The sequence below is a fragment of the Zea mays genome, chromosome 1 (genome assembly GCF_902167145.1).
Source record: "Zea mays cultivar B73 chromosome 1, Zm-B73-REFERENCE-NAM-5.0, whole genome shotgun sequence".
NCBI classification, from domain to species: domain Eukaryota; kingdom Viridiplantae; phylum Streptophyta; class Magnoliopsida; order Poales; family Poaceae; genus Zea; species Zea mays.
This window is the reverse complement of record NC_050096.1, coordinates 112,409,683-112,481,771: the sequence shown is the minus strand read 5'-3', so window position 1 is coordinate 112,481,771 and position 72,089 is coordinate 112,409,683. Positions and strand designations below refer to the sequence as shown.

The 72,089-nt window shown below is 43.8% G+C and overlaps 1 protein-coding gene and 1 pseudogene across 1 annotated transcript; both read right to left on the bottom strand.

Moving 5' to 3' along the window:
- Positions 1–40,920: 40,920 nt before the first annotated feature.
- LOC118473065 (uncharacterized) lies at positions 40,921–42,741 on the bottom strand (annotated as a pseudogene).
- Positions 42,742–49,589: 6,848 nt separating this feature from the next.
- LOC118476040 (uncharacterized) lies at positions 49,590–50,688 on the bottom strand. The gene has a single exon (XM_035964074.1). The coding sequence runs from the start codon at positions 50,311–50,313 to the stop codon at positions 49,741–49,743; it is 573 nt and encodes a 190-aa protein (XP_035819967.1). The 5' UTR covers positions 50,314–50,688; the 3' UTR covers positions 49,590–49,740.
- Positions 50,689–72,089: the final 21,401 nt, after the last annotated feature.

The following is a 72,089-nucleotide window of genomic DNA, read 5'->3' as shown; positions in this document are numbered from 1 at the left end:
ACCGACTGCTGCTCAGGGGCTTCTTCTGCGAGTTCCTCGGGCTCTTCGACCGGATCGTTCTCTATGCGATTGCAAGCATACATACATACATCCATTCAAATTGGGAAGCAAACAGTACATCATACAAGGGAACAAATAAAGTGGATATGCATCAAGTATGACATTCGATATCGCATTCATTATGGTTAGAAAGAAACGGGAAAGGTCTCGCGGGGGGGTTAAAGCTTATGCACTAATGATTAGTTACAATTGGTTCTAACAAAAGAATTTAGTTATATGCACTAATGGAAACCTAGTCATTTTTAGTTGATCAACATTGAACTGGATAAACAATTGATTATATGAATTAACTAGCGTAACGGAATTCTAAATTAAGTTTCCTATTTTAATAACATGAACAATGATTATCCTGCCTAAAATAAAATAAGTAACAGTAATAAAAGAAAATAAAATAAAAAAATAAAATAAATAAAAAAAGGGGGCGGTTGAACCGGCCAGGGGGCGGTTGAACCGGCCTGGGCAGGGGCGGGGGCGGCCAAGCCGGCGGCGGGCGGCCGAGCTGGCGGGGGGGGGGGGGGGGGGGGGCAGACGGCCGAACCGGCGGGAGCGCAGGGGCAGAGGGCGGCCGAGCTGGCGCGCAGGGGCGGCCGAGCCGGCCAGGAGCGGGGCAGGGCACACAGGGGCGGCGGCGGCCGAGCCGACCAGGGGCGGCCGAGCTGGGCGGCGGGAGGCCGGACCGGGGCGCAGGGGTAGGGGGCGGCCAAGTCGGGTAGGGGGAAGGGGAGGGGAGATGGGGGAGGGAGGAGAGGGGGAGGGGGACCTCACCGGGGACGGGGACGGGCGGCCGAACCGGCGACGAGCAGTCGCGGGCAGCTAGGGCAGGGGCGGCGGCTGGGGTGGGGAAGAGAGAGAATGAGAGGGAGGGAGAGGGATTGGGGGAATTGGGGGGGAAAGGGAGGCACTACAGGAAACGCCTAAATTTTCGTGGGCCAAAAACCCACGAAAATAAGCCTAAACCGACGAAAATAGAGAATTTTCGTCGGCAGGCCGACGAAAATAGCCGCCGAAAATAAGTTCGACGAAAATAGGCGGCTATTTTCGTCGGCACCGACGAAAACGACTTATTTTCGTCGGCTTTCACAAAGCCGACGAAAATAGTTGGTCGGCTGACTATTTTCGTCGGCCTCCGTGGCCGACGAAAATAAGACCATAATTTTCGTCGGCCCTGGGTGGTGGCCGACGAAAATATCTGGGCACGTATTTTCGTCGGCCACCACCCAGGCCGACGAAAATTCATGATACCCCCCCCCCCAAAAACAGATTTTTCTGCACCTTTTATTAATTCACAGCAAAATAAACATATACACAATCACATATACAGATTTCACAAACAATACAGTTTTTCGCAAACAACATTCACAAGCACTTACATAATTGTTTCAAACATATTCCATACATATAGTCCATATATAGTCCATAAGTTGCTGCTGCCTCTGTCGGCTCTATGAGGTGACCTGAAAAAGCCCACTGCCCGAGCTGTCCTCGCTGGCCGCGCTGCCCCCACTCCTCCTCGATCTCCTATGCTTGAACATGTTCAACTGTAGATAAATTAATGTCAAACCACAGTATATGAAACAAATAATATGAAAATTAATAATGTGAAAATTGAATACATAGCTTCATTGATTAACTAAAAGAAACATACTAATCAAAAGTCATCCGCATCCGATGATGCTTCTTCGGCTCGTTGTTTATTCATACGCTCTTGATTTCGTTGGATCCTTACTGATCTTCTAACGACGACAGGTCGTTTGCGCTTTGACCTAGGTTCTTCAATTAAGTCGCTTGAATTGCAACAGAGATTTTCAAGGCCTTCTCCATTGGTCACATGGAATCGGTGAGCTATGTCTTGATTCGACGCCGCTTCTGGTTGAAAAACAGCATCATCGTTGTCCCTGCTCGTACTCACGTAGTCAGCACTCTCTGGAGCGACGACTTGTGGGTTGACTTTGATTGCAACCCACCAAGCCCTAAGGCTTGGGTGAGGATATGGCAGGTAGTACACCTGTTTTGCCTGATTTGCAAGGACAACATCGCTCATACTGCTCGGAATCCTAGAGCTATGCTTCACCTCGACATTACCATACTTGTCGACACGAGTCCCACTATGAGCATCAAACCAGTCGCACTCGAAAAACACGACTTTAAGTTCTTTGGGGCCATCGAAAATCAACTCTACAATGTTTTGAAGAACACCGTAATAGTCCACTACTTTGTCATCGTCAACATATGAACTTGCCAACACACCACTATTGGTGGTGGCTGCCAATGGTCGACTCTTCTCCAATTTCGCGGTTCGGAAGCGATATCCATTTACATCATAGCGAGTATAGTTCCGGACGGACACAGAGGTATGTGCCATTTGTTGCAAGTCCGGGTGCACAGAGTTTTTGGAAACCTATACAAGGAATTAGTATATGCATTATATCTTCCAAGTCCAAAATTCAAAGATTAAGTATGGACAATGAGAGAATGACAATTACTAACATAATTACGAAACCACTGCACGAAGTTTGGTCCACCTTTCAACCCATCACGTCGAAGATTTTCTAATTGGATGGCCGTAGGTTTACTAGTAGATTTCCAACATTCTTCATCAAACATGCTGGACATATTAGAAACATGGAGATTACACACTATAGAAATTATGAGATGAGAAAATGGACGTTACTATGAGGAAAACTTACTCAAACGCCTCCTGTGTGCTGTCAATATTGCTATACATATATAGCATTAGCGTGTTCAAATCTGATGCTTCAATGTGACGTACACTCCCTTTTCCAACTGCTTTACCCGGATTCGCAAAAATTTGAAGGGTGCTTTGGGGTGATTCATTTTCGACATGAAGTCGCACTGAAGGCGCAAACACATTGTTCGCTCGAGCGAAATACCTGGTTGAGAATTGAGATATCTCCTTAAGGGCAAAAGCCTCCGCAATACACCCTTCGACTCTAGCCTTGTTGCGAACAGACGCCCTAAGCTTTTTCAACGCCCTTTCTATAGGATACATCCACCTGAATTGCACTGGTCCGCCTACCAAAGCTTCCCAAGGCAAATGCACAATTAGATGTTGCATCACATTGAAGAATCCTGGCGGGAAAACCTTTTCAAATTTACAAATAAGAATTGGAATTTCTTTCTCAAATTTCTGCATCAACCTCTTCGATACCGTCTTTGCGCATACTTCCCTATAGAAGTAACTCAACTCTGCAAATATGCTCCAAAGCTCATCCTTAAAATAGCCTCGAAACATCACGGGCATCAGCCTCTCCATAATAATATGGTAGTCATGGCTTTTCAAACCGATCAATTTACCGGTCTTCAGATTGACTGCCCGTTTCAGATTTGCCGCATACCGATCTAGAAATTTCAGATTCTTCAACCACTTAAATATTTCTTTCCTTTCTTCCGGCTTGAGGCAGTAATCAGCTCGCGGCCTACTTTCATGCCCTTTATCGCTTACTTTCAACTCGAGCATCGGTCTCTTACAAATTTCAGCCATGTCTTTTCTTGCCTTCATATTATCTTTCGTTTTATCAGTCACATCGAAACATGTGCTTATGATGCTTTCAGCAACGTTACGCTCTTGGTGCATCAAGTCTATGTTGTGCGGCATGATCAAGGTTTTTGCATACGGAAGCTCCCATATTGATGAAATATGGGTCCAGTTATGGTCCTCCCCGTAGCCTTGGAACCTATCATTTTCTCCTTGCTTCAGACAAGCATGCCATGCCATTATCTGCGGTGCAGTTTGCCTCTTTCGTGGCCCATTTCTGATTTTGGCTCCACTTCTGAATGCAGTAAGCGAATTCCTGAAATCATGCTTGAATGGAGTCCAACGTCGATGAGCATCAAAGAATGACACTTTCCCACCATGCTTCAATCTGAATGCATCCTGTTGGGGACTTGTTCTCAAATGCTTCAAGAACAAGGCAACACAGAAAATGTTAATCGGTTAAGTCCTTCGTCCTATGAAGCATTATCTCCCTTGGGATATAATGATTTTCGGACGAAGGTCACAAAGGGCGAACCTTTATAAATCCATTACATATTGACGAAGAATGAATTACAAGAAACATAAAGAATTACGTAGATCATCATATATCATTATTATATTTAAATAGAAATAACATTGAATTATAGATGTACCTCCAATCTGAAGGAAATGAAAGTACAAGCGTGACGCAAAAGTGAACACCAAATCCGCGTGAACAGTACGGGGGTACTGTTCACCTATTTATAGGCACAGGGTACAACCCATACAAAATTACATACATGCCCTTTACATTTGGTGGTAATTCTATAGCAATCTATCGAGGTCTAAATGGCCTTTTCATCTTCAAGTCGGTTCCCTTTTCTGCGAACATGCCGAAGCTTTCCTGCTTCACAGCTTCGGCGCTGTATAAACCTTCGTATCTTTTGAGCTTCTCCCTCTCTGATACGAGTCCGAAGATACCTGTTCACACATTATACTCTAGAAACACTGTTAAATCATGTTTTTGAGGACCTTCGGAAGCCGAAGGCCCCCAACAGTAGCCCCTCGCAATATTAATTTGTTAAAATAATAAATTTAGATTGCGACATGGACGAAGGCTTTAAGCCGAAGGTCCGAAAAAACACCTTCCCTTTGCTAGAATAGCAACATTCACTGACAGGCGGGGTCTTTCAATTTTTACCGCACCGAGCGTATAAATAAGAGCATACCGCGAGCTCATTTGGTACGCTCTCTTGTCACTTGCTCTCGCTCGCTCGATTTTTAGCTTTTGCGCGCTAAGATTCCCTGAGTCTTTAGTTTTAAAGCTTCGGCTTTGAAAACAGTTTTTTAGTAGTTCTGAAGATGTCTAGAGACAAGGAAGCTGTTGCTGAGACGAAGCTGTCTCTTGATGAAGAGAAAAAGAAAACTGCTGGTGAGACGAAGCTGACTCTTGATGAGGAGAAAAACTTGGGGTTTCTTATAGCGATGTCGAAGACAAACACGGAAAAAATTACCAAGGAAATTCTGGAAGGCTTGTCTGAGGATACTGGTGACAGTGACAGTTATGATGTAGATAGTGGCGGTGAAGACTCCGAAGATCGCCCCTGGCGACCAAGTCATGCGGTTTTCGGCAAATCAGCTATCAAAGAAAACCATCTTGCCAATATGAGGGGAAGGTATTTCCGGGATCTGTCCATTGTGAGAGCGGACGAAGGGGAAAAGACTTGTCCACACCCTGAAGAAAATGAAGTTGTGGTGTATCGAAGCTTTTTGAAAGCTGGATTGCGATTCCCCTTGAGCAGCTTCGTCGTGGAGGTGTTGAAAATCTTCGAAGTCTATCTTCATCAACTTACTCCCGAGGCAATTATAAGGCTAAATATCTTCGTGTGAGCCGCGAGAAGCCAAGGTCTGAAGCCTGATGCAAGAAGCTTCTGTAATATACACGAATTATTATATGAAACAAAGCCTTGGGGCAAAGAACAGTACCATAATAACTTTGGCTGCTACAGTTTCGTCTCTCGGTCCGGGGCAAGCTGTCCCATACCAACCTTTCGGAAGAGATGGCCCGGGGATTGGATGACAGAATGGTTTTATGTGAAGAATGACCTATCAGCACGAGAAGATATCAAAGGTATAATTATGCGTCCTATTTGGCAAAGCTTCGGCCTTCGGAGGCCGAAGGTGGAAATGAATGAAGCTGCCGAAGAATGCCAGAGGGCCTTCGGCGTCATCTGCTCTTTTATTGGAACAAGAGATTTAGTACAAGAGCATATTGCCTTCCGGGTGTGGCCTCTTGCGGAGAAATGGGAAATGCCTCAAGAAACCACGAAAGAGGCCGACGAAGGTGGGCTTGTGAGACTGAAGTACACCTTCAAGTTTGGAGATAAATTTACTGAGCCAGATGATGACTGGCTAAAGAGTGTTGAAAATTTAAGTGACGAATTGCTTGGTGCTTATTCGAAGGCCGAAGATACTGCGATGTCAGCAGCCTTCGGAGGCCGAAAAAAGAAGAGGCTGAATCGGGTATTTGATGCGATTGGGTTTGTTTACCCTGACTATTGCTACCCCGTCCGAAGGCAGAAAAGAAAGAACACAACCTCTGCAAAAGAAGAAGCTGCAGCTGCTCCTAGCGAGCCAGAGCCTGAAAGAAAGAAAATAAAAGTTCTTACTCACCGGCCGCGCTATATCGAACCAGCTTCGGTGCCGGAGTTTACCGAAAAAACTTCTTCGGCTACCGAGGCTAAAAAGCCAACCAGACCAGTCACGCCACCTGCAGCTGCAGGGATGACCGAAATGGCGAAAAAGATAGAACTAGAAGAACCGAAGGTTTCGCTGCCAGAAACCAAAGAAATGGCCGAAGCGCCATCCACAGAAAAAATTGCAGAAGTGAAAAAACCAACTGAAGAAAAAGTACCAGAAACTGTGAGTCCTGCGGCAAATGTTGAGACAATAAAAAATCAAAAGGTGTCAGCAGCGACTCCAAAAAGAAGAAGAATGGCCAATGTGCTAGATGTACTAGAAACAATTAAAACTTCAAGCACACCTCCGAAAAAGGCTGCTGCCATTCCTGAAACGACAATTGAAATCTCTTATAACAAAACTCCAGCGCAAGGGACTGAAGCCGAAGCTGGATCCTCAGAGCCCGCGAAGATAGAATCCTTGGAAACTGAGGAAAAAATAACAAAGCCAACTTTTGCTGAAGAGGTCGGAGTCATTGCCCCTGAAGCATCCATCAGAGTTCGTGATTATATTGTTCGTCATGCTTCGGGGAAGAAACTTTCAGAAAAAGAAGAGCAAGAGGCCCAGCATTACGCCCAAAAGCTGAAGTATCCGAAGGGGGCATTAATATTCAATGGTAGTGGAGAAGAAGACTTTTTGTATTGTCTCCCTGACAACAAGGAAATTTCTGTTTGCCGGGAGATGAGCAAGAGCTTCGGATTCCCAACCTTAGAAGACGGGCTCTCGGTGCTGTCGAAGAACGATTTGGCCGACAGCCTGGCCTACAATAGCTTAAAGGTGCGACAAATGGGATCCCTGTATTCTTTGTTGATACCAAAAAACCTTTTGCTTGTTTTATTGAAACACATATACTTTTCTTTGCAGGGCCTGATACTTAGTAATGCCCTCAGGGCACAAAAAGATGCTGAAGACGAAGGATGTACTATAGCCCTGAGCAACCTTCGTTCCGAAGTAATTGAACTGAGGAACGAAGGCCTTGAAAAAGATAAAATATTACACTCATTGGTAAATAAAATAAAGGAAGACGAAGCTGCGTTCAAGAGTCAGGCTGAAGCTCAGAAACGCGAAATAGAAGACCTTCGGAAACAACTGGCCAGAGCCAGGGAAGAACGTATACTTGAAGAAACAAGGCGAGAACTCAGCGACCAATGGGCGGATCACCTGGAAGCAACTGTTGAAGAGCTTCGTTCATCCAAGAAGAGGTGCTATAACAAATCTATAGAATGTGTTAAGAAGTTGAAGGCTAGCTTCGCCAGGGTCGGCGCCTTCTCTAGTGAAGAAAACTTTATAAGAGGCAATCCCGAAGGTCCTATTGAATGGATCGACCACGAAGCTGAAGCCTTCGAAGAAATTTTAAATAGCCGTGGGGATATATGTGCTTTCTCTGGGGCCAGAGGAATTGCTACCATTCTAGAGAAGAAGGGCTGTGAACACGTAAAAATCTTAGCACAATCCGAAACTGCTTTGTCCTTTGAAGACGCAAAAGACCCTTCGGCCGAAGCAAGCATAATTGGTGGAAAGTTTTTTACTGATATCTGGGATAATGGTGGCCGAGAAATGGCAGGAGAAATTATTCAAAGAAGTGAAAAGGGCATTCATAATGCTAGAGAAGTGGCTAAGGCTGCTGAAAAAAGCACAGAGCCCGAAGGTCAATTAGGTATTAACGAATAGTTTGTATTGTGTTGTAATTTTTGGTTTTAAGCTTCGTTTTCCGTTTGTAATAGCAGCATAGCCGTGTCCTGTTCTTCAGATCCTGCTGAAGCGTCTCCAGGCCCTCAGCCGAAAGGAGACGATGAGATTAAAAAGATGGCCGAAGCAATCATGGACGAAGTCGTCAATCGACTCCTGAATGAGGCTGCAGAAGTTGTTCTAAAAGAAAATTAAACACTATTGTAAACTAAACTTCTGAATTGTAACATTTTGTAATCCTGAATGTAATATACCCTTTTTATTGCTTAATTCTTTACGATGCATGAAACTTTTACACGTACCGCTTTTTGAGTCTTTGACGAAAAAACACCTTCCCTTCTTTTCATGCTTCGTGAAGAAGGATTTTTGTTTGTCACAACAATATCCAGTGTTCTGATGAATAATATCCAGGCTTCTTGACAATGTGAAGCTACTTATCATGGTTTGCCCTTTTCAAAACATTCTTCCGAAGATCGATGTCACGTCCCCTTCTTGTGCTTTATGCAATATGATGTATGATGCTTATGTTATGCAAAATGATGCGATGATGTTATGCTGAGTAAGATGTTGTTTATTCCGAAGATACACGCGTTCCTGTGACAAAACATACAAAACTTTTCATTATAAGCCTCCCTTAGGAGCTTCTTCGCCTTTTACTTCAGCGGAATCAGCGTTGACTTTTCGCTGTAAGCTCTGCATTCCCTTAGGAACGTCTTTGGAGCTTCTTCGCCTTTACTTTTGGCGGAATCAGCGTTGACTTTTCGCTGTAAGCTCTGCATTCCCTTAGGAACGACTTTGGAGCAAAAAACTTACACTGCGTTCCCTTTGGAACGACTTTTTTGTGACTTCGGCAACTTACTCTGCGTTCCTTAGAACGACTTTTTGCTGTTTCGAATAATTTTCGGTAGTCCGAAGGTCCTCTTGATTATCATAAGTCTTTAAACTTTAACAATTTAAGCCTGAGAAAAATATATTTTCCTTGTGGGAATCAACGAAAGTATTTATATGAAACCTAAACAATATCCTTTATTACAGAAAACAAAACTGGATAGAAAAGATTGCTATTAGGGTAGGATATTTGTCAATAGATGTGCTTTGACTCTGGCACGGTGCTGTTGACTGTACGAGCTTCGGACTGTTCTCGGAAGTCCCTTTGGTGTGGAGCATACTGGCTCCCTTCTGGCTGCTGTCCTTGCTGTAACGGAGGTGGAGGCGGAGGTTGTTGCCAAGAAGCTTGAGATTGACTCGCCGAAGCAACAGAAACTGCAGGGTGGTTGCCCACATACTCTGGGATGTAGGGCGAGTGATACGAAGCTGTATGCATGACTTGCTTCGGCTGAGCTTGTTGTGCTGCGGCTTCGGCTATTTCCTTTTGCTTCTGGATAGTAACATGACACATCCTGGTAGTATGGCCCTTGTTCTCACCACAGAATAAGCAAAAGATTCTTCTCTGTTGATCGCCAAATCTTCCTCCGAAGCCCCTGGCACCTCTGCCTCTTGGAGCTGGTGGTCGGAAGGGAGCTTGCTGTTGCCCCGAAGCCTGTGAGGAATATTGTGGCCTTTGCTGTTGGCTCCCCTTATCATCACTTTGTGTAGAGTTATGAATTGATCTTACGTGCCTCGGGTAAAACTTCCCTCCGAAGCCCCTGGTCATTTCAGAAAACCTGAAAGCCTCCTCCCTTCTCTGGCGAAAATCATTATCGGCCCGAATGTACTCGTCCATCTTCTGGAGCAGCTTCTCCAAAGTTTGAGGGGGCTTCCTAGCGAAGTACTGAGCTGATGGACCTGGCCGAAGCCCCTTGATCATGGCCTCAATGACAATTTCATTGGGCACCGTTGGTGCCTGTGCCCTCAAACGCAAGAACCTTCGGACATACGCCTGAAGGTACTCTTCGTGATCCTGGGTGCACTGGAACAGAGCCTGAGCAGTGACTGGCTTCGTCTGAAATCCTTGAAAGCTGGTTAACAACAAGTCCTTCAGCTTCTGCCATGAAGTGATCGTTCCTGGTCGAAGGGAGGAGTACCAGGTTTGAGCAACACTCCTGACAGCCATGACGAAAGATTTGGCCATGACTGAAGCATTGCCACCATATGAAGATACTGTTGCTTCGTAGCTCATCAAAAACTAATTCGGGTCCGAGTGACCATCGAATACGGGAAGCTGAGGCGGCTTGTAAGACGGAGGCCAAGGTGTAGCCTGCAGCTCAGCGGACAGAGGAGAAGCATCATCAAAAACAAAATTTCCATGATGGAAATTGTCATACCAGTCATCTTCGTTGGGAAAACCCTCCTGATGAAGATCTTGGTGCTGAGGCCTTCGGTGCTGCTCATCCTGAGCAAGATGACGAACTTCTTCAGAGGCTTCGTCTATCTGCCTCTGCAGTTCAGCCAGCCTGGCCATCTTTTCCTTCTTCCTCTGTACTTCTTGATGAAGCATCTCCATATTTCTGATTTCTTGATCTATCTCGTCCTCTGGTGGTGTTGGGCTGACAGCCTTCCTTTTCTGGCTTCGGGCCTCCCGCAGGGAGACTGTCTCCTGATTGTGGTCCAGTGGTTGCAGAGCTGCAGCCCCAGTCGCTGAAGCTTTCTTCGGCGCCATAACGAAGGTTTATGATCGCCGAAGGTGTTCAAAAAATTCAGAGTGGAAGTGAGTTCACCGGAGGTGGGCGCCAATGTTGGGGACTTGTTCTCAAATGCTTCAAGAACAAGGCAACACAGAAAATGTTAATCGGTTAAGTCCTTCGTCCTACGAAGCATTATCTCCCTTGGGATATAATGATTTTCGGACGAAGGTCACAAAGGGCGAACCTTTATAAATCCATTACATATTGACGAAGAATGAATTACAAGAAACATAAAGAATTACGTAGATCATCATATATCATTATTATATTTAAATAGAAATAACATTGAATTATAGATGTACCTCCAATCTGAAGGAAATGAAAGTACAAGCGTGACGCAAAAGTGAACACCAAATCCGCGTGAACAGTACGGGGGTACTGTTCACCTATTTATAGGCACAGGGTACAACCCATACAAAATTACATACATGCCCTTTACATTTGGTGGTAATTCTATAGCAATCTATCGAGGTCTAAATGGCCTTTTCATCTTCAAGTCGGTTCCCTTTTCTGCGAACATGCCGAAGCTTTCCTGCTTCACAGCTTCGGCGCTGTATAAACCTTCGTATCTTTTGAGCTTCTCCCTCTCTGATACGAGTCCGAAGATACCTGTTCACACATTATACTCTAGAAACACTGTTAAATCATGTTTTTGAGGACCTTCGGAAGCCGAAGGCCCCCAACACATCCGTATCATTCATACATATGGGACAGCACAACCGACCATGGACACACCATCCAGACCAATCTCCATACGCTAGCAGATCATGCACTGACCACAAATAAGCAGCACGCATGGTAAACTCCTTTTCAGTATGGCTGTCATAAGCCTTCACTCCTAGGGTCGTACACTCCTAGGGTCGTTTGCAAATTCGGGATCAAACTCGTCAAATGCCTTCCACGCATCACCGTCCAACGGATGGACCATTATGTCTGGATCAGTGACGAGACGTACACCATTCTTTGGCCATGTCATATGCAGAGCTATTTCCTTGTTGAGGAACAACCTTGAAAGCCGAGGAATGATGGGCAACCGACGAAGTTGCTTAGCTGCGACCTTCGTAACTACCAATTCACCCTCATCATTTGTCACCTCGACATATCTAGAAGCTTCACAATGCTTACAACGGTCCAGCTTGTCGTCCTCCTCAAAGAATAGCATGCAACTGTTGGGACACACGTCGATCTTCTCATATGTCATCCCAAGACCAGCCAACATCTTCTTTGCGAAGTACATATTCTTTGGCAACTTATGATTCTCCGGGAGAACCTCGCCCATCAGTTGGACGATGTCGTTGTAAGCACTGTTTGAAATGTTGTGCTTCGACTTTATCGCCATTAGTCTTGTGAGAGTCCCAAGAACTGACATCTGAGTGTGCTCATGCAGTCTCTCTTCCCCCGCGGCGAGTAGCCGGAAGAATTCCTGAGCATCGCGTGGAAGCTGCCCCGGCTCCTCAGCGTTCATTTCAACATCCCTACCAAGATCATGCAACATGTCGTCCATCCTATCATGATCGTCATCAAGTTCCACCTCCGCGTCAACGTGTTTAATAGACTCTCCATGCCGGTACCATACAAGGTACTTCGGCATAAACCCACTTTTGCAAAGGTGTTTCTCCATTTCTTCCTTCTTCTGAGGCCACTTGTTCTCGCATCGATTGCAAGGACACTTCACTAGACGACCAGTTGCATCTTTGAAAGCGTGCTCAAGAAAAGCCTTTGTTACACCCATCCATTCATTCGAATGTGCCCCATCCTTTCTCCACCCGTCATACATCACCCTCCGATCACCGTCCATTTCAAAGGCTAAACAAAAGACGAAGAACATCAACGATTGTCCGTGGCTTAGGTGAACTCCCTATTAGGTAAAGGCCCTAAACCCACCCAAGAGTTTAGGCCGATGCTTGTGATTTGTGACGTGTATCCTACGATTGCCGCGAAATTTCGGCAGCATAACCTCGCTGCTCTCCAAGCACACGCCTGAACATGGTGCGTTGGAGAACAACTGGGTTACACAACCGAAATTACGTGTCAATCGTAAGGTACATGTCACAAATCACAAGCATCGGCCTACACTCTCAGGCTGTCCAAAATACGTGGACAATTCCGGAACGGCAAACCTCACAAGCCAATGTGACGTTCGCCGTTCCCGAACGGGTGACGCATACGGTTCGCTATGGTTAACGATTAAAACTAAACTCTAAACATTAAAAAAATCAGAGATTAAACAAAAGACATCACCCTCTGATCACATTGAGGATTAGACAAAGAATGCAACGACACAACCATAAGATAGAAGTGCCCTATACGCCAATGGCACAACTATAAGACAGAGGCTCGTCACGGCCGCCACGGCACGCCACGGCCGCCACGGCACGCCACGGCCGCCACGACCGCCATGAGCATCAAATGTGGTGTGATAACAATCTTACAAACAATTTTACAAACAATATTATATGCGGGGAGGCTCACCGCGGTGAACGAGGGCGGCGTGGACGAACGGCGTGGACGAACGGCGAGCGCGGCGTGGACGAATGGCGGGCTCTCTTCTTCGCGACGGCGGCCACGGGCTCCCTTCGTGGACGAACGGCGAGGGGCGCGGGAGCTCTGCGGGCGGCGTCGTGGGGCCGGGCGCGGGAGCTCTGCGAGGGGCCGGCGGTGCGGCGGCGTCGTGGGGCCGGGCGCGGGAGCTCTTCCAAGGGCCGGTGGTGCGGCGGCGTCGTGGGGCTGGGCGCGGGAGCTCTGCGAGGGGCTGGGCGGCGCGGCGGCGTCGTGGGGGCCGGGCGTCGTGGGAGCTCTGCACGGCGGCGAGGGGCGCGGGAACTCTGCGGCGTTGGCGTGCGGCGGCGCGGCGTGGTGAAAGAACGGTTTGAAACGAGCGAGAGAAGGCTGGCCCCGACGATGTAGGGCTTTATTTTCGTCGGCCTCCGTGAGGCCGACGAAAATACTGGTCGGTCAACGACGTATTTTCGTCGGTTTCGCCTGGGCCCACGAAAATAAAGCTTATTTTCGTCGGCCTAGTAACCGACGAAAATAATAAAACGTATTTTCGTGGGCCTGCCGACGAAAATATTAATGGGCCCACGAAAATACGTTTTATATTCGTCGGCCCCTAGGCCGACGAAAATAACGTCCTTATTTTCGTGGGCCGGCCGACGAAAATATACCGGCCCACGAACTTTTAGGCTTTTCCTGTAGTGAGGGGGCGGCTGGGCCAATGGGCCCAAAGGGGGCGCGCGGGGGGGGGCGGCTGGGCCGGCCAGGGGCGGCCCACGGCGCGGGAGAGAGAAAAAAAGAGAGAGAAAGAAAAAGAAAAAGAAAGAAAAGGTTTTTTTCTCCTTTTCGAAATCCGATCTTTCTAGATGAATGCACTTACATCTCTAAGCAATCAAAAAAATGCATAGTTCGGCATGGTGCATCAAACAACATAAAGTAATTTAGGGTTTTCCTTTACACGGGAATTCCAAGCCAAATCCCGCTAACTTTGGAAAAGATCAAGGTTTAGCGAGGGAACGAGAAAAGAAAAGGGTAACGCCTGAATTTGGTAAGAGAAAAGAAGAAAAAAGAATTCTACCCCCAAATTCAGGGCGTTACACATATTAATATGGCCACCCAGCCTTAGAACTTTGCCACAATTCATCTTTATACTCCTTGACATTTTTGTTACAAAATAATTTGAGAAAAGGTGTGAGTTTTTCAAAAGAAAATGTTTTTCAAAATGTGTATGATGAAGGGTTATCACCCTTATCACCTTTGAGTGGGATGATCTGGGACTCCCCGGTTTGGGGAGGGCCTTAAGGTGATGGCTCAGCCGGGTTAGGTGTGAGCATGAAGGATTGTCCCTCTCTCATAAGGACCAGTTTGTCATCACTCCTTAACTATACTCTTATCAAGTTCAACCACTCGAGATTGTATGGGTAGTCGCTTGATCCAAACTTGCACGGTTTGTACCTTAGTGTTATGGTGGCTAGGGAGCACCGGAAGGACAAGGAGGGGGAATAATTCCATCCTGGTTTGGGCAAGGAGGTGGCCTTGTTCTTTTTGGTATAACCGCCAAGATAAAGTCTTTTAAGGAAGGAGAGAGTTTCAGTTTCGGATCTCATTGGCCATGAGATCGCAGAGCCGGACTAGTGGGTAAAGTGTACACCTCTACGCAGAGTTCAAAACCTATTCAAATAGTCCGTGTTCATGGATATGGATGATTTATGGCATGGATTTGACAATTAGTGTTTTGTTTTCCAAAATATTTTTGAAAAGTAGATTTAAAAGTTCCGGCAGTTGAGCCATGAGCTATGGTGGACGGTAAGTCCAGTAGCTATTTTTGAAAATGAAAATCAGTGGGAAACTACCGAGATTCATGGATGGTTTAGTCCATGGGATTTTGTTCTATACTGAAAACCTTCCTATTCCTCTGGGAGAGGATGTGCTTTGAAAAAATGTTTTACAAAATAGCCCTGCATAAAAAATTGCTTTTCTACAAAAAATATCCTGAGCTCCACATACTCCATGCATTATATCTGATTTCCCCATTCCGTGGGTGAAGGTGGGCTGCAGGGTACGCAAGTACTCACTCTTGCTTATTTGTTGTTTTCAGAGAAGGAGATCACTGATCGGGTAAGAGTTACACCTGCTTCAGCCCCACTCTGATGATATGTCCCGAGTTGTGGACCAACTCTTAAAGTTGATCGCCACCTTTATAGGTTTATCTCGTTTAAGCAGGTCTGAAGCCATCTGATGTATAAATTTGTATACTTGCCTCCTGGGACTAGTATTTGAATCACATATGAGTCCCAGTGGATTGTGACACTTCATTTCCCCATCCCTATTGCCTACCTTGCGCTTCAGGGATGTCAAGCTCCAAGCATGGAAGAAGATGCAGGAGCAGCCACTACCAGACGGTGTGGGCGACGTCGCAGGCGGAGGCATAGGAGGAAACATGGGCAACAACTTCTGCTACTGGTGCGGAGGAGGAGCAGCGAGTGTGGTTCGGCTAGAATGCTTGGATGCGCTCGTGCTTGGGGTGGTTGTACTATTGTCAACACTTTTCTGGCTGCCCGCTCTTCACGGGGCAGGGCGGTAGTGGGGAGGGTCCGGATCCAGGCGACGATTTTGGAGGTGAGAACCCCACGCATTGCGAGATTTCTGATTCGCTTCCCCAACCACATCGATGACCTATATATATGTGCATTCCATCCTAAGTTGTTGAATCATTCCCTATATTGCGAGCTTCGCCTGCACTAGCCATGGCAGTGACGGAGGCAACACTACTACTGTTGTGCGTGTCAACATTCGTGGATTGTAGCACGACGTTGCACCTCTGCATGGACTGCATGTTCAACGACACGTAGGGCCTGTTTGGTTCAACTTATTTCCGAGGAGCTTTTCTGAGAATCTGGATGTGGTTCAGCGACACGTGGAGCGACATGATGATGGCCTGTCGCACCTCACTCCGATGGAGGAGACCATATGGATGTCTCTCCCCTCGCGGAGGCTCCACGGCGGCGGTGCCCGAGCCGAGTTCGACTAGTTGGCGCTCTACCGCATCCTCACACATGGTGATGGGCCAAATGGTAACGACAGCAAGCTGGTCCCGAAGGAGCTGCTGTTGCCGGTGTCCCTACACGAGAAGTTCTCTTCCACGATGACAACCATCTCCCCGTCGGTAAACCAGTGGTGACGCCAGACACCAGATTGGTATGTAACATCCGACCCACTATTCTAAAGTAGCCCAGTCCAAGGCCCAAGTAAAGTTTACAAAAGCAACAACCAAGCAGGAGATGGGGATCGAACAGAAAAATCAGAAAAAAAAAGTCTCATTCTCGTTGTCTTCCTCACGAAGATGCGATCCAATTGAGCTTCTAGATCTCTTCACGTCCCGGTCTTCACCACCGGTGGCCATGGGGCATGACAGATGGTATCAGATACGACGATCTTCAGCACGACGTTGCTCTTCTCTGGGCTTCATTGATTTTCGGCTTCGATCAACGACGGTTCTACCCAAGCGAGTGGTGGATATCTGCATTGTTCATCTCGGTCTGATCTTGGCGGTGGCGGCGGGGTTCCGGTCGGTGGTGCTGGCGGCGGTGATTGGATTTCGGTGGTGTCAGGTGGCGATAGATGGAGCACTGACGACCTGTACGACAAAAGGTCTGAGGGTGTTTCTTTGATGCAGCTATGGAACAACATGCAATGCCGTGTGGTGGGGCCCACGACGTGGGCTGGGCTTGAGAACTTCGAGCAGAGGAGGAAGAAGCAGGGCAAGGGCGACAATCTCTTGGTGGCGCTGAACAGGCATGGGTAGAGCACGAGGCGATCCTGCACGACGATACTAACACCGACGGTGGCGTCAAGCTTGCGGCAGCGGCCTCCACTGGCGTCGTGCCACACGTCGACCACGAGAAGACGTTGCCCACCTTCTCATACAATGACGAGGAGGATGGATGGTCAGCGATGAGCTTTGGACAGAAGTGGAAGCAGCCATGGCCAAGGACATGGAGATGGAGCCTGAGGAATGGGTTGGGTGGATCCACGATCTGGAACATGAGGGTGTCAGTGTGAAATGGATATAAAGGGTGATGAAGGCGTGGCCCTTTATGTGTTTGATGAAATACCTCACAACGGCAGCGAGGCGGGGATTGCCTTGTTTGTCGAGGGTTATCGTTACTCGATGTTCGATGAAATGCTTGTGGAGAATGTGATTTGGGATGAGGAATCTGTGCATGTCGATTTATTGGATCAGCTAGAATCAAATGTGATTAACCTGATGGGTAGAAGGGAGCCCGATCTTTCGATGAGAGATGATGGAGGTGGAAATTTTGTTGGAGGCTGGCGTTGGCTGCCTGACTACCACAACCAAGATGGTGTGGCACCTTGAGCGACAGGTACACCGTCTCCTGATAACTACGATTTGGGGTGGAGGTCGACGTTGTGCTATCCGATTACAACAACCACAAGGGTGTTGCACCTTAGCAATAGTTACACCGGCTCCTGTTGTTGCTGCTCTTGTCGTGCTAAAAACAACCTTGAACCTGCAAGCAATCGAAAACAAGCGAGAACAAGATAACAAGCGGACACCCACGGATCTAATGAAGTAGGGGTCCTGTTTCAAGTAACTGGGTGCTCTAGCTGACACACGCGTTTACAAGGAAGTAGAAAAGGCTAAACTTACATCAAACAAAAACCCAAGTTCTTTGGTGGCTGCTGTTGTGGCCTTCGTCTTTCGAAGGTCCTCAAAAACATGGCTAACTATTTGTTATCAGCATGTTTCTAAGTGTTACAGGAGCTTTGTTAGTGGAAAAGCTTTGACATAGATCAATGGAAGTGTGACGAAGCAAGCTTTGTTACATTAGCGAGGAAGGCGACATAAGGAGAAGGTGTTGTTCAAGCTACTAATTGCAAATGACAATATTATCCTTGGGATAATTGTAAACTTTGTGTGTAATCTATGAGGGCATACATGTAATATCATACGAAGTTGTACGATTGCCTATAAATAGATGAACAGTACCCTCGTACTATTCACGCTGGATTGAAATTGCATTCACGCCTTTACCTTTGAGCAAGCCGAAGGTATCAATGTAATGTGCATTATGTTTAGTTTGTTAATATATGAGATGTATCTTAATATTGTTTAAACATTCGATATGAAATGGATAAATGACATAATGTTACATTCGTAACTATGTTTTTATATTTGTGAATGATGAAGACCTAGTCTTCATGACCTTCGTTCGAGACGTATGATACCCGAAGGGAGATAATGCTTCAAAGGACGAAGGTCTTTAACGTTTAACAATTGTGTTGCCTTGTCCTTGGTTCACAACAATAAAAAACAAGTGGCCAACATTGACACCACAGGATGAAGAGTTGGAATATGAGATCAGGGGTCTAGAAGCTATTCATCAACAAGTGGAGAGAAGAAGGGAGAAGATGCTTTGGCTGGCTGAGCTCCAGAAAAGATTGATGAAGCAGGTGAAGAAATGTGACACATAGCACAAGATAATGAACAAGGGCATAAGCCACAACAGAGAGACCTTCGTCAAGAAGGCCCTAGTCATGATGATATATGATATGACGACTTTCACCATGATAGCATTGCTTTCGATGATGCTTCCCCTCTAGCTACAGAGTTGCAGGCTACCTCATGGACACCGTCATACAAGCCACCCCAGCTTCCCATGTATAACGGTCACTCAGACCCGAAGCAATTTCTCATGAGCTATGAAGCAACCATATCATCATATGGTGGCAACACCGCTGTCATGGCGAAATCCTTCGTCATGATAGTCAGAAGTGTTGCTCAAACTTGGTATTATTCTCTTAGGCTAGGAACAATTACATCATGGTAGAAGTTGAAGGATATGTTGGTCACTAGCTTTTAGGGGTTTCAGATGAAGCTAGTGACCGCTCAAGCCTTATTCCAGTGCACACAGGACCATGAGGAGTATCTGCAGGCATATGTCCAAAGGTTTCTGCGTCTCAGATCTCATGCGCCAACAGTGCCAAATGAGATCGTCATTGAAGCCATGATCAAGGGACTTCGTCTAGGCCCAATGGCATAATATTTCACCAGAAAGCCCCCCTAAACCCTGGAAAAGCTTCTCCAGAAGATGGATGAGTACATCAGGGCCGACAATGATTTCCGGCAAAAAATGGAGGAAGCTTACAAATATTCTGAGATGACTAGGGGCTTCGGAGGAAGGTTTCACCCAAGGCATGTCAGAACAATACACAATCCCAGTCAAAGTGAGGACATGAACAATCATAATCAAGGGCACCAGCACAATTCCTAGTCAATAGGGGCACAACAAAGCTCCTTCAGACCACTAGCTCCAAGAGGCAGAGGGGGACATAGCTTCGGAGGAAGATTCAACTCTCAACCAAGAAGGCTATTTTGCTTATTCTGTGGAGAGAATAAGGGGCACACAACAAGAACCTGCCAAGTCACAATACAGAAGCAGGAGGAGATAGCTGAGGCTGAAGCACGGCAGAATCAACCGAAGCAAGTTCTACATACTACTTCGTGTTATTCCCCATACATTCCAGAGTATGTGGGCAACCAACAGCCATTCTCACAACCTACAATTTCAGTGGCTTCGGCAAGTCACTCTCTAGCTGCGTGGGCCTTACCACAACCACCTGCACTGGCTCCAACTTTGTCCCACAACCAGCAGCCTGAAGGGCAGTGCCAAGTTCAGCAGCAGCACGATGCAAGGGAAGAGTCCGAAGCTCGAACAGTTAACAGTACTGTTCCAGAGTCCAGGCATATTAACTAAAACTACAAAGGGGCTGAACTAAGAATTTGATATGCATCTAGTGTAATTTTCATTTCTTTTGCTTCAACTTCTTGTCTTAGAAACAATTTGAGAAGGTAGAACCATCGACATGTTGTAATAAATATGTGGTTACACCATCGAGAGTAACAACAAAGGTGAAGAAGCTCCAAAGTTGTTCCTACCGGAATGTAGAGCTAAAATACCACCTAATTAAAAGGTGAAGAAGCTCCAAAGTCGTTCGTACGGGAATACAGAGCTAGAATACCACATAAGTAAAAGGTGAAGAAGCTCCAAAGTCGTTCCTAAGGGGATGCAGAGCTTAAATGCCACCTAAGTAAGAGGTGAAGAGACTCCAAAGTCGTTCCTAAGGGGATGCAGAGTCTTATTATTATGAAGTGTTTTCTATCATCATTTTTCGCATCATATCATCACATCATTCTGCATCATATCATCGCATCATTCATCATTTCACATCATTCAAAAAAGGGAGAAGAAGGGAAATTACTTGTTCATCCACAAATTGGTTGACCTACGAAGCTAAGTGTGTTTTTGTTAAGAAATTATGAAACAAAGCAAGACAAAAGAAAAGATATTATATCTCTAGTGGTCGCTCTTAAACGATACAATATTCCTTATGCAAGACCTTCAGGGCCAATACTGTCACTTCGGCAACGATATTTCTTATGCAAGACCTTCGGCAAAAAGGGAATTTCTTTATGAAGCGTGAAAAGAAGGGAAGGTGTTTTTTCGCCTTTGGCTAAAAACGGTATGTACGACCCTTTCACGCTACACAAAGAAATATATTACATAATGAATCACATAATTTACAATTGTTTCTTGCATAAAGGCAGCATACAAATTTTACAAATGTTTTTTACACATAGTTTAATCATCCTCCTTCAGGACTTTTTCTGCAGCTTCGTTTAGAAGTTTCTCAACAGCTTCATCTAGTGTTGCGTTCACAATTTTGAATTCATCAAAAGTGCCCTTTAGGGTTGGATCGGTGTAAGGGTCATACGGTTCCGGGGGGAGAGAGTTCAGCTGCACAAAAATATAAGGTTTTGTCAGATACGAAGCTAAAGCACTTATGAAGTTATAATATGACAAAACACACCTATACACCTTTCTCGTTCTGCGGCTTCTTCATCTTTTCTTGCTTCTTCTGAAGCAAGATGAAATTCTTCTTCGCTTTGCCTAATAGCTTCGTCTGCTATCTCTCTGTCACTGTTCATCCACACTTCAGAATAAAATTTTCCTCCAAGGACGGTAGCTTTAATTGAAGGATCTTTAATGTCATTTGCTGAAACTGAGAATTCTGGCTGAATAGAAGCCTTTGCATGATCATAGCTAGCCTTTTCAAGCAATGATACATGTGGCGGAATCGCCCGAATTATTCCAACTTAAGTGCCTAAGTCCCGCCTTAGAGGCTAGACCACACTTAAATAGGAATAAACCGTTAGTCACTCGAATCTAGTCCGATAAAGCCACTTAACCAGGATCGAATACCACTAGCTCACTCGAAGGTGAGGCACAGAGAATACAATAAAACATAATACCACAAATTTAATAAGTATCATTAGTGATTACATTATCAGAGTTTCAGAAATAATAACCATAAATTTTAATGCAGCGGAAATAACTAACGGAGAAAACCGAGTAACATGGCGAAGCCTGGCCACGCTACTCCTCCTAGTCCTCTCCTGCGGAAGCAATAACCCACTCGACCATCTATCCCGGTGGCAGGGATGGAGGCCAAGTCACACCAGCAACCAATCATCCTAAGGAGTACCTGCAAAAATTATGCCACAAGCAAGGCTGAATATACTAATACTCAGCTAGACTTACCCGGTGTGAGGAGTCTACTCCTCTACCTCTAGACATGCAGCTGTTTGGCTGGGGGGTTTGGTTTGCCAAAAGCACTAGCTGAGTCTAAAATCAAGTTTTAGCTTTTCAAGTTTTAGTATGATCCTTTTTAAACTAGATGAATACCTAGCTATTCATACATGGTATCAAACATTATGTCAATCAACATCTTTTGCCAGTCATCTCATTTCCATTTGTTACTCAATGCAGTATAATGGATCAAGCAGTCTCATTAGCTGCGAGAAGCAGACGATTCGAATCGAGTGTTTATCCTTGCAAGGTAAACCTAAACACACGATGTGGCGAGGCACTCCGTCCCCACACACATCAACCATCCCCATCGATTCCCCGTCAACAAAACAGGGCTCACCGCCTTGGCGTACAATGCCTCACTGACCCTGACTGTCGTCGTGCAGTGACCGCACTTGTACCCACCATAACCAGAATGGGAGACCACGTCTCAGGTCGCGTGAGGGGTAAAGTCTGGGGGCAGGTTCACTCAGGTACTAGGCTTACCGATTTACCATATTTCTCGGCATGTGCTTAGTACGTTCAAACGCTTGACACAGGTATCCGCACGTTAATCCTTATTCCAATTTCCGTCTCGTAAACAACGCATCCCCATGGATCCGTGTCCACAGACCATCATCATTCTGTTATCAAAGTGGATACAACCAATTCCTGACCTCGCGCGAGTGCTAGAAAAATCACTCGACTTCTACCGAGATCCCTAATTAGCAAAGCAGCCACTCGACCTAGCATACTAGTATCCATCTCAAAGAGAATCCTGAATTCATGCAACTAGGGTTTTAGTCAACTTTTACACTTAAGTGCACAATACAAGCCTACAAACATTAGGTGCAGTAAAATAGCATATATAATGGTTATGCATAAAACCGGGGCTTGCCTTCAATTTAACACTTAGATAGTGTTTGCTGGGGGTGTACTCGCTTGGCGAGCATCCACTGGGTAAGTCCACCATTCTTCAGGTCGCCCACCAACTGCATCTTGTGGTTGGCACCACATCACTGGCTCGATCATCATCTCTCGGTCCTAAATGAGATGCAAGATGCATATGTATGAATATGATGAAATGTATCACAAGACATTCAAATACACGGTAGCGAACTAACAGTAAATTGTAAGACATCATAAACAATCATACGCTAGCATTAGTTATCTACACGTTATCAGCGTTCAATATTAACACCATTAAAAAGATGACAAATATTTCTTATATTTACCCAACACAAACATGATATCATGATTACAAGCATTTACCACGTTCGCTTTAATTATCCATTAGTTACCTAACCTTATATTAGTTAAGTCTATAAGTTCTCTATGGCTTATATATAGATAGACTTAGTTGAAAAAAGGAACTAGACACTCAATCGGGCTTTAAAATTATTCACTAGGCAAACACTTATTAGACCCTCACTAATTAGTTTCACTAACTTAGCGAGACGTATACTTGATACTTATATAATTAGGCCCAATTGTATTAGTTATATTATCATTACTGCGGGTTCAGCCAATCATCGAACGAGGAAACAGTCGACTCGAGTCAAACACAACAGAGTAGAGCATCCACCAAACATAACAAAATCAGGACAGCAGCACATCAGGTGCTTGTTTCAGTCATAACTCTTCAAATATAAATCCAAAAATAGCAAACTAGGACTTTCTGGAAATCTTAAAAAGTGTTCTACAATTTTGGTATTATCATCTCAATATGATTAGACTCTTAGAAAGGTCCAATTGTGCAAACACAGCAGCTCTGTCCAGATTTGGACAGATTCAGACTTGCAAATTCAAAAATTCACAACTAAAGTTTCAGACATCCAAATAAATTGATTCTAGACTTTATGGAAAGATAATGAAATTGGCTACAAATCATTTATAAATATCTCAAGGTGATTCAATAGGAAATTAAGGATAAAAGATACTAGAACACTTTGCTGTCCAGTTTTGGACAGATTCAGTCTTCCTACTTTAAACATTCATAACTTAATCTTCAGATCACCAAAAAGAGTGATCCAAGATTTTTTGGAAAGCTTGGCAAAAGCACTACATAGCTTTTATAATCACAAAGAAGTGATTCCAGGTTTAATCAAATCAAACATTACAGTTTTTGAAATCTGTTCTCACAGTGGACAGAACACAGCAACCAGCTTGCAAAATTCATAACTCCTAAACTGTCAGGCCTATGGTTATGCAATTTTAACACAAGTAAGATAAGAAACGCATCTACAACTTTCTTATAACGACCATGAACAGATTGTAAAACTAACATAAGCAAACAATGCAGTTTCTGAAATCTGTACAGAATTTGGACAGATTCAGTTACTGAATTTGTAAAAAGCATAACTCCTAAACGGTCAGAATTATGGCTGTCAATTTTTAACACCAGCAAGATAATAAAGTTATGTACCACTTTTATATAGCACATATCTACGGAAAACACAATTTAGTTCATCAAACATACAGCACGGGGAAATAACTGCGTGGTGTCCAAAACAGCAATTAATCATTTTCAGCTTCTATACAATTTAAGAATTGCCGCGTTCTAGATACTTAAATTATTCTAACACTTTGATAATTGTTAGAGTTAAAATAACTAAGTGGGAACTAACAAGTAGGCGTACTAATTTTTATCCGTGTCATTTCGAGCATTAGAAGTACCATACTCAATTAACAACGCATTCTCTACGATAATCCATATCGAAGCGCTTTTCACCCAATAGTTTGCATTTTAGCGTAGACATCACATGAGTACTACTACTTTTCATTTGTGACCATAACCATACACATTTAGACCACAACAAGCAATTCATCGCGACTACGAGCTTAACTAAAGACATCTAACAAGTTGGTTAACCAGAGCAGCAACCTAGGCCGCTATACAACATACTCGTCGGCTAGCCTATTATTATCGAAATCCGAGACACAACATACACTACAACATTTTTATAAACACACATATTCACAAGTATTTTTGCACACCGACCAACTCATACGAATCGTAAACCACTAATCTCCAAATCGCAATCACCATGCATTTACTTCTCAAACTGTGAACACATACATGTTTATCATATGAACAAAACATTTCAATAATTATTCTAAAGAAACTAACTTCATTACACAACTTGTATCACAATCCTACTTGATTTACTTGAAGTGTCTACACAAAGTCGTGAGCACAATCATACACTATATGCGAAGCATAATTTAACGAACGCATAATGCGCATCGACACGACTCGACTTATAAATATAGAGAAAGCGATGACTACTTTGGCATGTCACCACCTCTCTAATTAAACCAAAACAATTTCTACTTATATCGACCGAACATTCGTGTCGAGCACACCTTATATTACCTTGTCTCGCATACAACCATGTTGTGGCGTGGACCCGAGACACTACCGATTAACTTAACACAATTATCACTACAATGCACTTCGATATACACTTTCGACATCATAGTGCTTCGACAGACCCCACACTTCCAATCTACTTGTCACATCCAAACACACCACGTGCCCACTGCATTCTCATGACCAATTTTAGCATAATAATTTATGACAACATTTATCGACTAGACAAGTGAAACACTAACCGATCATTCGCACATCTCATCTTAAAAACACTAATCACATGTCTCATAATTTATATCTTCGATCCATTCTATCCTACACCACGATGAATACATAAAATATTTTTAACATAAACTAACTCATTAGCCGGCTGCGGAGATTACCAAGCATGCTTTACGCTTTATTTTTTTTGCCGTAACTAACACACTAGTTTACGACGGAGTATTTTAATAACAATTAATACATCCACGACCAATCCCTACGACGTAAAAAAGAACTATCGCAGCCACATATATATATATATCCGATCCAACAACAAAATAACACATCGGCTCACCATATCAAACCTCAGTCGTGGTTGCTGCACATGTGGCGTGAAGACGAACGCATCGTCGCGCACGGGAGACCGAAACGAAGTGAAGGACGTGGCTCGCTGCTGCGATCCGTCGAGCACACAAGCGCGAGGCGAAGCATTGACGGTGGCGGAGTTTGACAACATGCGTCGGGACTGCACAAATCGGGTCGATGCAAGCGACACAGAGGGAATCCGGGGCTGCTGGGGGCTTGCTGTTTTTGGGGGAGGGTAGAGTGGGCGAGGGCTGCTGGTCATGAGGAGGAGAGTGGCGAAGCTCGACGACGACGCAAGGCGAAGAACGGTGTTGCTGCAGCGCGCGGCTTGCTGCGCATTTTGTCGAACAGCCGGCGGGCACCACGGAGAACAGCGAGGAAGGGGGCTCGCTGTTTGGGGAGGGGGAGTCGAGCAGAGGCGCTGCGTGGGGCGCCGGCCATGGAGAGGCTCACCATTGGAGCTGAGGGGAGGGGGCTTCCTGCTAGTTTTCCATGGAAGAAATGGGGGCACTGGACAGAGAAGGGCTGGGCGCAGCGAGGAAGGGCGCTGGGAGGGCAGAGACTCGGCGCTGTGCACCAGGGATAGAGGAGCAGGGAGGGTGCCGAGTTAGAGAGGAGAACAGGGGCGCCATGGGAGGGAAGAAGCCGAGCTGGAGAGGGGTGCTGGCTTCCTGCGCTTGAGTCCCAGGAAAATAGAGAGGAGGGGCGCATCCATGGGAGAAGAAAAGGGCCCGCTCGCCATGGAAGAGAGGGCACGGGGGAGGTGGAGCTGCTGTTGGGCGCCGGTCCGAGGTGGAAGAAGGGGCGCCTGCACTTTCCTGCGCGATGGCGAGGTCGAGCTGGGAGACGCAGCGTGCGCGAGGAGCATGAAGGAGGATGGCGCAATGGAGGAGAGGGAGCTCGGCTGGAATTTTCTGGGCACCATGGGTGTAGCAGACTTGCGCAGAGGAGGGAGGAAGGGTGAGCAGCAGCAGGGGAGGGAGCTCGGCGGCCATGGGAGGCTGGAGGAAGAAGCTCGCCGCAGGGGAAGGCTGGCGGCCATGGAGCTCCTGCGCGCTGGCTGCTGTTGCCGTGGAGTAGGGACGAAGAAGGCTGCTGGCGGCTGAAAAATTTTGAGGGGTGGGAGTGGAAAATAGCCAAGTGCAAAGAGAGAGGGCTCCTATTTATAGGCATGTGGTAGGGTTAGGGTTTCTTAGTGGGCCTATTGGGCTGGGTTGGGCTGGCCCAAACACTAAACTGGGCCACGATAATTTATTTCCATTTTATTTTATGGCGTTTTGGTTAAACACAGATTATCGGAACGCTAATTATTTCTTGGAATACAAATGCTCCTGCGGAATTCGTCTCTACGGAGAATAGAGCGAAATAGAGTTCGGAAGAGCGGGCGAAGGATTATCCGGACTAGGAATTTGATTGGTTTAGCGTTGCTCGGAAAATAATTCCTCGCACCCAATTAGGAATAAATGAATTGAGACCGATTGGCTTCAGATTCGTGATCGAGATCAAGTGGGTTGGGTTAATAAAAATCATTGCCGGTGTTGATTTTGAAATCGGATTGGATACAGAGATATTAAGCCGAATCAGATAGAAATTAATTAGAGGACGATATACTGAGTATTCCGTTTGTGAGTACGGATCCGAATAAAGTAGTCGGACATAGATCGAAGGTCGAAGAATCGGACTCGGGCTCAGATCAAATAACAGCCGTCGAGAGTTTGATTAAATGAGCATCAGATGAGATTTATAATTCGAGGATGATTTTCGAGTTTGCATTTGTTCCGAGAAATAAAAGTTTTAACAGGCTCCAAATTTGGCCTTCTGCGAGACTGAATAACTCCGAATTCAGTGAAATGTGGATGAAATATCTGGATAATCAGAGACATACGCGAGCGAGAAATAGAAATTTTCACTGAGCATCCGAGATTGGGATAAATCTCCCGTCATAACACGAAATAGACACCTGGGGTGTCACAGCCTTCCCCCCTTAAAAGAATCTCGTCCCGAGTTTCGAACAAGGACTCTTAAGGGTGGAGAAGCATGTAACTCCCAAGTTGAAGATATGTGCAATTTCATGAGATGGGATTTGACAAGATAATGAAGATAGATTTGGATAGAATATCGCGGTATGTTGAGACAAAATGCAGCGATCACTCTGAGAGAATGTTCACAAAAGACAACACATCAGTATAGTTGTTGGGGACTTGTTCTTAACTGCTATGAATTAAGAACAAGGCAACACAGAAATTGTTAAACGTTAAAGTCCTTTGTCCTTCGAAGCATTATCTCCCTTGGGATATAATGAATTCCGGACGAAGGTTATGAAGGACATACCTTCATAAGCACAACAAATAATGAAGAAGGATTTACATAAAATATGAAAAATAATATAAGCATCTGATTATTATTATTAACTCATTTCTATTTTATTATTATAGAAATGATAACAAATTACAAATGTACCTTCGGCTTGAAGGAAAGCAAAAGTACCAGCGTGGCGCAAAAGCAAATGCCCAATGCGTGATTACAAGAGCGTGTGAACAGTGCCGGGACACTGTTCACCTATTTATAGGCACAGGATGCAATCTGCGCAAAATTACATTTATGCCCTTCTCAATCGACTACAATAATGACACAAAACAAAATGGGTCTTTAAGTCAATTCATCTCTAAGTCGGTTCGACCCTTCATCTTGAGATTTGTCTTTATGCCGAAGCTTTATAAATAATAGCTTCGACGCTTGCTTCTGAGAAGACCTTTCGAAGGTGTTCTTTTTTAGGATCTTCGGCTACGAAGCATACCCCCAACAGTAGCCCCTTCGCGGTGCTAGATCGTTTTTCGTAATGAGCTTGATCCGTGAAAAATCTTCTAGGCTTCGGGATGTCGAAGATCCAAAAAACACCTTCCCTGAGCTCGTTGGCGAGAAACGATTAAAATAATCGTTGCGCGCGCGCCCCATCTTGCACCAATTATGCGCGCGCCAGCGATTCACCTTCTCGAACCCTGTGGCCCACCGTTTAGTGAGTGCAGGTGATTGTTTGTTCGGTGCTGGAAACCTTGCCGATTCACCTTCCCACCTGCAGCACTATATAAACAGACGGGTAGGTGTGAAGTTACCACAGCATTCATTGCTATTGTACTGTTTTGCTGCCAAATTTTTAGTCATAGCCGAAGCTTGATCATCGTGCTCAGACGAAACCTCGCTTGTGAATCTGCTTCGGCACAAGAGTAAGAGCTTCAGAAAAGACAAAAAAAACCAACACCAAAAATTTCAAGTAAGTCATAATCAAATGGCCAGAGTTCGCTCTACTGCAAGGGTCGATCGTGAGGGAGATGAGACGGAAGCTACTGTTACTATTTCGGAAGCAATGAAGCGATCTGGGTTGGTAACACCGGAAGACGTCCCTGCTGCTGAAGCAGAGCAAGCTGGTATTGAAGAGACCGATTCTGAAGATGATTACAACAGCGCAGTGCCGAGCAAACCTAGCCACCTGGACTTCGGAAAGTCCACCATCTCCGAAGCTGATTTTCCTAAGATGGTGAAGTTGGGATATTTTAGCGAAGATAAGAAAGAGCTGATTCGCTTCGGTGGAGAAGAAACTACTTCGAAGCCAGAAAAAGATGAAATAGTAGTTTTCAAGAGTTTCCTCAAAGCTGGTTTGAGATTCCCTTTAAATAAGATGATTGTCGATGTGTTAAAGAAGTTTGGGGTCCACTTTCATCAACTAACTCCTAACGCTATCGTTAGGCTTAGTGTTTATATTTGGGCTCTCCGAAGCCAGGGGGTGGAACCGTTTGCCGAAGGTTTCTGCCGGGTGCACGAGCTACATTACCAAACCAAGGCCAGAAAGGATGGATTACATGAAAATTTTGGTTGTTACAATTTTGCTTACCGGAAGACTACAAAATTTCCTGTGATCAGCTACCGAAGCAAGTGGCCGGCAGGCTGGAAATCGGAATGGTTCTACATCAAAGTTGACGATGACAAGGAGAAGCTGGTCCAGAGCCCGCTAGAACTGATCTTCGGAGAGACCAGACCCCAATGCAATATGACACCAGAGGGTCCAACCCAAACTGCGCTGGCTGAATTCAGGATTATCGCAGAGCACATTGGCACTAGGGACTTAGTGCAGGAATTTTTGGCTTTCAAAATATTTCCAACTATGAAGGAATGGGCTATGCCGAAGCTTGAAGGAGAGAAGAAAGAGGGGGAACTTGTCCGACTGCCCTACCACTACAAGTTCAAGAAACATTTCAAAGCACCCTGTCAAGAATGGCTGGAAACAATCAAAGTAATGTGCACCGAAATTCTTGGGAATTATTCTAAAAAAGAAGATAAATTGATGACAGCAGCCTTCGGCACACGTCCAAAACGAAGGCTAAACAGAGTGCTGGATGCTATAGGCTTTGAATATCCTGATTATGAGCGACTAGACAAGGGTGCCGAAGGGCAGAAAAGAAAAAGAGTAGCTAGCGCTTTGAAAAAAGACGACGAAGATCAATCAAAGAAGAAGAAACAAAAGTCTGAAGCAAAAGTATTAGCTTCAAAGAAAAGAAAGGACTTGATCCCAGAGCAAAAATCAATTGATGAAGAAGAGAAGACTTCTGCGACATCTTCTGATGCTGAAATAGAGGAAATTCTAAAGGTAATGACTGAAACTTTGCCTGTCAAACTAAGTCCATTGGGGCTTCATCTAACGAAGCTTTTTCATAATGAAAAGGAGCCCACAAAAACAAAGGCATCTAGGCCAAAAAGGCAAAGGATTGTTACCGTGATAGAAGTGATTGAGACAACACCACCAAGGGCTCCAACTCCGAAGGTGCCGGAAATTGAAAGCACGACAGCTACTGAAGTTGTACCTTCGGAGGTTGCCGCAGAAGAAGCCAGAGCCGAAGATGCCAACTCCGAAGATATTAATTTAGAGAGCATAGCTGCTGATATAGATAAAATGCTGCTAAACATGGCCGCTGAAGAAACTGCTGCAGCCACCGAAGAGACCATGACCGCAAAACCCGAGAAAGAAGGAATAACTGAAGATACTTCGGAAGATGAAACTTTTGACTTCCGAAACTTAGTTGGCCAGGAGCTGACAGAAGTTGAAAAAGAGGAATTAAAAGAGTATGCTATATCTTGCGGGTACCGGCCAGGGGCGCTTCTCTTCGGTGGCATTGATGATGAAGGGTTAGGCTGCATACGAGACCAAACCGGTGCGAAGGTTGTAGGTACTCTATCAAAGAGTATCGGCTTCCCGAAGCTTGAAGCGGATATTAGCCGCTACCGACGACAACACATTGTCGGCAGTTTGTTCTATTCTAATTTTAAGGTAAACATCTTGTGTCTAACTCATATTATTTGTGGTAACGGAAATATTTTCTAACGAAGGTTATTTGTCCACAGAGTATACTTTTGAGCAAGGCATTAAAAATGCAGCAAGACTTAGAGGATAAAAAGCACGAAGTTATAATTGAAAACTTAGAAAACAAAATAAAAGAGCAATCTGCTGCCATCGAGAAGAAAGACTTCGAGCTACAAACAGCCGAAGGCTTATTAGTGGATGCTGAAGCAAAAATAACAGAATTAAATTCGAAGCTTCTTTCCCAATCAGAAAATTTTGAACAAGAAAAGCTGAAGCTTGATGCAAAGCTTGAAGCCGAAGCTCAAAGAAATTCGGAACTGAAAGAATCTTTGAAAAATCTTCAGAATAAGTGCTTGGAGTTCAGCACTCGATGCATTCATCAGTTAAAGCAAGTGTTCCATTTTGTTGGAGCCAGTAGTGAAGAGTTTACTCCTTCGGCTGAAGACCTGCCTGGTGCCTTCGAGCACATTGAAGGTGAAATTAATGATCTTGACGAAGTTATAGCTGGGCATAGCGACTTCTGTGCCCTGGCAGCTTCTCGGGGCACAGTTGTTGCCTTTTTGAAGTCTGGTTGTGAACACGACAAGATTGTTAATAGACCCAACTTCAGCCTGTCACCAGCAGACCTAGAAAATATTCCCAATCAGGCTCGGAGTATTGCAAATAGATTTATAAAGTTAGTATGGACAAAGGGTGGTCGGAGCAAAGATGTTGACGAAGCTCGGAGCCACCTCAAGCTGGTAACAAAATCATACCTTATGCTTACCTTTTCCTTTGAATTTTGAATTTAGCTTATAATACTTCTGTACAGATTGACCAAGCCGAAGCTGAAGCTGCAGAGTAAAAGGACGAAGCTCCAGAGATGCTGTCGAAGCTTGAATAATCTGTAAAAATAGCTCAAAAAACTCCTGTAATAACTTGTATAAAGTATGATGTAATTGAGTTTCATTTTGTAATATAATCTTACTTTTCCGTCCATGTATGAAATGCTTTGGTGTGGATGAAATTAATACTTTTGAGCCATAAGCGAAAAACACCTTCCCTTCTTTGCGTACACAGCGAAGCATAAAATTGCATTCCTTTCGGAACCAAAGCAAGTTTGTATGTTATGCTGATGATGATCCTATGTATGTCTAAGTGAATGTTTATGAATGCAAATGTATGATGTAATGTATCGTGCAAATGAATGTTTGAAGACATATATGAAATCATAATATCAAATCTTTGCCGTTTATTTTTCGGCTTTACCGCTTATTTTTCGGTGTATCAGCGCTGACTTTTCGCTATAAGCCTCCCTTAGGAGCTTCTTCACCTTTTACTTCGGCGGAATCAGCGTTGACTTTTCGCTGTAAGCCTCCCTTAGGAGCTTCTTCGCCTTTTACTTCGGTGGAATCAGCGTTGACTTTTCGCTGTAAGCCTCCCTTAGGAGCTTCTTCGCCTTTTACTTCGGCGGAATCAGCGTTGACTTTTCGCTGTAAGCTCTGCATTCCCTTAGGAACGACTTTTGAGCAGAAAACTTACACTGCGCTCTCTTAGGAATGGCTTTTTTGTAGCTTCGTCGTGCTCTGCATCCCCTTGGGGACGACTTTTGAGCTTCTCCCTGTTTTCTTTTCTTTTTTCTTTGCACTCGATGGTGCATTCTCAGCTTTTACATTTACATCTTTAGGCGATATTGCTCTTATAGAGCTGAAATAAGAAAAAAGAGAAATTACATGCTATAGCCCCATTAAAAACCTTTCTCCCCCTTTGGAAAGGATAAGGGTGCCATAAGAAAGAATAGAAAAAATTACATCAATCTAGACATAATATCGCCGAAGCTCATCCGCATTCCATGATCTAGGAATGTCGTTGCTATCCATATCCTTCAATCTGTAGGAACCGGGTCTTGACGAAAATACTACCAGAAAAGGTCCTTCCCACTTCAGCTGTAGCTTGCCTACTGTGTCTGGGTTGGCGACTCTCCGAAGTACCAAGTGTTCTGGCTTAATATTTTTTAGCCGAACCTTTCTGTCACGCCATTTTATTGTTTCGGCTTGATATTTGTTGATATTCTCTATAGCTTGAAGCCTGATCCCTTCTATAGCATCTTTTGCCACAGAATAAACAACTTCGTCTTCTGCCGAAGCCATTGTTCTTATTGATCCCGCTTTAGCTTCTTCTGGGGTTATTGCTTCGTCACCAAACAACAATTTGAATGGTGTAAAACCTGTTGACCTTGATATCGTTGTGTTGTGGCTCCACACCACTTTAATTAATTCGTCCGGCCACTTCCCCCTGGGCTGGTTGAAGATTAACTTCATTATTTATGTCATTATGATGCCATTAGCCCTTTCAACAAGTCCATTTGACTCCGGATGCCGAACTGATGCAAAATGGATCTTCGTGCCAATTTGTTCACAAAATTCTCTGAAAGCTTCGGAATCAAACTACGTTCCATTGTCCACAGTAATGGCCTTCGGCACTCCGAAGCGACAGACAATACTTTGCCAGAAAAACTTTTGAACAGTAACCGAAGTTATTATGGCAAAAGGCTTTGCCTTAATTCATTTAGAAAAATATTCCACTGCCACTACAACATATCTTAAGTTCCCTTGTGCTGGTGGAAGTGGGCCTAGCAAATCAATGCCCCATTTTTGCAATGGCCAAGTGGGCTGTATTAATTGAGTTAGAGACGAAGGTTGTTTTTTATCTCTTGCACATTTTTGACAACCTTCGCATTTTTGGACTAATTCTGCTGCATCTGAAGCTGCCTTCGGCCAATAGAATCCTTGACGAAAAACCTTACCCAATAAAGGCCTGGATCTGATGTGAGATCCACAGAGGCCTGCTTGTATTTCTTTCATCAGCTTTATACCTTCGGTTCTGGATAGACATTTGAGCAATGGAGAACAGACTCCACGCTTGTATAACTCCCCTTCTATTATTACATATGGACGAGCTCTTGCCATTATTCTCTTTTGATAAACTTCGTCATCTGAAAGGAAATTGCCCTGAAGAAAAGACATGATCTCCGTTCTCCAATCTTTGCTATAAACATGAGATATATTGAGCACTGCTCTTTCAAGAAGATCAACCGAAGGTGCTTTTATTGTTTCCCAGAAAACTTCTGAAGGTAATGGCAGCCCCTGTGCCGCTGACTTGGCTAGCAGATCAGCATGTTCATTTTCTCCTCATGGAATATTCTTAACAGAGAACCCTTCGAAGGAGGCTTCAAGTCTTCGAACTGTATCCAGGTATTTTTCAAGCTTCGGATCTCTTGCTTTGCAACTTTTGTCAACATGGCCAGAAATAACTTGGGAATCGGTTTTGAGGACCGCCCTTCTTATCCCCATTGCTTTCAACTTCCGAAGACCCAAAAGCAAAGCCTCGTATTCAGCGATATTATTTGTACAACTAAAATCAAGTTTCACTGTGTAGCATGTTCTAGCTTTTGAAGGTGCAATTAAAACGGCAGCTGCACCTGCCCCGAAGGTTCCCCAAGAACCATCGCAGAATACTGTCCAAGCTTCGGCATCTTTACTCGCTTCTTCTTCCTGAGCCCCTGACGTCCAGTCAGCAATGAAGTCTGCTAACGCCTGGGACTGAATCGAAGATCTATGCACATAATCAATGCAAAACTCATTGAGTTCCGCAGCCCATTTTCCAACCCTTCCAGTACCTTCTCTATTTCTCATAATATCCTTCAATGGTTGTGAGGAAGGGACAATTATATTGTATGCTTGAAAATAATGCCGAAGCTTCCTGGAAGCCATCAAAACAGCATACAGCACCTTCTCCAATTCTGTATAATTTTTCTTTGATAAACTAAGAACTTCGGAGACGAAGTATATTGGGGCTTGCTTTTTGACTTGCCCTTCAAGCTTCTCTTGGACAAGTGCCGCACTTACCGCTGAGTGCGAAGCTGCCACATATAACAACAGAGGAGCCCCTAGCGTTGGTGGATTTAATGTCGTTAGTTCTATCAAATACTGCTTCAGCTCGTCGAAGGCTTTCTGCTGAACTGGTCCCCATTGAAAAACTTCGGCTGACTTCAGCACTTCAAAAAATGGTAGATTTCTCTCTGCTGATCTAGATATGAATCGGTTCAGAGATGCAAGTCTTCCTGTCAGTCGCTGAGCCCCCTTCTTTGTGCTTGGTGGTTCCATTCGAAGAATAGCTTCGATTTTATTTGGATTAGCCTCAATCCCTTTTGTTGAAACTAGGCAACCAAGAAATTTCCCCTTCTTTACTCCGAAAACACACTTTTCTGGATTCAGCTTTAGACCGGCCTGTCTAAAATTAGCGAAAGTCTCCTGCAGATCAGCAATGTGATTTTCTTGCTTCGTGCTTTTTACAATGATATCATCAACATAAGTTAGCACATTTCTGCCTATCTGAGAATGAAGAACCTTCGCTGTCATTCTGCTGAAGCTTCCTCCAGCATTCTTGAGCCCCTCAGGCATCCGAAGGTAACAATATGTTCCGCTAGGGGTTATGAAGCTGGTTTTTGGCTCATCCTCCTTCTTCATCCAAATTTGATGATAGTCTGAATAACAATCCAGCAGACTCATAAGCTCTGATGAAGCTGCTGCATCAACTAGGGAATCTATCCTTGGTAATGGAAACTCATCTTTTGGACAAGCCTTGTTGAGATCAGTAAAATCAATACACATCCTCCATTTGCCATTGGCCTTTTTTACCATAACAGTGTTGGCTAGCCATTCTGGGTATTTTACTTCTCTGATGACTCCGGCGCTGAGGAGTCTTTTCACTTCATTCCAAGCACCTTCGGCCTTGTCATCAGACATTTTTCGAAGCCTCTGCTTTCTGGGTCTAAAGGATGGATCAACATTGAGCGAGTTTTCAATAACATCCCTGTTGACTCCGCAAAGATCATTAGCTGACCATGCAAAAACATCTTTGTTGTTGAACAGAAACCTTATCAAGGTTTTCTCCTGTTCCTCGGACAGTTGAGATCCCAATAGCACCTTCTGCTCTGCTATGTCATCACATAAGAGCATGGGCTTCGGCTGATCGGCCGAAGCAGCTTTCTCCCTTCTGTACTTGTATTGCTCACAAGCTTCAACTCCATCTATGTTATGGGTTGCTTTTGAGTCTGTCCAGCTTCCTTCGGCCCTTCTGGCAGCTTCCTGACTTCCATGAATAGCAATGGGCCCTTGGTCCGAAGGTATCTTCATGCAAAGATATGCTGGATGAAGAATTGCTTCAAAAGCATTGAGAGTACCACGACCAATGATTGCATTGTAAGGGTATTCCATGTCAACAATATCAAACACAACTTGTTCAGTCCTTGTGTTGTTGATAAATCCGAAGATTACAGGCATTGTGATCTTGTCAAGTGCTACAATCTCCCTTCCTCCGAAGCCACAAAGGGGATGTGTGGCATCATGGATCTTGTCTTCGGGCTCTTGCATCTGTCTGAAGGCCTTAGCAAATATAATATCCGTTGAACTGCCTGTATCAACCAAAACATTGTGGACCAGAAATCCTTTGATCACACAAGAGATAACCATAGCATCATTGTGTGGGTAATCCTTGAGCTGAAGATCCTCTTGAGAGAAGGTAATCGGGATGTGAGACCATCTTGACTTGATGAAGGGTCCTTGTACCCCTACATGTTGTACTCTTCTCTGTGCCTCCTTCTGTTTCTTGTTAGCCGGCTCTGAGCATGAACCGCCTGTTATCGGGAGCACAAGCTTCGGAGTCGAAGCAACTCCAGCTTTGAACGAAGCCATCAGCTCAGCAAGTGGATGTGAGTTCACCGGAGGTGGGCGCCAATGTTGGGGACTTGTTCTTAACTGCTATGAATTAAGAACAAGGCAACACAGAAATTGTTAAACGTTAAAGTCCTTCGTCCTTCGAAGCATTATCTCCCTTGGGATATAATGAATTCCGGACGAAGGTTATGAAGGACATACCTTCATAAGCACAACAAATAATGAAGAAGGATTTACATAAAATATGAAAAATAATATAAGCATATGATTATTATTATTAACTCATTTCTATTTTATTATTATAGAAATGATAACAAATTACAAATGTACCTTCGGCTTGAAGGAAAGCAAAAGTACCAGCGTGGCACAAAAGCAAATGCCCAATGCGTGATTACAGGAGCGTGTGAACAGTGCCGGGACACTGTTCACCTATTTATAGGCACATGATGCAATCTGCGCAAAATTACATTTATGCCCTTCTCAATCGACTACAATAATGACACAAAACAACATGGGTCTTTAAGTCAATTCATCTCTAAGTCGGTTCGACCCTTCATCTTGTGGCGGAACCGCCCAAATTATTCCAGCTTAAGTGCCCAAGTCGCACCCTTAAGGGCAGCAACACACTTAAACAGGAATAACCCGTCAGTCCCTCGGATCTAGTCCGATAAAGCCACTTATCCAGGATCGAATACCACTAGCTCACTCGAAGGTGGGGCACATAGAAATACAATAAAGCATAATACCACAAATTTAAGGAGTATCATTAGTGATTACATTATCGGAGTTTCAGAAATAATAACCATAAATTTTAATGCAGCGGAAATAACTAACGGAGAAGAACCGAGTAACATGGCGAAGCCTGGCCACACTACTCCTCCTGGTCCTCTCCTGCGGAAGCAATAACCCTCTCGACCATCTATCCCGGTGGCAGGGATGGAGGCCAAGTCACACCATCAACCAATCATCCTAAGGAGTACCTGCAAAAATTGTGCCACAAGCAAGGCTGAGTATACTAATACTCAGCTAGACTTACCCGGTGTGAGGAGTCTACTCCTCTACCTCTAGACATGCAGCTGTTTGGCTGAGGGGTTTGGTTTGCCAAAAGCACTAGCTGAGTCTAAAATCAAGTTTTAGCTTTTCAAGTTTTAGTATGATCCTTTTTAAACTAAGTGAGTACCTAGCTACTCATACATGGTATCAAACATATTTAGCAATCAACCTTTTGCCAGTCAACTCATTTCCACTTATTACTCAATGTAGCAGCATGGATCAAGCAGTCTCATTAGCTGCGAGAAGCAGACGATTCGAATCGAGTTTTTAAACCTTGCAAGGTAAACCTAAACACACGACATGTAGGGGCACTCCGTCCCCACACACATCAACCGTCCCCATCGATTCCCCGTCAGCAGATCAGGGCTCACCGCCTTGGCGTACAATGCCTCACTGACCCCGACTGCCGTCGTGCAGTGACCGCACTTGTACCCACCATAACCGGAATGGGAGACCTCGTCTCAGGTCGCGTGAGGGGATATGTCCACTGCCAGGTTCACTCAGGTACTAGGCTTACCGATTTACCATATTTCTCGGCATGTGCTTAGTACGTTCAAACGCTTGACTCACGGTACCACACCATAATCCTTATTCCAATTTCCGTCTCGGAGACGACGCATCCCCATGGACCGTCGTCAACAGACCATCATCATTATGATATCAAAATGGATACAATCAATTCCTGACCTCGCGCGAGTGCTAGAAAAATCACTCGACTTCTACCGAGATCCCTAATTAGCAAAGCAGCTACTCGACCTAGCATACTAGTATCCATCTCAAAGGTATCCTGAGTTCATGCAACTAGGGTTTCAGGCAACTCCTACACTTAAGTGCACAGTACAAGCCTACAAACATTAAGTGCAGTAAAATATCATATATAACGGTTATGCATAAAACCGGGGCTTGCCTTTAATTTAACACTTATATAGTGTTTGCTGGGGGAGGTACTCGCTTGGCGAGCATCCACTGGTTAAGTCCACCATCCTTCAGTACGTCCACCAACTGCATCTTGTGGTTGGCACCACATCACTTGCACGGTCGTCACCTCTCGGTCCTAAATGAGATGCAGGATGCATATGTATGAATACAATGAAAAATATCACAAGCTATATAAATACATGGTAGCAAACTAACATTTAATTGTAAGACACCGCAACGACTATACGCAAGCGCTAACTATTCGTATGTTATCGGCGTTCATCATTAACACCATTAACAAGACGACCACATTTTATTTATTTACGCAACACAAATACGATATGACAAGTACACGCACATTTTATTTATTTGGATACGGCTTTTTATTAGTTCTCCTATTAATCGCGCAAAAGCATCACCGACCACACAAGTCCAACCAAGACAACGTAAGCTTGAATACGACATAGGCATCACTAACTACAGAACTCCTATATCATAATCAACTAGAGCAAGAAACATACAAAACATGACACACATGCATTATTAAGTGTCAACCAAACATTTTTAGCAAATAGGGTGAACTAAACATTCATTTGCTCACTTGCAGATTTTTGGACAGCAATACAGCCGTTACTTGTTTTAATCATAACTTTTCAAATATTAATCCAAAACTAGCAAACTAGGACTTTCTGGAAAGCTTAGAAAGTTCTCTACAACTTTGGTATTTTTACCTCCACAGGATTCAGCACTTAGCAAGGTCAAACACTGCTAACACAACAGTTCTGTCCAGATTTGGACAGATTCAGACTTGCAACTTCAAAAATTCACAACTACAGATTCAGACATCCAACAAAGTGATTTTAGACTTTCTGGAAAGCTAATTAAATGTTCTACAAATTATTTATAAACATCCCTGGCTGGTTTAATATGTATCAAGGGTAGAATACGCGATGAAGGCTGTGCTGTCCAGAATTGGACAGATTCAGTCTTCACATTTGAAACATTCATAACTTAAACTTCAGATCACCAAAAATAGTGATCCAAGACTTTTTGGAAAGATTAGAAAAAGCCCTACATAACTTTTATAATCACCAAGAAGTGATTCCAGTTTTAATCAAATCAAATATTACAGTTTTCGAAATCTGTTCTGACAGAGGACAGAACACAACAATCAGTTTGTAAATTTCATAACTCTTAAACCGTCAGGCCTTTAGTTATGAAATTTTAACACAAGGAAGATCAGAAAAGCATCTACAACTTTCTTATAATGACCATGAACAGATTGCAACATTAAATTGAGCAAACAATGCAGTTTCTGAAATCTGTACAGAAATTGGACAGATTCAGTTACTGAATTTGTAAAAAGCATAACTCCTAAACTGTCAGACATATGGCTGTCAAATTTTAACACAAGTAAGATAATAGAGTTGGCTACAACTTTCTTGTGAACACTAATAACTTATTTCAACATTAACTTAAGCAACCATTGCAATTTCTAAAATCTGTTCAGAAATTCGACAGATTCAGGTGCTGGGCTTGTGAAAAGCACAACTCCTAAACGATCAGGTTTATGGCTGTCAAATTTTAGTACAAGCAAGATAATCATGTTATCTACAACTCTTCTATATGATCTTTCTACAGAAAACATGATTTGGTTTATGAAACAAACAGCACAACAAAAACAATGCGTGCAGCCCAAAACAGCAATTACTAAATTTCAGCTTCTATATAATTCAAGAATTTGCCGCATTCTAGAGACTTGAATTATTCTAACACTTTGACAATTGTTAGAGTTAAAATAACCAAGTGGGAACTAACAAGTAGACTTACTAATTTTTATCCGTGCCAATTAGTGCACTAAAATTACCACATAAATTCAACAAACACATTCACCACGCAAATAGCATGATCGCACATGACCTCGACTTAACCGCAGAGGAAGCGATGGCTACTTCGGCATGTCACCACCTCTCTACAGTTCAATCAATATTAACTACATCGATTGAACCTCATATTGCGCAACTTTTATAATTTACTATCTCAAATATAACCATAGCACGGCATGCACTTGAGACTCTTTGTTCAAGTTAACGCCATTACTACCACAACGCACTTCGGCACACATGTTTGATAACACATCTTTCTAAATTAATCTATCTCATCTTCCAAACACTAAATATATGTCACGTAATTTACGTTTTTCACCTAATTTAACCTACACCAACGATGAATATGTAAATATAATTATCCTAGACTGACTCACTAGCCGAGTGCGGAAGACACCAAGCATGCTTTAGGATTTACCAAATTTTTGCCGCACTAACACATTAATCTACGATGAAGCATGTTAGCAATTCATTAACACATTCGAGACCAATCCCTACAATACACCAAGGAACTATCGCAGCCACATATCTATCCAATCCAACAACAAAATAACCTCGGCTCACCCACGCACCTACGAGTCCCCAAAATACGCACAAGGCATCAACCGCGCAAGTGACTCCCACCGGATTGCTCATACTCCTCATTCGCATCGACTATCACAATCACCGATCCCATGCATAAAACCAATACCCTCTTCACATAAACATCTACCGATGCATTCCCTAAACCATGATCCACATTTATTTATTTAAACTTAGTCTTCGCATCAGACAAGACATCATATATTTTCCTATCAAAATATAAAAACACCGGAGTTCTTTCTACTTCATTTTCCTTCGCCACAAACTTCAATCCATACCAATACAATTTTTAAACACGCACCACATCGACCAATTTATACGAATCGACAACCACCAATCTCTAACTCGAAATCATGAACACAACCATACTACGATCTACCGCCGAAACATTTAAATCACATCTATATAATTCATTTATCGAGTCAATCGAGAGCGACATGCATCGGCTCACCATAAACAAACCCAATCGGCGTTTGCAAGAACGACGGTGATTCCGATTTGTGCATCGCTTCGAACATCGACGAGCGTCGAGCGGCTTGCCTTCTCCACGCAAAACACGGGGTTCTCTCCTCCACAAAAACAAAACAAAGCAGCACACATACATAATTAATCATAGGAAAATAATGTCGATGCGGAATCGAACAAGGAGCGTCGCGGTCTCACCGGGGTGAATGACGACGACGACGGGGCTGCGCAAAACAGCAAACACCCGGCAGGCATCCCGACGTGCTGTTCGCTGCGCAGTGCAAAGCAGCGAGCCGCGCGGAGACGTCGGAGCTGCTGCTCATGGCGAGAAAAGCTGGGCGCGGGGAACTTGGATGCCACGGCTGCTGACCGAGCAGAGAGGGGCACTGTGCAGGGAAGGTACGACTGCTGCTGCGTAAGGGAGAACGAGCAGGGGAACAGGGGCGCGAAGGCTGCTGGCCGAGCAGAGGCGTCGGCCAGGGCGAGCTGCTGCTGCATCCATGGACAGGGAGCTGTGTTCGGCCATGTGAAAAAGGGGAGCCGGCTGGACGAAAAACGAACAGGGCGCTGCAAGGAAAATGGGAGCGGCTGCTCCTGGCTCTTGGGGAAGAAGGGCGCCGTGGGAGGAGCTGGAAAATTTTTCTGGACGCCATCCATGGAAAGTGGAGCTCGTGCCCATGGAGTGGAGGACAGGGAGCAGATGCGTCGCGCCATGGGGATGGGGAAGGAGAGCTGGGCGGCCCTGCAGTTCCTGCGCGCTGGAGAAGACAGCTCCCTGCTGCAGCCGCGCTTGAAGGGGAGAGGCGTCGAGCGCCATGGTGGGTGTTTTGCTGCTCGCCATGGACAGCAAGGGAGAGGGAGGAAGAGATTGGCGCCATGGGAGCAGCTTCAGCGCGCCGAGGAAGAGGGGCGTCCTGCTGCAGGGATACCGAGCGCAGGGAGCAGAGGGCCGGCCAGGGGAGAGAGGCCAGCGTCCTGGGAGGAGCTCGGCGGCATGGGGGCTTGGAGCTCGGCTCCCTGCCTGCTGCCGTGTAGGAGGAATGGGGGAGCTGCTGCGTGAGAGAAGAAGACAGGGAGGAAGAATGGCTGTGGCGGCCAGGGGGGTAGATGCAATTTTCCAAATTGGCAAGGGGAGGCACTTCTATTTATAGCCATGTGAGAGCTAGGGTTTTTAGTGGGCCAAATGGGCTGGGTTGGGCTGGCCCAAAACGCTAAATCGGGTCGTGCTAATTTATTTTCCGGAATAAAAATGTTCCTGCGGATTTCGACTGTATGCAAAACAGAGTGAACTAGAGTTTGGACGAACGGACGATTGAGCGATTAATTCGGTCGAGAGTCTAATTTGATTTCGCTCGAAAATAATTACCTACGCGTGATTCGGAAATAAATCGTCCTGAGATTCGATCGGCTTTGGATTTTTAGTCGGAGAAAGCGAATCGTGATATTTTAAAATCGTTGTCGATGCTGATTTTGAAATCGGATTAGATACAGAGATATTAAGCCGAATCAGATAGAAATTAATTAGAGGACGACATACTGAGTATTTCTTTTCAGAAAGCGGATTCGGACAAAATAATCAGACATACACCAAAGTTCGAGGAATTGGATTCGGACACAGCTCGACTAGCAACTGTCGAGCATTTGATTAAATGGGCTTTAGACGAGATTTATAAATCGAGACTGATCATCGAGTTTGCATTTGTTTCGAGAGATAAAAGTTTTAACACGCTCTAAAATTGGCTGTTTCTCGCGATCGATTAACTCTGAATTCGGTGAACCTCCAAGAGAAAGCCTGATAAACAGAGATAGGCACGATCGAGAAATAGAAATTTTTACCGAGCATTCGAAATTAGGATTAATCTCCCGACATAACGCGAAACTGACACCTAGGGTGTCACAGCCTTCCCCCTTAAAAAGAATCTCGTCCCGAGATTCGAATGAGGATCTTCAAGGGTGGAGAAGCATGTAACTCCCAAGCTGGAGATAGATGCAAATTTATGAGATGGGATCTGACAGGATACTGAAGATAGATTTGGGTAGAATATCGCGGCATGCTGAGACAAAATGCAGCGATCATTCTGAGAGTGTGTTTACAAAAGGTAGCACATCAGTATAGTCTCGTAATGGATCACAACTATTAACCATGATACCACCACGTGCCGAGCAGCTCAACCTTGTGTGCGCGCCCACAGGAGGCTCTCGGTCTCGTCGCGGCACCATCGATCGTTAGTCATGACACCATTACCAAACTTAACCAATGAAAAATTCACGTGACATAATTAGATGGAGCCCATGAGAGTATGGCTCAGAAAAATCAGAATGTGACCGGAGTTGAAGCAAAGATTGTTGGCAAAAGAGCATCACATGATAATTTTCTTCAACTAAGAGAACTATTTCTTGATCATCACGGGGATTATCAGCCAAAGATCGATACGATAGTTAATATGAGGAGGAACCAGCCATGATATCGAGACTGATAAGCTTTTAGAGACATGAGAGATCCAAAGGTAACAGCAACATCCATTAATCCACATGGATATGCTGTTTAGAGATAAGTTGATAACATTAGTGTCATGATCCTCAGAGAAGGGGGTATGAGAATGACCAGAAATGAGAGATTTAGGCAAGATCAACATTCGATACTTGAGAACGGGTTATAGCAGATAACCAGATAACAGGGCAGAATCATTAAAGGATTCGGAGATTTGGATGATAAGGCAAATATGATTCACAAGAAAAAGGATTACCAGATCCAGGCAAAAGGAGAGATAGGCGAACAGGATCAGCTAGGATGATTAACAGAAATGCTATGAAGTTTTAGGAGCAAGGATTTATGGAAAGAAACGTGGCCTTGATAGGGTTTGGGCAACTAGACACCAAACAACATTTTTTTTGACACAACAAGTGCACAAGGAGACTTGGGTCGGTCTAGAGGTCAAGCTGTGGGGGTCTCTAAGTTGTGCAGGTGCAACTTTAGGGTAAAACACACAAGGGTTAGAAAACACCAACACAAGAATGAATTTATTTTAGAGGTTTCACTTGCTAAACTCAAGGTTGTTTGGGTGGGGGTCTTTTTATGAGCAAACAAACAACATTTTTTTTTGCAAAAAGGGTTGAACAATTTCAATACCACTTAGATAGCAAGGCAAGAGAAACACATAACACAACCTAACAAGACTTACCAATCTGACATGAGGTAAGGCATTTCTAACATAGCAATACATCACATTATTCACAAGTTCTCATTATTGGAATAAAGGTGAGAGAAGCATATTGATGCACAAGAGAAAATTATAATGCGACAATCATGATGCATGCTCATTCTAGTCGTCTTCTCAGACCTAACTAATTTTTTGGGTGCTTCTACAGCATCCTAATAGTAGTAGTAATAGCCTTTATGGCCTATATAAATATAGCCACCTAGCTACCCATCTATTTCCTAAGGCTTCACGTCCTAGGTCTATCCTTGTCGTCCTGATACCTATCCAACTTTGGTTTCTAGCAGTTTTACTTTAGAAAAGGTTGGTAATCATGACTTATTGACTTCTCTGTACTGGTATTCGCTCCGATACCAGCTGTGGCGGAACCGCCCGAATTATTCCAGCTTAAGTGCCCAAGTCGCACCCTTAAGGGCAGCAACACACTTAAACAGGAATAACCCGTCAGTCCCTCGGATCTAGTCCGATAAAGCCACTTATCCAGGATCGAATACCACTAGCTCACTCGAAGGTGGGGCACAGAGAAATACAATAAAGCATAATACCACAAATTTAAGGAGTATCATTAGTGATTACATTATCGGAGTTTCAGAAATAATAACCATAAATTTTAATGCAGCGGAAATAACTAACGGAGAAGAACCGAGTAACATGGCGAAGCCTGGCCACACTACTCCTCCTAGTCCTCTCCTGCGGAAGCAATAACCCTCTCGACCATCTATCCCGGTGGCAGGGATGGAGGCCAAGTCACACCATCAACCAATCATCCTAAGGAGTACCTGCAAAAATTGTGCCACAAGCAAGGCTGAGTATACTAATACTCAGCTAGACTTACCCGGTGTGAGGAGTCTACTCCTCTACCTCTAGACATGCAGCTGTTTGGGTGAAGGGTTTGGTTTGCCAAAAGCACTAGCTGAGTCTAAAATCAAGTTTTAGCTTTTCAAGTTTTAGTATGATCCTTTTTAAACTAAGTGAGTACCTAGCTACTCATACATGGTATCAAACATATTTAGCAATCAACCTTTTGCAAGTCAACTCATTTCCACTTATTACTCAATGTAGCAGCATGGATCAAGCAGTCTCATTAGCTGCGAGAAGCAGACGATTCGAATCGAGTTTTTAAACCTTGCAAGGTAAACCTAAACACACGACATGTAGGGGCACTCCGTCCCCACACACATCAACCGTCCCCATCGATTCCCCGTCAGCAGATCAGGGCTCACCGCCTTGGCGTACAATGCCTCACTGACCCCGACTGCCGTCGTGCAGTCACCGCACTTGTACCCACCATAACCGGAATGGGAGACCTCGTCTCAGGTCGCGTGAGGGGATATGTCCACTGCCAGGTTCACTCAGGTACTAGGCTTACCGATTTACCATATTTCTCGGCATGTGCTTAGTACGTTCAAACGCTTGACTCACGGTACCACACCATAATCCTTATTCCAATTTCCGTCTCGGAGACGACGCATCCCCATGGACCGTCGTCAACAGACCATCATCATTATGATATCAAAATGGATACAATAAATTCCTGACCTCGCGCGAGTGCTAGAAAAATCACTCGACTTCTACCGAGATCCCTAATTAGCAAAGCAGCTACTCGACCTAGCATACTAGTATCCATCTCAAAGGTATCCTGAGTTCATGCAACTAGGGTTTCAGGCAACTCCTACACTTAAGTGCACAGTACAAGCCTACAAACATTAAGTGCAGTAAAATATCATATATAACGGTTATGCATAAAACCGGGGCTTGCCTTTAATTTAACACTTATATAGTGTTTGCTGGGGGAGGTACTCGCTTGGCGAGCATCCACTGGTTAAGTCCACCATCCTTCAGTACGTCCACCAACTGCGTCTTGTGGTTGGCACCACATCACTTGCACGGTCGTCACCTCTCGGTCCTAAATGAGATGCAGGATGCATATGTATGAATACAATGAAAAATATCACAAGCTATATAAATACATGGTAGCAAACTAACATTTAATTGTAAGACACCGCAACGACTATATGCAAGCGCTAGCTATTCGTATGTTATCGGCGTTCATCATTAACACCATTAACAAGACGACCACATTTTATTTATTTACGCAACACAAATACGATATGACAAGTACACGCACATTTTATTTATTTGGATACGGCTTTTTATTAGTTCTCCTATTAATCGCGCAAAAGCATCACCGACCACACAAGTCCAACCAAGACAACGTAAGCTTGAATACGACATAGGCATCACTAACTACGGAACTCCTATATCATAATCAACTAGAGCAAGAAACATACAAAACATGACACACATGCATTATTAAGCTTAGTCATGGCAAGTCTACATTACTTAAGTGTCAACCAAACATTTTTAGCAAATAGGGTGAACTAAACATTCATTTGCTCACTTGCAGATTTTTGGACAGCAATACAGCCGTTACTTGTTTTAATCATAACTTTTCAAATATTAATTCAAAACTAGCAAACTAGGACTTTCTGGAAAGCTTAGAAAGTTCTCTACAACTTTGGTATTTTTACCTCCACAGGATTCAGCACTTAGCAAGGTCAAACACTGCTAACACAACAGTTCTGTCCAGATTTGGACAGATTCAGACTTGCAACTTCAAAAATTCACAACTACAGATTCAGACATCCAAACAAAGTGATTTTAGACTTTCTGGAAAGCTAATTAAATGTTCTACAAATTATTTATAAACATCCCTGGCTGGTTTAATATGTATCAAGGGTAGAATACGCGATGAAGGCTGTGCTGTCCAGAATTGGACAGATTCAGTCTTCACATTTGAAACATTCATAACTTAAACTTCAGATCACCAAAAATAGTGATCCAAGACTTTTTGGAAAGATTAGAAAAAGCCCTACATAACTTTTATAATCACCAAGAAGTGATTCCAGTTTTAATCAAATCAAATATTACAGTTTTCGAAATCTGTTCTGACAGAGGACAGAACACAGCAATCAGTTTGTAAATTTCATAACTCTTAAACCGTCAGGCCTTTAGTTATGAAATTTTAACACAAGCAAGATCAGAAAAGCATCTACAACTTTCTTATAATGACCATGAACAGATTGCAACATTAAATTGAGCAAACAATGCAGTTTCTGAAATCTGTACAGAAATTAGACAGATTCAGTTACTGAATTTGTAAAAAGCATAACTCCTAAATGTCAGACATATGGCTGTCAAATTTTAACACAAGTAAGATAATAGAGTTGGCTACAACTTTCTTGTGAACACTAATAACTTATTTCAACATTAACTTAAGCAACCATTGCAATTTCTAAAATCTGTTCAGAAATTCGACAGATTCAGGTGCTGGGCTTGTGAAAAGCACAACTCCTAAACGATCAGGTTTATGGCTGTCAAATTTTAGTACAAGCAAGATAATCATGTTATCTACAACTCTTCTATATGATCTTTCTACAGAAAACATGATTTGGTTTATGAAACAAACAGCACAACAAAAACAATGCGTGCAGCCCAAAACAGCAATTACTAAATTTCAGCTTCTATATAATTCAAGAATTTGCCGCATTCTAGAGACTTGAATTATTCTAACACTTTGACAATTGTTAGAGTTAAAATAACCAAGTGGGAACTAACAAGTAGACTTACTAATTTTTATCCGTGCCAATTAGTGCACTAAAATTACCACATAAATTCAACAAACACATTCACCACGCAAATAGCATGATCGCACATGACCTCGACTTAACCGCAGAGGAAGCGATGGCTACTTCGGCATGTCACCACCTCTCTACAGTTCAATCAATATTAACTACATCGATTGAACCTCATATTGCGCAACTTTTATAATTTACTATCTCAAATATAACCATAGCACGGCATGCACTTGAGACTCTTTGTTCAAGTTAACGCCATTACTACCACAACGCACTTTGGCACACATGTTTGATAACACATCTTTCTAAATTAATCTATCTCATCTTCCAAACACTAAATATATGTCACGTAATTTACGTTTTTCACCTAATTTAACCTACACCAACGATGAATATGTAAATATAATTATCCTAGACTGACTCACTAGCCGAGTGCGGAAGACACCAAGCATGCTTTAGGATTTACCAAATTTTTGCCGCACTAACACATTAATCTACGATGAAGCATGTTAGCAATTCATTAACACATTCGAGACCAATCCCTACAACACACCAAGGAACTATCGCAGCCACATATCTATCCAATCCAACAACAAAATAACCTCGTCTCACCCACGCACCTACGAGTCCCCAAAATATGCACAAGGCATCAACCGCGCAAGTGACTCCCACCGGATTGCTCATACTCCTCATTCACATCGACTATCACAATCACCGATCCCATGCATAAAACCAATACCCTCTTCACATAAACATCTACCGATGCATTCCCTAAACCATGATCCGCATTTATTTATTTAAACTTAGTCTTCGCATCAGACAAGACATCATATATTTTCCTATCAAAATATAAAAACACCGGAGTTCTTTCTACTTCATTTTCCTTCGCCACAAACTTCAATCCATACCAATACAATTTTTAAACACGCACCACATCGACCAATTTATACGAATCGACAACCACCAATCTCTAACTCGAAATCATGAACACAACCATACTACGATCTACCACCGAAACATTTAAATCACATCTATATAATTCATTTATCGAGTCAATCGAGAGCGACATGCATCGGCTCACCATAAACAAACCCAATCGGCGTTTGCAAGAACGACGGTGATTCCGATTTGTGCATCGCTTCGAACATCGACGAGCGTCGAGCGGCTTGCCTTCTCCACGCAAAACACGGGGTTCTCTCCTCCACAAAAACAAAACAAAGCAACACACATACATAATTAATCATAGGAAAATAATGTCGATGCGAAATCGAACAAGGAGCGTCGCGGTCTCACCGGGGTGAATGACGACGACGACGGGGCTGCGCAAAACAGCAAACACCCGGCAGGCATCCCGACGTGCTGTTCGCTGCGCAGTGCAAAGCAGCGAGCCGCGCGGAGACGTCGGAGCTGCTGCTCATGGCAAGAAAAGTTGGGCGCGGGGAACTTGGATGCCACGGCTGCTGACCGAGCAGAGAGGGGCACTGTGCAGGGAAGGTACGACTGCTGCTGCGTAAGGGAGAACGAGCAGGGGAACAGGGGCGCGAAGGCTGCTGGCCGAGCAGAGGCGTCGGCCAGGGCGAGCTGCTGCTGCATCCATGGACAGGGAGCTGTGTTCGGCCATGTGAAAAAGGGGAGCCGGCTGGACGAAAAACGAACAGGGCGCTGCAAGGAAAATGGGAGCGGCTGCTCCTGGCTCTTGGGGAAAAAGGGCGTCGTGGGAGGAGCTGGAAAATTTTTCTGGACGCCATCCATGGAAAGTGGAGCTCGTGCCCATGGAGTGGAGGACAGGGAGCAGATGCGTCGCGCCATGGGGATGGGGAAGGAGAGCTGGGCGGCCCTGCAGTTCCTGCGCGCTGGAGAAGACAGCTCCCTGCTGCAGCCGCGCTTGAAGGGGAGAGGCGTCGAGCGCCATGGTGGGTGTTTTGCTGCTCGCCATGGACAGCAAGGGAGAGGGAGGAAGAGATGGGCGCCATGGGAGCAGCTTCAGCGCGCCGAGGAAGAGGGGCGTCCTGCTGCAGGGATACCGAGCGCAGGGAGCAGAGGGCCGGCCAGGGGAGAGAGGCCAGCGTCCTGGGAGGAGCTCGGCGGCATGGGGGCTTGGAGCTCGGCTCCCTGCCTGCTGCCGTGTAGGAGGAATGGGGGAGCTGCTGCGTGAGAGAAGAAGACAGGGAGGAAGAATGGCTGTGGCGGCCAGGGGTAGATGCAATTTTCCAAATTGGCAAGGGGAGGCACTTCTATTTATAGCCATGTGAGAGCTAGGGTTTTTAGTGGGCCAAATGGGCTGGGTTGGGCTGGCCCAAAACGCTAAATCGGGTCGTGCTAATTTATTTTCCGGAATAAAAATGTTCCTGCGGATTTCGACTGTATGCAAAACAGAGTGAACTAGAGTTTGGACGAACGGACGATTGAGCGATTAATTCGGTCGAGAGTCTAATTTGATTTCGCTCGAAAATAATTACCTACGCGTGATTCGAAAATAAATCGTCCTGAGATTCGATCGGCTTTGGATTTTTAGTCGGAGAAAGCGAATCGTGATATTTTAAAATCGTTGTCGATGCTGATTTTGAAATCGGATTAGATACAGAGATATTAAGCCGAATCAGATAGAAATTAATTAGAGGACGACATACTGAGTATTTCTTTTGAGAAAGCGGATTCGGACAAAATAATCAGACATACACCAAAGTTCGAGGAATTGGATTCGGACACAGCTCGACTAGCAACTGTCGAGCATTTGATTAAATGGGCTTTAGACGAGATTTATAAATCGAGACTGATCATCGAGTTTGCATTTGTTTCGAGAGATAAAAGTTTTAACACGCTCTAAAATTGGTTGTTTCTCGCGATCGATTAACTCTGAATTCGGTGAACCTCCAAGAGAAAGCCTGATAAACAGAGATAGGCACGATCGAGAAATAGAAATTTTTACCGAGCATCCGAAATTAGGATTAATCTCCCGACATAACGCGAAACTGACACCTAGGGTGTCACACATCTTGAGATTTGTCTTTATGCCGAAGCTTTATAAATAATAGCTTCGGCGCTTGCTTCTGAGAAGACCTTTCGAAGGTGTTCTTTTTTAGGATCTTCGGCTACGAAGCATACCCCCAACAATAGTCTTGCAATGGATCACAACTATCAACCATGATACCAGCGCGTGCCGAGCAGCTCAACCATGTGTGCACCATAGTAGGCTCTCGGTTTCGTCGCGGCACCATCAGTCGTTAGTCATAACACCATTACCAAACATAACCAATAAGAAGTTCACATAGAACAGATAGATGGAGCCCATGAGAGTATGGCTCAGAAAGTAAGAATGTGACCGGAGTTGAAGCAGAGATTGTTGGCAAAAGAGCAACACATGAGAATCTTCGACTCCTCGAACTTGTCATGATCACCACGAAGGTTATCCGGCAAGAGACTAGCATGAGATTTGATATGAGGATGAACCGACCATGAGACCAAAATAGGTTGTCGAGCTTTTAGAGACACAAGAGATCCAAGGACATCAATGAAATTCGTTGAACCCAATGGATACACCATTTATAGATAAGAATCGATAAAACAACGTCATGATTCTTGGAGGAAGAGCATGAGATTGACCAAAAATAAGATATTAGGTCGATCCACCTCTGATACATGAGAACAGGTTATGCCAAGCAACCAGATAACGGGGCAGAATCATTAAGGGGTCCGGAGATTTGGATGATAAGGCCACAACATGATTCAAAAGGAAAAAGATTACCAGATCCAGGTGAAAAGAGAGGTAGTCGCATGAGATCGTTTAGGACGAGCACCAGAAAGGTTGTGAAGATTCGAGACAGGATCTATGGAAAGAAACATGGCCTTACTAATGGGATATATAGGGTTTGTGCAACTAGACACCAAACAATATTTTTTTTGGCACAACAAGTGCACAAGGATACTTGAGTTGGTTTAGCGGTCAAGCTATGGGGGTCTACAAGCTGTGCATGTGTAATTTCAAGGATGAACACACAAGGGCTAGAAAACACTGACATAGCATATGATTTTTTTAAGGTTTCACTAGGGAACCACTAGATTATTTGGGGAAGGGGGGCTTTTCATGGGAAAAAGAAGCAACATTTTTTTGGCAAAAAGGGCTAAACAATTTCAATACCACCTAGATAGCAAGACAAGAGAAACACATAACACGACCTAACAAGACTTACCAATCTAACACGAGGTAAGGCATTTCTTATAGGTCCTAACATAGCAGTACATCACATTATTCACAAGTTATCATTATTGGAATAAAGGTGAGAGAAGCATGTTGATGCACCAGAGAAAATTATAATGCGATAATCATGATGCATGCTCATTCTAGTCGTCTTCTCAGACCTAACTAATTTTTCGGATGCTTCTTCAGCATCCTAATAGTAGTAGTAATAGCCTTTATGGCCTATATAAATATAGCCACCTAGCTACCCATCTATTTCCTAAGGCTTCACGTTCTAGGTCTATCCTTATCGTCCTGACATCTATCCAACATTGGTTTCTAAGCAAGGTTTACTTTAGAAAAGGTTGGTAATCCTGACTTATTGACTTCTCTGTAATGGTATTCGCTCCAATACTAGTTGTGGCGGAACTGCCCGAATTATTCCAACTTAAGTGCCTAAGTCCCGCCTTAGAGGCTAGACCACACATAAATAAGAATGAACTGTCAGTCCCTCGGATCTAGTCCGATAAAGCCACTTAACCAGGATCGATTACCACTAGCTCACTCGAAGGTGAGGCTCAGAGAATACAATAAAACATAATACCACAAATTTAATAAGTATCATTAGTGATTACATTATTGGAGTTTCAGAAATAATAACAAATTTTAATGCAGCGGAAATAACTAACGGAGAAAACCGAGTAACATGGCGAAGCCTGGCCACGCTACTCCTCCTGGTCCTCTCCTGCGGAAGCAATAACCCACTCGACCTTCTATCCCAGTGGCAGGGATGAAGGCCAAGTCACACCAGCAACCAATCATCCTAAGGAGTACCTGCAAAAATTATGCCACAAGCAAGGCTGAATATACTAATACTCAGCTAGACTTACCCGGTGTGAGGAGTCTACTCCTCTACCTCTAGACATGCAACTGTTTGGCTGGGGGGTTTGGTTTGCCAAAAGCACTAGCTGAGTCTAAAATCAAGTTTTAGCTTTTCAAGTTTTAGTAAGATCCTTTTTAAACTAGATGAGTACCTAGCTATTCATACATGGTATCAAACATTATGTCAATCAACATCTTTTGCCAGTCATATCATTTCCACTTGTTACTCAATGCAGTACAATGGATCAAGCAGTCTCATTAGCTGCGAGAAGCAGACGATTCGAATCGAGTTTTTATCCTTGCAAGGTAAACCTAAACACACGACGTGGCGAGGCACTCCGTCTCCACACACATCAACTGTCCCCATCGTTTCCCCGTCAACAAAATAGGGCTCACCGCCTTGGCGTACAATGCCTCACTGACCCCAACTGCCGTCGTGCAGTGACCGCACTTGTACCCACTATAACCGGAATGAGAGACCACGTCTCAGGTCACGTGAGGGGTAAAGTCTGTGGGTAGGTTCACTCAGGTACTAGGCTTACCGATTTACCATATTTCTCGGCATGTGCTTAGTACGTTCAAACACTTGACACAGGTATCCGCACGTTAATCCTTATTCCAATTTCTGTCTCGTAAACAACGCATCCCCATGGATCCGTGTCCATAGACCATCATCATTCTGTTATCAAAGTGGATACAACCAATTCCTGACCTCGCGCGAGTGCTAGAAAAATCACCCGACTTCTACCGAGATCCCTAATTAGCAAAGCAGCTACTCGACCTAGCATACTAGTATCCATCTCAAAGGGAATCCTGAATTCATGCAACTAGGGTTTCAGTCAACTTCTACACTTAAGTGCACAATACAAGCCTACAAACATTAAGTGCAGTAAAATAACATATATAATGGTTATGCATAAAACCGGGGCTTGCCTTCAATTTAACACTTAGATAGTGTTTGCTGGGGGGTACTCGCTTGGCGAGCATCTACTGGGTAAGTCCACCATTCTTCAGGTCGCCCACCAACTGCATCATGTGGTTGGCACCACATCACTGGCTCGATCATCATCTCTCGGTCCTAAATAAGATGCAAGATGCATATGTATGAATATGATGAAATGTATCACAAGACATTCAAATACACGGTAGCGAACTAACAGTAAATTGTAAGACATCATAAACAATCATACGCTAGCATTAGTTATCTACATGTTATCGGCGTTCAATATTAACACCATTAAAAAGACAACAAATATTTCTTATATTTACCCAACACAAACACGATATCACGAGCACAAGCATTTACCATGTTCACTTTAATTATCCATTAGTTACCTAACCTTATATTAGTTAAGTCTATAAGTTCTCTACGGCTTATATATAGATAGACTTAGTTGAAAAGGAACTAGACACTTCATCGGGCTTTAAAATTATTCACTAGGCAAACACTTATTAGACCCTCACTAATTAGGTTCACTAACTTAGCGAGACGTATACTTGTTAATTATATAATTAGGCCCAATTGTATTAGTTATATTATCATTATTGTGGGTTCAACCAATCATCGAACGAGTAAACAATCGACTCGAGTCAAACACAACAGAGTAGAGCATCCACCAAACATAACAAAATCAGGACAGCAGCACAGCAGGTGCTTGTTTCAGTTATAACTCTTCAAATATTAAGCCAAAAATAGCAAACTAGGACTTTATGGAAAGCTTAAAAAGTGTTCTACAATTTTGGTATTATCATCTCAATATGATTAGACTCTTAGCAAGGTCCAATTGTGCAAACACAGCAGCTCTGTCCAGATTTGGACAGATTCAGACTTGCAAATTCAAAAATTCACAACTAAAGATTTAGACATCCAAATAAATTGATCCTAAACTTTCTGGAAATATAACAAAATTGTCTACAAATCATTTATAAACATCTCAAGGTGATTCAATAGGAAATTAAGGATAAAAGACACTAGAAGGCTTTGCTGTCCAGTTTTGGACAGATTCATTCTTCCTACTTTAAACATTCATAACTTAATCTTCAGATCACCAAAAAGAGTGATCCAAGACTTTTTGGAAAGCTTGGTAAAAACACTAAATAACTTTTATAATCACCAAGAAGTGATTCCAGGTTTAATCAAATCAAACATTACACTTTTCGAAATCTATTCTGACAGTGGACAGAACACAGCAACCAGTTTGCAAAATTCATAACTCCTAAACTGTCAGGCCTATGGTTATGAAATTTTAACACAAGTAAGATAAGAAAAGCATCTACAACTTTCTTATAACGACCATGTACAGATTGTAACATTAACTTAAGCAAACAATGCAGTTTCTGAAATCTGTACAGAATTTGGACAGATTCAGTTACTGAATTTGTAAAAAGCATAACTCCTAAACGGTCAGACTTATGGCTGTCAATTTTTAACACCAGAAAGATAATAAAGTTATCTACCACTTTTCTTTAGCACATATCTACGGAAAACACAATTTAGTTCATCAAACATACAGCACGGGGAAATCACTGCGTGCAGTCCAAAACAGCAATTAATCATTTTCAGCTTCTATACAATTCAACAATTGCCGCGTTCTAGATACTTGAATTATTCTAACACTTTGACAATTGTTAGAGTTAAAATAACCAAGTGAGAACTAACAAGTAGGCATACTAATTTTTATCCATGTCATTTCGAGCACTAGAAGTACCATACTCAATTAACAACGCATTCTCTACGATAATCCATATTGAAGCGTTTTTCACCCAATAGTTTGCATTTTAGCGTAGACATCACATGAGCACTACTACTTTTCATTCGTGACCATAACCATACACATTTAGACCACAACAAGCAATTCATCGCGACTACGAGCTTAACTAAAGACATCTAACAAGTTGGTTAACCAGAGCAGCAACCTAGGCCGCTATACAACATACTCGTCGGCTAGCCTATTATTATCGAAATCCGAGACACAACATACACTACAACAATTTTATAAACACACATATTCACAAGTATTTTCGCACACCGACCAACTCATACGAATCGTAAACCACTAATCTCCAAATCGCAATCACCATGCATTTACTTCTCAAACTGTGAACACATACATGTTTATCATATGAACAAAACATTTCAATAATTATTCTAAAGCAACTAACTTCATTACACAACTTGTATCACGATCCTACTTGATTTACTTGAAGTGTCTACTCTAAATCGTGAGCACAATCATAAACTATATGCGAAGCATAATTTAACGAACGCATAATGCGCATCGACACGACTCGACTTATAAATATAGAGAAAGCGATGACTACTTTGGCATGTCACCACCTCTCTAATTAAGCCAAAACAATTTCTACTTATATCGACCAAACATTTGTGTCAAGCACACCTTATATTACCTTGTCTCGCATACAACCATGTTGTGGCGTGCACCCGAGACACTACCGATTAACTTAACGCAATTATCACTCCAGTGCACTTCGATATACACGTTCGACATCACATTGCTTCGACAGACCCCACACTTCCAATCTACTTGTCACATCCTAACACACCACGTGCCCATTGCATTCTCATGACCAATTTTAGCACAATTATTTATGACAACATTTATCGACTAGACAAGTGAAACACTAACCGATCATTCGCACATCTCATCTTAAAAACACTAGTCACATGTCTCATAATTTATATCTTCGATCCATTCTATCCTACACCACGATGAATACATAAAATATTTTTAACATAGACTAACTCATTAGCCGGCTGCGGAGATTACCAAGCATGCTTTACGCTTTATTAATTTTTTTTGCCATAATTAACACACTAGTTTACGATGGAGTATTTTAATAACAATTAATACATCCATGACCAATCCCTACGACGTACAAAAGAACTATCGCATCCAACAACAAAATAACACATCGGCTCACCATATCAAACCTCAGTCGTGGTTGCTGCACATGTGGCGTGAAGACGAATGCGTCGTCGCGCACGGGAGACCGAAACGAAGTGAAGGACGTGGCTCGCTGCTGCGATCCGTCGAGCACGCAAGCGCGAGGCGAAGCATTGACGGTGGCGGAGTTTGACAACATGCGTCGGGACTGAGTAGATCGAGTCGATGCAAGCTACACGGAGGGAATCCAGGGCTGCTGGGGGTTTACTGTTTTTGGGGGAGGGTAGAGTGGGCGAGGGCTGTTGGTCATGGGGAGGAGAGTGGTAAAGCTCGACGACGACGCAAGGTGAAGAACGGTGCTGCTGCTGCGTGCGGCTTGCTGCGCATTTTGTCGAACAGCCGGCGGGCACCACGAAGAACAACAAAGAAGGGGGCTCGCTGTTTGGGGAGGGGGAGTCGAGCAGAGGCGCTGCGCGGGGCGCCGGCCATGGAGAGGCTCACCATTGGAGCTGAGGGGAGGGGGCTTCCTGCTGGTTTTCCATGGAAGAAGTGGGGGCATTGGAGAGAGAAGGGCTGGGCGCAGGGAGGAAGGGCGCCGGGAGGGCAGAGACTCGGCGCTGTGCACCAGGGATAGAGGAGCAGGGAGGGTGCCGAGTTAGAGAGGAGAACAGGGGCGCCATGGGAGGGAAGAAGCCGAGCTGGAGAGGGGCGCTGGCTTCCTGCGCTTGAGTCCCAGGGAAAACAGAGAGGATGGGGTGCATCCATGGGAGAAGAAAAGGGCCTGGTCGCCATGGAAGAGAGGGCGCGAGGGAGGTGGAGCTGCTGCTGGGCGTCGGTCCGAGGTGGAAGAAGGGGCGCCGACACCTTCCTGCGCGATGGTGAGGTCGAGCTGGGAAACGCAGCGTGCGCGAGGAGCATGAAGGAGGATGGCGCCATGGAGGAGAGGGAGCTCGGCTGGAATTTTCTGGGTGCCATGGGTGGAGCAGACTTGCGCAGAGGAGGGAGGAAGGGCGAGCAGCAGGAGGGGAGGGAGCTCGGCGGCCATGGGAGGCTGGAGGAAGGAGCTCGCCGTTGGGGAAGGCTGGCGGCCATGGAGCTCTTGCGCGCTGGCTGCTATTGCCGTGGAGCAGGGAGGAAGAAGGCTGCTGGCAGCTAAAAAATTTTGAGGGGTGGGAGTGCAAAATAGCCAAGTGCAAGGAGAGAGGGCTCCTATTTATAGGCATGTGGTAGGGTCAGGGTTTCTTAGTGGGCCTATTGGGCTAGGTTGGGCTGGCCCAAACACTAAACTGGGCCGCGATAATTTATTTCCATTTTATTTTATGGCGTTTTGATTAAACACGGATTATCGGAACGCTAATCATTTCCCGGAATACAAATGCTCCTGTGGAATTCGTCTCTACGGAGAACAGAGCGAAATAGAGTTCAGAAGAGCGGGCGAAGGATTATCTGGACTAGGAATTTGATTGGTTTAGCGTTGCTCGGAAAATAATTCCTCGCACCCAATTAGGAATAAAATGAATTGAGACCGATTGGCTTCGGATTCGTGATCGAGATCAAGCGGGTTGGGTTAATAAAAATCATTGCCGGTGTTGATTTTGAAATCGGATTAGATACAGAGATATTAAGCCGAATCAGATAGAAATTAATTAGAGGACGATATACTGAGTATTCCGTTTGCGAGTACGGATCCAAATAAATAGTCGGACATAGATCGAAGGTCGAGGAATCGGACTCGAGCTCAGATCAAATGACAGCTGTCGAGAGTTTGATTAAATGAGTTTCATATGAGATTTATAATTCGAGGATGATTTTCGAGTTTGCATTCGTTCCGAGAAATAAAAGTTTTAACAGGCTCCAAATTTGGCCTTCTGCGAGACTGAATAACTACGAATTCGGTAAAATGTGGATGAAAAATCTGGATAATCAGAGACATACGCGAGCGAGAAATAGAAATTTTCAATGAGCATCCGAGATTGGGATAAATCTCCCGTCATAACACGAAATAGACACCTGGGGTGTCACAATACAGCCCCTCGTGCACCCACACAGGCACAAAAGTCCCCTCTGTCGGTTAGGACTTCATCGAAAGCTTCTATTTCACCTTCAATCCATTTGATCACACCTTCGGGATCTCCACCAATAAAGTTTCGCTCAGTTGAGAATGCGCCAACTTTAGCAAAAGCATCTTTTAATTTATCAGAACATCACTGTTGGGTCTATGCTTCGTCGCCGAAGGTCTTCAAGGGAGAAGCTCAAAAGATACAAAGGTTGACACAGCGCCGAAGCTGTCAAGCAGGAAAGCTTCGGCATGTTCGCAGAAAAGGGAACCGACTTAAAGATGAAAAGGCTATTTAGACCTCGATAGAATGCTATAGAATTATCACCAAATGTAAAGGGCATGTATGTAATTTTGTATGGGTCGTACCCCGTGCCTATAAATAGGTGAACAGTACCCCCGTACTGTTCACGTTGATTTGGCATTTTGCTTCTGCGTCACACTTGTATTTTCATCTCCTTCCAAGCCGAAGGTACATTTATAATTCGATATTGTCTCTATTTCTTTATGATGATATAATAAAGTTAAATGGATGATGTTATATGATTATTCATGCTATCTTTTATGTTTCATATGCTTCGTCTTTCATTAACGTATACTGTGGTGATGAAGGTTCGTCCTTCATGACCTTCGTCCGAAGATCGTTATATCCTAAGGGAAATAATGCTTCAAAGGACGAAGGACTTTATCGTTTAACATTCTCTGTGTTGCCTTGTTCTTAACTCATAGCATTTGAGAACAAGTCCCCAACATTGGCGCCCACCTCCGGTGAACTCACTTCCACTTTTTGAGCTGATGGCTTCGTTCAACGACCAAGCTGGAGCTGCTTCGGACCCGAAGCTGGTGCTCCCGATCACAGGTGGCTCGTCCTCAGAGCCAGCTAACAAGAAACAGAAGAAGGAAGCACAGAGAAGGGTACAGCATGTTGGGGTGCAAGGACCCTTCATCAAGTCAAGATGGTCTCACATTCCTATTACCTTCTCCCAAGAGGACCTTCAGCTCAAAGATTACCCACACAACGATGCCATGGTTATCTCTTGTGTTATCAAAGGATTTCTGGTCCACAATGTCTTGGTTGACACAGGCAGTGCAGCTGACATCATATTTGCTAAGGCCTTCAGACAAATGCAAGAGCCAGAAGATAAGATTCATGATGCTACACATCCTCTCTGTGGCTTCGGAGGAAGACAGATTGTAGCATTGGGCAAGATCACCATGTCAGTGACCTTCGGGTTCATCAACAACACTAGAACTGAGCAAGTTGTGTTTGACATTGTCGACATGGAATACCCTTACAATGCAATTATTGGTCGTGGTACTCTCAATGCCTTCGAAGCAATCCTTCATCCTGCCTATCTTTGCATGAAGATACCTTCGGATCAGGGACCCATCGCTATCCATGGAAGTCAGGAAGCTGCAAGAAGGGCCGAAGGTAATTGGACTGACTCAAAAGCAATCCATAACATAGATGGAGCTGAAGCTTGTGAACAGTACAAATTCAGAAGGGAGAAAGCAGCTTCAGCAGACCAGCCGAAGCCTATGCTCTTATGTGGGGACATAGCAGAACAGAAGGTGCTGTTAGGCTCTCAGTTATCCAAAGAGCAGGAGAAAACCTTGATAAGGTTTTTGTTCAATAACAAGGATGTTTTTGCATGGTCAGTCAATGATCTCTGCGGAGTTAATAGAGATGTTATCGAGCACTCACTCAATGTCGATCCATCCTTCAGACCCAGAAAGCAAAGGCTTCGGAAAATGTCAGATGATAAGGCTGAAGGTGCTCGCAACGAAGTCAAAAGACTCCTTAGTGCAGGAGTTATCAGAGAAGTGAAGTACCCAGAATGGCTAGCTAACACTGTTATGGTAAAAAAGGCCAATGGCAAGTGGCGAATGTGCATCGATTTTACAGATCTTAACAAAGCTTGCCCGAAGGATGAATTCCCACTACCAAGGATAGACTCTTTAGTTGATGCAGCAGCTTCGTCAGAGCTCATGAGTCTGTTAGACTGCTATTCAGCTTATCACCAAATTTGGATGAAGAAGGAAGATGAGCCGAAGACTAGCTTCATAACTCCAAGTGGCACATATTGCTATCTTCGGATGCCTGAGGGGCTCAAAAACGCTGGAGGAAGTTTCAGCCGAATGACTGCGAAGGTTCTCCAATCTCAAATAGGCAGAAACGTGTTAACTTATGTTGATGACATCATTGTCAAAAGCACGAAGCAGGAGAATCATATTGCTGATCTGCAGGAGACCTTCGCCAATTTCAGGCAGACTGGCTTAAAGTTAAATCCAGAAAAATGCGTCTTCGGAGTGAAGAAGGGGAAATTTCTTGGATGCTTGGTTTCAACAAAGGGGATTGAAGCCAATCCAAGTAAAATTGAAGCTATACTTCGGATGGAGCCACCAACTACAAAGAAGGGGGCTCAAAGATTGACAGGAAGATTGGCATCTCTCAATAGATTCATATCCAGATCAGCAGAGAGAAACTTACCATTCTTCGAAGTGCTGAAATCAGCCGAAGTTTTTCAATGGGGACCACTCCAGCAGAAGGCCTTCGAAGAGCTGAAACAGTATTTAATAGATCTAACAACATTGACTCCACCAATGCCAGGGGCTCCTTTGTTATTATATGTGGCAGCTTCGCACTCAGCGGTAAGTGCAGCGCTTGTCCAGGAGAAGCTTGATGGTCAAGTAAAGAGGCAGGCCCCAATATATTTTGTATCCGAGGTTCTTAGTTTGTCAAAGAAAAATTATACAGAGCTGGAGAAGGTATTGTATGCTGTCTTGATGGCCTCCAGGAACCTTCGGCATTATTTCCAAGCTTACAACATAATTGTTCCTTCATCACAACCTCTGAAGGATATTATGAGGAATCGAGAAGCTACTGGAAGGATTGGAAAATGGGCTGCAGAGCTCAATGAATTTTGTATTGAATATGTTCATAGATATTCGATTCAGTCACAGGCGCTGGCAGACTTTATTGCTGATTGGACGCCAGGGGCTCAGGAGGAGGAAACGAATAAAGACAACGAAGCCTGGACAGTGTTTTGTGATGGATCTTGGGGAACCTTCGGAGCAGGAGCAGCTGCAGTGTTGGTTTCACCTTCCAAAGTCAAAATTTGTTATGCGGCAAAGCTTGATTTTAATTGCACAAATAACATTGCTGAGTACGAAGCATTGGTTCTAGGTCTTCGGAAGTTAAAAGCAATGGGAATCAGAAGGGCCATACTTAAAACTGATTCCCAGGTTGTTTCGAGTCATATTGACAAAAGTTGTAAGGCTAAGGATCCGAAGCTTGAAAAATATCTGGATATGGTTCGAAGAGTCGAAGCTTCCTTCGAAGGGTTTTCTGTCAAAAATATCCCTAGAGGACAAAATGAGCATGCTGATCTGCTAGCTAAGTCAGCAGCACAGGGGCTGCCTTTACCTTCGGATGTGTTCTTCGAAACAATAAAAGCACCTTCGGTGGAACTTCTTGAAAGAGCAGTTCTTAATATATCTCCTGTTTTTAGCGAAGATTGGAGAACCGAGATCATCTCCTACCTTCAGGGTAAATTTCTTTCAGATGACGAAGCTTATAACAAGAGGATAGAAGCAAGAGCTCGTCCATATGTCATGATAGAAGGGGAGTTGTACAAACATGGAGTTTGTGCTCTGCTGCTCAAATGTTTATCCAGAGCCGAAGGTATAGAGTTAATGAAAGAAATACATGCAGGCCTGTGTGGATCTCACATCGGATCTAGGCCGTTACTTGGAAAAGTTTTCCGTCAAGGGTTTTACTGGCCGAAGGCAGCTTCGGATGCAGCAGAATTGGTTCAAAAGTGCGAAGGTTGTCAGAAATGTGCAAGAGATCAAAAACAACCTTCGTCCTTAACACAGCTCATACAACCCACTTGGCCATTGCAAAGGTGGGGCCTTGACTTGTTAGGTCCGTTACCACCGGCCCAAGGGAACCTGAGGTATGTTGTAGTAGCTGTGGAATATTTTCCTAAATGGATTGAGGCGAAGCCTTTAGCAACAATAACTTCGGCCACCGTCCAAAAGTTTTTCTGGCAGAATATTGTTTGTCGTTTCGGGGTGCCAAAGGCCATCACTGTGGACAATGGGACACAGTTTGACTCCGAAGCTTTCAGGGATTTCTGTGACCAAATTGGTACGAAGATCCATTTTGCATCAGTTAGGCACCCGGAGTCAAATGGACTCGTTGAAAGAGCCAACGGCATTATAATGACAGGAATAATGAAGTTAATCTTCAATCAACCCAGAGGAAAATGGCCAGATCAGTTAATCAAAGTGGTGTGGAGCCACAACACGACAACATCAAGGTCTACAGGCTTCACTCCATTCAAGTTGTTATTCGGTGACGAAGCAATAACTCCAGAGGAAGCTAAAACCGGATCAATAAGGATAGTAGCTTCGGCAGAATCAGATTCCGAAGCTGCTTATTCTATAGAAAAAGATGCTTTAGAAGGGATCAGACTGCAAGCCGTGGAGAATATCAATAAGTATCAAGCTGAAACAGTTAAATGGCGGGATAGAAAGGTTCGGCTAAAAAATATTGAGCCAGGGCACTTGGTGCTTCGGAGGGTGGCCAACCCGGAAACAGTGGGCAAATTGCAGTTGAAATGGGACGGGCCTTTCTTAGTAGTATCTTCGTCAAGACCCGGTTCATACAGATTGAAAGATATGGACGACAATGACATTCCTAGATCTTGGAATGCGGATGAGCTTCGGCGATATTATGTATAATTCGATGTAATTTTTCATATTTTTTATTTTTTATTTCTTCTTTCATGGCACCCTTTTCCTTTCCGAAGGGGGAGAAAGGTTTTTAATGGGGCCATCACGTGTAATTTTCTTTTTTAGTTCTATAAGAGCAAAATCCCCCAAAGAATGTAAATGTAAAAGCTGAGAATGCACCATCGAGTGCCAAAAAGAAAAAAAGAAGCTCCAAAGACGTTCCTAAGGGAATGCAGAGCTTATACCGCCTAAGTAAAAGGCGAAGAAGCTCCAAAGACGTTCCTAAGGGAATGCAGAGCTTATACCGCCTAAGTAAAAGGCGAAGAAGCTCCAAAGACGTTCCTAAGGGAATGCAGAGCTTACAGCGAAAAGTCAACGCTGATTCCGCCAAAAGTAAAGGCGAAGAAGCTCCAAAGTCGTTCCTAAGGGAATGCAGAGCTGAGGTGTGATTGTTTTTAAGAAAATAATGGTTACGAATATGGCTTCGGATACATGTTTGGCCATTCATTTGCACATCACATTACATCATCGCATTTGCATTCATAAACATTCATCTAGGCATATGTAGGATAATCATCTTCATCGCATAAAATGGTTGCTTCGGCAAGAAGAGAAAAAAGAAAGGGAAAAAAGAGCTTCGTGCACAAAGAAGAAGGGAAAATGTTGTTTTCTATGAAGGAAGAGCTTCGGGAAAAAGGAAAATGTTGTTTTCTATGCTTCGTTGCGTACGAAAAGAAGGGAAGGTGTTTTTTCGCCTTCGGCTCAAAAAAGGAAATTTCGTCCACATCAAAGCATTTCTCATACATCAGTGAAAGGTTAAGGATATATTACAAGGTATGAACAGCATACATTAAAAACAAGTTTTTGTTTACATTTACAAAAGTTGTCTCAAAAGTTTTTCAAGTACTGTCTGCAGTCTACTATCTAAATCTCCAAGGAGCTTCGGCTTCGGCGTTATTTTTGATCATCAGCTTCGGCTTCGTCATCCTACATGAATAAGGTCGTTGGAAGTCAGAATAAAGTTTACAGGAAAAGGTAAGCACAAGGTATGATTTCTTACTGGATCAAGGTGGCTACGAGCTTCGTCTCCAGCTTTCTCTCGACCACCTTTTGTCCATATCATTTTTACAAATCGATTCGAGATGCTTCGGGCGAGATCAGGGATGTCATCCAGGATTGATGGTGACAAAGTAAAATTTGGCCTATTGACAATTTTCCCATGATCACAGCCAGCCTTCATGAAGGCTGCAGCAGTCCCTCGAGAAGCCACCCAGGCACAGAAGTCACCATGCCCAGCTATGACTTCGTCGAGTTCGTCAATCTCCCCCTCAATGTGTTCGAAGGTTTTTGGCAGATCTTCAGCTGAGGGGGTAAATTTTCCACTACTGGCTCCAACCGAGTAAAAAATCTTTCTTAGTCGTTGAATGCACTTGTTGCTAAACTCCAGGCATTTTTCTTGAAGATTTGTCAGTAGTTTTCTCAAATCCGAATTTTGCTGAGCTTCGGCTTCAAGTTTTGCATTGAGATCTTGTTTTTCCCGTTCGAACTGCTCAGACTGGCGGAGAAGCTTTGTGTTCAGTTCTGATATTTTTGCTTCAGCTTCCGCCAGTAAACCTTCGGCTGCCTGGAGCTCAAAGTTCTTTTTCTCAAAAGCATCTGATTGTTCCTTTATTTTGTTTTCCAAATTTCCAATTATAACTTCATGCTTTTTATCTTCAAGATCTTGCTGCATTTGCAAGGCTTTGCTCAATAGCATACTCTACATAAACACAACCTTCGTCAGACATGTTTTTATTAGAAGCAATAAAAGTTAAGGGACAAGTCATTCACCTTGAAGTTGGAGTAAAATAAACTACCAACGACATGTTGTCGTCGATAGCGGCTGATGTCTGTTTCTAGCTTCGGGAATCCAATACTCTTGGACAGAGTACTGATAACTTTGGCCCCTGTTTGGTCTCGAATACACTCTAATTTCTCATCATCAACGCCTCCGAAGAGGAGTGCCCCAGGTTTATATCCACAGGATTGGGCATACTCTTTAAGCTCTTCTATTTCAGCTTTTGTTAGATGTTCTCCAACTAAGTTTTGGAACGCGAAGGCTTCGTCTTCTGAAGCTTCATCAGCAATTTCTTTTCCTTTCTTTGACGCTGCGGTCACAGTCTCTTCGGCAGCAGTGGCAGCTTCTTCTGCAGCCATGTCTAGCAGCATTTGGTCAATATGTTCAATTGTGCTCTCTAAATTCAAATCTTCAGCTGAGGTAACTTCGGCGGCTGCGGCCTCCGAAGGTGCAATTTCAATATCTGCCCCCTCTAAAGCTGCTCGTGTTTTTTGGGCCGAAGCTCTTGGCGGCGTTTTGTCAATTACCTCTGTCACGGTAATGATTCTTTGTTTCCTTGCCTTGATTGTTTTCTTCGATTTCTCGGGCTCCTTGTCCTTCTGAAAAAACTTTGTCAGTTGTGGACCCAGTGGACTTAGCTTCGCAGGTAAGGATTCAGTCATTACCTTCAGAATTTCCTCAACAACAGCAGCAGAAGGTGATGCGGGGGTTTCTTCTGCTTCGGATATTTGTTGCTTCGGAGACGAAGCTTTCCTTTTCTTTGGAATTTTCTTCTTTATTGGCTCTTTTTCACCTTCATCTAAGGCTTCAGTTCCCCTTTTCCTTTTTTGGCCTCCGGCACCTTTGTTCAGATCTTCGTAGTCTGGGTACTCGAAACCCAAGGCGTCCAATACTCGATTTAGCCTTCGTTTCGGTCGGGTGCCGAAGGCTGCGGTCATTAATTGATCCTCCTTTTTTGAATAATTGCCAAGTATCTCGTTGCACATCACTTCAATCATATCCAGCCACTCTTGGCAAGGGGTTTTAAAGTATTTCTTAAATTTGAAGTAGTAAGGCAAACGTACAAGTTCACCTTTTTTCTTCTCCTCCTTCAGCTTCGGTATTTCCCACTCTTTTACACTAGGAAAAACCTTGAAAGCCAAAAACTCCTGGACCAGGTCCCTTGTACTGATATTCTCTGCAATAATTTTGAATTCATACATTGCTTTTTGAGTCGGACCCTCTGGTAACATGTGGCACTGGGGGCGGGTTTCTCCGAAGGTCAGTTCCAGTGGACTTTGCACAAGCTTTTCTTTATCATCATCAACCTTAACATAGAACCATTCCGATTTCCACCCTGCTGCCCATTTGCTTCGGTAGCTGATCACAGGATACTTCGTAGTTTTCCGATAAGCAAAATTATAGCAACCAAAATTGTCATGTAATCCATCCTTTCTAGCCTTTGTCTGATAGTGCAGTTCATGAACTCGGCAAAAGCTGTCCGCAAACGGTTCCACCGCCTGGCTTCGGAGTGCCCAGATATAAACACTAAGCCTCACAATAGCGTTAGGGGTTAGCTGGTGAAAATAGATTCCGAAATTCTTCAGTATCTCTGCAATAATCCCATGAAGGGGGAATCTTAATCCAGCCTTTAGGAAGCTTTTAAAAATAACAATTTCATCTTTCTCCGGCTTTGGGGTAGTCTCTTCTCCCCCGAAGCGTAATAGCTTCTTTTGATTTTCAGTAAAATAGCCTGACTTTACCATCTTGGACAGATCAGCCTTCGAAACAGTAGATTTCCCGAAGTCCAAATGGCTGGGTTTGCTTGGTGTGGCAAGGTGATAATCATCTTCGGAGTCAGTTTCCTCAGCATCTTCTCCTTCTGCTTCAGCGATTGCTTGTTCTGCATCATCAATAGGAATCTTTTCCGAAGTCACTAGCCCGGATCGTTGCATGGCTTCGGAGATAGGGACGGTCTCCGAAGCTTCAGTTTCTTCCCCCTCGCGCTCAACCCTGGCGGTAGAGCGGACTCTGGCCATTTAATTATGAACTTGTGAAACTTTAAAATTTTCTTCCTCCGAAGCAGGTTTCAAACTGGAGCTTCGTTCGGTTCTAACAGACAAGCTTCGGTGATGGTTAAAAATTTTGGCAGGAAAACAGTGCAAATAGCAATGAATGCTGTGGTAACTTCACACCTACTCGTCTGTTTATATAGTGCTGCAGGTAAGAAGGCGAAGCGCCAGAATTTTTACACCAGGCGCACACCCGCTTGCGCTCGCTGCGCAGTGGACCGCAGGGACAAACAGTAAACTCTGCAAGGTGGGACCGCTACGTGCTGGGAAATTAAATCGTTTCTCGGCAACGAGCTCAGGGAAGGTGTTTTTTGGACCTTCGGCTCCCCGAAGCTTAAGAGACTTTTTTCACGGATCAAGCTCGTTACGAAAAACGATCTAGCACCGCGAAAGGGGCTACTGTTGGGTCTATGCTTCGTCGCCGAAGGTCTTCAAGGGAGAAGCTCAAAAGATACAAAGGTTGACACAGCGCCGAAGCTGTCAAGCAGGAAAGCTTCGGCATGTTCGCAGAAAAGGGAACCGACTTAAAGATGAAAAGGCTATTTAGACCTCGATAGAATGCTATAGAATTATCACCAAATGTAAAGGGCATGTATGTAATTTTGTATGGGTCGTACCCCGTGCCTATAAATAGGTGAACAGTACCCCCGTACTGTTCACGTTGACTTGGCATTTTGCTTCTGCGTCACACTTGTATTTTCATCTCCTTCCAAGCCGAAGGTACATTTATAATTCGATATTGTCTCTATTTCTTTATGATGATATAATAAAGTTAAATGGATGATGTTATATGATTATTCATGCTATCTTTTATGTTTCATATGCTTCGTCTTTCATTAACGTATACTGTGGTGATGAAGGTTCGTCCTTCATGACCTTCGTCCGAAGATCGTTATATCCTAAGGGAAATAATGCTTCAAAGGACGAAGGACTTTATCGTTTAACATTCTCTGTGTTGCCTTGTTCTTAACTCATAGCATTTGAGAACAAGTCCCCAACAATCACAGAGCAGTAGAATAACATTCTTCCTTCGCTTCACGAAGCTCTTCAACATTCTTTTGTACCCTGGATCATTCAATATCGGATATTTCATGCTTTCGCTTGCTCAACGTTAAAATTTTTAGTAACTTCGCCAAGTTTCTTCTCTAGTCTTGCCACTTCATATTTATGCAATTCTACTTGGGCAGATAAAGCATATTCAAGATCAGCTATACGTTTTACGTCTGCTTCTTTTTCTTTTTCAAGCTTCGAAATCTTTTGATCTGCTCTAGAGAATTTAGCCAAATTAGCTTCATTTGCCTTTAGCCTTTCAACTAAAGAAAGAAGAATCTTGTCTTTTTCAAGGGCCTTGTTCCAAAGCGTTATAACTTCTGAGCACATATTTCCGAAGGCTATTTTAGTGCTCTCATCTTCACATTCTTTTTGCGCCTTCAAAGCTTTGCTTAAAATAAGTCCCTAGTAACGACAATGAGAACAAGTAAATACTTTAATCAAAATAATTATCAGGAGCTCAAAGAAAAAGGTAAGCACAAATATTCAAACTATTGTATGCCATGCAGCCTGGCAGATGGTCCTTTGGCATTAAGGACAGCCCGAGCTCAAGCTTTGGGTAACCCATGTTATCCATCATTTTTTGGCAGACGTCAATTTCCTTATTATGAGGAAGGCATAATAGGAAATCATCTTCTTCATCGCCTTCGTACACTAGGGATCCTCGAGGATACTTCAGATCTTTAGCATAATCAGGAGCAATTTGCTTCTTTGTCAGTTGTTTTCCCGAAGCATGGCGAATGATGAATTCAAGATCTCCGGGTGATACCGCTTCAGGTATCGGTGATGATATTTTCTCTAATAGGCTTTCACTCACTTTATCTATTGGCCTACTTTCCGAAGGTCTAGCCTTAGAAATTCTTGTAGAAGCAGGTGTTGGGGGCCTTCGTCTTCTGAAGGTCCTCAAAAATATGATTTAACAATGTTTCCAGAGTGTAATACATGAACAGGTACCTTCGGACTCGGATCAGAACCACAGTGTGAGAAGCACGAACAATACGAAGGTTGACGCAACGCCGAAGCTACGCGCAAGGGAGCTTCGGCATGACAACAGGAAAGGGAACTGACTTAAAGGGGAAAAAGCTATTTAGAACTCGATGGATTACCTTAGAATCATTAGCAAATGTAAAGGGCATGGATGTAATTTCACATGGGCTGCGTCCCGTGCCTATAAATAGATGAACATTACTCCTGTACTGTTCACGCGGACTTGGCATTTGCTTTTGCGTCACGCTCGTACCTTTGTTTTCTGCCAAGCCGAAGGTACCAAATGTAATTCAATATTGTTTTTATATTGACTTACTATTATATACTGAGAAATATATATGATAATGTTATTGTTCACATTGTTTTTTATGTTTTATATGCTCCATTCGTTGTTAATATTTATACATATGTGTATGTTGAGATGATGAAGGTATGTCCTTCATGACCTTCGTCCGAAGATCATTATATCCTTGGGGAAATAATGCTTCGAAGGACGAAGGGCATTAACAAATAACCTGTTTTGGTGTTGCCTTGTTCTCAATTTATAGCATTTGAGAGCAAGTCCCCAACAGCAGGCGTACTCACTTTCTCACAATCAAGAGCAATACTTTCGTCACTAGCCTTTTCCAATTCTCCAGATTTATTCTTGGAAATTGTTGTAGAAGCAGGCGTAGTCACTTTCGAAGGCCTTAGAACAGCGTCTAGAACGTTGACCATCCTTCTCCCTTTCTTAGGAGTTGCTACTGAAGCGGATGCCATCCTCGACATCTCTTGCACCATCAGAGAACTCTGTAGCTTCGGCTGTTGTTCTGTCTTAGAACTCTCCGTCTTTTATTTTTCCAATTGAATAGTGGGAATTTCGACTGTAGCAGGTGCTTTGATCATCTATTCAAAAATTCCAAAAGCAACATTAGATTAAATAAACTTCGATTCAAAACATGGAAAAAGAAAATTATTATCTCCGAAGCTGAAAGGGTCTCTTCAGCAGCTTCGGCAGCTTCTCTTTGAAGCCCCTGTAGCAGGCAGTATAGCAGCCCTTTCTAAGAAATATGACTTCGGCCGATTAGTTATAACTTTTGTCCTCTTTGTTTTCAGCGTGGAGGAGGAGGTCGTCGTTGCAATTTTCCTCTTCGTCCCTTGTTTCCGTGCGGGAAAGCAGTAGTCAGGATAGACAAATCCAATAACGCAAATACTCTGTTCAGCCTTCTCTTTCTACGGACACCAAAGGCAATATTCATGGCTTCATCTTCAGCCTTCGTATAAGCCCCCAGCAACTCCTCACTAGTCACGTCAATGGCTTCAAGCCATTCATCTTCTGTCTCGCCGAACTGACTTCTGTAGTGGTAGGTATATTTCAGATAAACCAGACCACCTTCGCTTGAACTAGCAGCAGTTTCCTTCGGCATCTCCCATTCATTAACAAGGGGCCACACTTTGAAGGCTATGTTCTCTTGGACCAAGTCTCTGGTACCAATATAGCTCCACATAGTGTTGAAGGCCACTAGACATGCTTGAGCCTTATCACTATTCACGATCGAAGACCTTCTGATGCCGAAGCGTGATTGTATGGGACGCTGAATTATATCCTTCATGTCCTCCCTCTCAACCAAATCATTCTTAACATAGAACCATTACCTCATCTAGGATCCTGGCCACTTTTTCCGAAATGTTGGGACAGGGCATATCACATCAGAGCGGTATACGAAGGAGTAACAACCAAAGTTGTTATGATATTGTTCCTTCCCAATCGGCTTTGTCCGGTAGGATAATTTGTGTATATTGCAGAAGAAGTCCACATCTAGGTCGAGCCCTTGGCTCCTCATCGCCCAAATTAAAACTCCAATTTTAATTAAAGCTTCGGGGGTAAGCTGGTGAAGGTATATTTTGAATCTCTTTAGCA

Bases quoted from the DNA above. Each gene is read 5' to 3' on its own strand.
- LOC118476040 (XM_035964074.1), bottom strand. From the start codon at position 50,313: ATGGCGCGACGCATCTGCTCCCTGTCCTCCACTCCATGGGCACGAGCT.